The 52,582-nt window shown below is 45.3% G+C and overlaps 2 protein-coding genes across 2 annotated transcripts; both read left to right on the forward strand.

The window, feature by feature from the left end:
* The first annotated feature begins 8,949 nt into the window (after window positions 1-8,949).
* Window positions 8,950-20,231, forward strand: LOC103177382 (spondin-2-like). The gene is made up of 5 exons (XM_007891512.1): window positions 8,950-9,157; window positions 11,696-11,919; window positions 14,846-15,037; window positions 17,369-17,543; window positions 20,050-20,231. Exons 1-5 carry the CDS (start codon window positions 8,950-8,952, stop codon window positions 20,229-20,231), a joined length of 981 nt encoding a protein of 326 aa, XP_007889703.1.
* Window positions 20,232-23,427: 3,196 nt separating this feature from the next.
* LOC103177278 (transmembrane emp24 domain-containing protein 9) lies at window positions 23,428-33,802 on the forward strand. Its single transcript, XM_007891376.2, has 5 exons — window positions 23,428-23,655; window positions 27,437-27,537; window positions 27,930-28,055; window positions 29,336-29,482; window positions 31,287-33,802. Exons 1-5 carry the CDS (start codon window positions 23,517-23,519, stop codon window positions 31,434-31,436), a joined length of 663 nt encoding a protein of 220 aa, XP_007889567.2. The 5' UTR covers window positions 23,428-23,516; the 3' UTR covers window positions 31,437-33,802.
* The last annotated feature ends 18,780 nt before the right edge of the window (window positions 33,803-52,582 follow it).

A 52,582-nucleotide genomic window follows, 5' to 3' on the forward strand; every position in this document is an offset into this window, starting at 1 on the left:
GTGCTTTGTGTAGATTTTGTGTGATTTTTGGGGCTCAGTTAAAATCCAGAAATTATTGCAGGCTGTCAGGAGGCTGAGGGTGAAGTGGGCTTGATGGACTCAGTGACTTTTTCTGCTTTGGTGCTTTTTAGTTACTTGCATAACCATATTGTATTCCTGGGAGTGAGTCACAGGCTGGAATTTAATCGAGGACTTTGGATGGTTTATAAATAGAATAATGGATCCTTTGGAGCGAGTTAAAAGCTGGATTCTAATCAAGAAGTTTGGAAGGTTTATAGATTCCCAGGAAGTGAATTACACAGGCTGGGTTCTAATCCAAGGGTTCTGGAGATTTATATACAGAATAATGCTGGCCACATTAACCAGGTAAGCTTCTGGTTGAGGGGTTTGATTGTCTCTATATATAGAATAATAGATCCTTAGTAGTGCAATATAGCCTGAAATGTAATTGATGGCTATGGATGTTTATATGTGGAAGAATGGATCTCTTAGTGAGCTACTGGCTGCAATCAATCAAGGGCGATGTTTGGTTATAAATAGAATAATGAATCTCTGAGAGTGAGTTATAAGCTAGAAAATTAATTGAGGGGTTCAAGCGCCAGCAAAAACTCAAGAATATGGCTTGTGATTAACTGAATCCTAATGTGGTTCAGCCTTGGATTCAATCCACGGTGTGGAGTTCTACGTAGGCGTTTATTTGATGTGTTCGTTCCAATGTTCACACCAGGAGGATTGAAGCATTATTGCTCCATTTCTGCAGGTCCATCGAGGAAGAGCCTGCAGATGATTACAGGGAATGTCAGCGAGAATTAATAAAGAGAAAAAAAAGGTTTGAAATGAGAACAAAACGTCACCTTTTTCCTTGTCAGATGATGCCAGCTGAACATGTGGAGCAGGTGTGGCATTAAAAGCCCCAGAGCGGAGGAGAGATTTAGTTCAAACTGCGGGGGTTGGAGTTGCACAACAAACCAGAGTGTCAGCCCTGCTCCGCGCTGGAACAAAGAGTGGGCTGAGTTGTTTTCCACATAAAAATTAATGTGTTGCATTTTATTTTTATCTCCTAGTGAAATTAAATGACTTACAGCAACAGAGAGATGGCATACTGCAGCAAGGCTTTTCTTTCTGGGAGCAGCCAGCTGGCAGGCAACACAGAGGTTAAGTAATAAAATTCACTTTACTACAAAATAATCCCACGCGGCAACAAGGATCAAATAATTGAGCACAGCAACTTTTTCTTAAGATGACGTCTCCAGCCCAAAGCATTGGTCATTACAGTTTCAAGGACTGAAGGGCATGTTTAGGCCAAGTAACAGAAACTAAAGGGTGAGCAACAGCTGGAGTGGGTTATCAGGAAGGCCGATTGGGGTCACGGTGCTGGTTTTATTGAAACTGCGTGACGTTGGCGTTCTGGAAGGGTTGAGATCAAATGGATGAGAGGATTTCCTTCATCTGAACCTCGGAGAATTGTAGCCGAAATAGTGGGGTATTCCTGTATAAATCATTGGTGAGACCATACTTAAGAGTACTGTACAGTTTAGTCGCCGAAGTACAAAATGGATATTGGAGAAATTGGGAGGATACAGAGGAGGACAACCAGAATGATGAGGGCTATGAGGAGCGAATGTAAATCGGGCATGTTCACACTGGAAAAGAAGATTGAGAGGTGATTTGATTGCTGTCTTTAAGATTCTAAAGGGGCTAGACAATGTAAATCATGACTGTTTCAACTAGTCCAGAATAGTAAAACCAGAGGACCTGGCCTAGGATGGAAAACGGGGTTAATTCAGAACAAATGTTTCAGTGAGTGAATTCTGAACCTGTGGATCAGGCTCCCTAGGCACTTAGTTGAAGCAGGAAATGTCGATTTCTTCAAACACAGATTTGATAGTTTTAGGAAATAACATTATGGGATATAGTACATAGGGAGTTTAGGACATATGGGTATGCAACCACCAGGAAGGTGAACTAGATAGACCTTTGGTCTTTTTTTTTCGTCTAGCATTTCTTATGTTCTAATGTGGAAGTATTGGACTAGACCTTTCTAGGCAGGTTCAAGCTCCCCATAGTGGGAGAAGATGGTGGGTGGGAGAAAGACTGTGCTACCACACTTGCTGAGTCCAGTTAGTGGTGAGTTGTCTAAGTAATAATATTTAAAGGGTGGAGGAGATGATTGGTTTGGAGCAACTCATGAATGTCTGGATCGGCAGTGGGATTATCAGAGATCAAAGCGCTCACTCATGATAGATGCAAGTAACTACTTCTAGAAGGTGGAGTGATTTTGGAAGAATTTCCAGAGAGCAGGAACATCATGGCTGCATGTTCCGGGGACAGGGAGCAATAAGTCCCAACTGCAGCTATAATGCATGGATTGAGGAAAGGCCATTTGGCCCAACAAGTTCAGAGCTGAACTCCATCTAAAATCGAGCAAAAACTCAGGAATATTAATCCACTTCCATATTTCCTATATTTAGCCCTGTATTCCTCCTCTTAAAGTATAATCCTGTGAAGGTAGGTACTGAAACATGCAGATGTGTGTTCCAATCCCACAGCTGTTTGCAATGCTACAGAGCTATACTCTATACAGTTTGTTTTCAACAAGACTTCCCGACTATTGAAAGTACTTGCGTTCTTAAAATTCTTTATATGTTGAAACATCTCAAATTTACCCTGTCTTGAGGTCAGCAACAAACGTGAGCAAGAACAATTCTAAAATAGATAAACTCATCAGAGAAACACAGCCACTTATCCAACAAGCTTCTCCAGTAACTGCCAGCATCAGGAATTGTGGTGAGTTCAGGTTTGTTTATGTGTCCCTGGATTTGGTTTACACAATATGGTCACCCTACTTCACAATGAATTGTCTGCGAAACCTGCAAAGTCCCACTAATGGCTATGAGATGAGTGACAGATTAAGATTGTTGACCAGGAGACCAAGTGAGACTCACTTCTCTTTCCCTGTGGCAATAACTTTTTTTTAATATTTGGGAAAATGCATATGGGGATCCACAACCATGGGAAGGGAGCTGTCTCTTACAGGACCAGGGATTTGCTCGTCCATATCCTAATTCATGATAATAAAATATAGTGTCTTATCCTGTCGTTGAAATGTCTCAAACCCTTCACAAAATATATTGTAAAGTATATTGACTCCCTGCCTGCCAAGGCTTACATATGAACAATGGCCACTTTGGCAGGATTTTGGAAGGAAAACAGCACCTGTGGAACCACACTCCAGTGAGGAGACTGAGACCATTAGATGTTTTAATGCCTGGTTCCAATTTCTATAAAACCTTCCAGTTTGCAATGTTGTGGCTTCTTTCCCTCACCAGCTGACGTGAGTTCTAGTAGCTCAGAGCAGTGTTTTAATGAGGGAGAGAAGGCAAACAATTTTTCTGCCCCATCAATAACCACAACTTTTAATTCTTTCTTTGCTCACACAAATTACCTCTTCATGTCTCTTGCAGGATGTTTGCCTCTGGAAGGCATTGCAGCCAAGCCTGATCCTGTCTGATCCTGACAACAACAACTTGCATTTATATAGCACCCATTCATGTGGGTAATGTCTCGGAGTGCTTATCAGTGTTTGATGCCAAGCCGGGGAGAGGGTGGAGGTAACTATAGGCACAGTCAAAGAGGAAGATCTTCCCGTGAGATCTGAAGATGGGGAAGGTGGGGAGATTGAAGAAGAGAGTTACAACCATTGAACCATAGAATTATACAGCACATTCAGCCCATCGTGTCTGTACCGGCTCTTTGAAAGGGGCTATCCAAATCAATCCCACTTCCCCACTCTCTCCCCATAGTTCTATAGTTTCGGGGCTTAATGGCTGAAAGCATAGCCACCAATGATGGAGCAGAGAGGATGAGGGACAAGTAGGAAGCCGAAGCCAACTGAGCAGTGGTAGCATATAGTAGAGTGGAGGTGCAAGCAGGTCGGAAAGGTAGGAAAGTGCCAGGATATGGTGTGATTTGTGGACAAGTGACAATGTTGAAATCAATCCGTTCCATGATGTGGAGCTTGGCAAGGACTGGGATAATGGGGTTACGGAATTTGGTGCAGATGAGGATATGGACAGACGAGTTTTGAATGAGTTGGATTTTGTGAATGGCGGAGTTGAAGAGACCAGCAAGGAGGGCATTGAAATTATCAAGGTGGGAACTGACATCTATATATATGTGTGTATATATAATATATATATGTGTGTGTGTGTGTATATATATATATATACACACAATTTCCAGCAGGAGTGACTGGATCCTGGGCAGGAACGGGAACTCTGACTGATTTTCTTTGATTTCCTTAAGATGGGTTATAAGGCCAATTTTGGGGCTTTCTACGTCTGGCCCAGCTGAGTTCAGCTGGCTCAGCACAGACTGGGAATGGAACTTGGGAGTTCCTACTCTGCCGTTCATTGTCCACCAGGCAGCACCACCAACAGCATCCTGAGCAACAATCCCCCAAATAAAACCTGTCACTGCATGCCTGTTTGTGGGACATTCCTGTGAGAAACTGCCAATTTTACTCCCATGTACACAGTCACTACACTGCACAATAAATCACTGAATGGCTTTGAGTTGTTTTTATGGTGTGATAAGTGGTACATCAAATGCTATGTTTATTATCATTATCACTCAATGGCTCATAGAAGGTGAGCCCATGGCAATTCCACTCTTAGCTGTCTTAGGAAGCTAGGAACAAGAAAAAGTAATTCAGCCCATGAAGCCCGCTCCACCACAGACCATGACTTACAACAACAACAACAACAAATTATATTTACATAGCCCCTTTCATGTTGGAAGGACGTCCCAAGGCACTGGACAGTTAAGTGCTTGTATCCGAGCTGGGGGTTGAAATTAAGAGGAGTGGAGGGTAGGGGGATTGGGGGTGGGAATGTAGCCAAAGACATGGTCAAAGAGGAATGGTCAGGGTCACACTGTCTTGAGATGGGCCTTGCCCAGGGGGAGAGATTCAGGCATGGAGTTCCAGCGGAAAAGCTGGTGGCTTATCCACCAATGGTGGAGTGGGCAGGGCGGGGGACACTGAGCAGGCCAGTGTCCTCTGAAAGAAGGGAGTGGACAGATTGGTATGGTGCACAGCACAACCTTCCCAAAGCCCATTGCCGAACCTTCCTACCATATCCCTTAATATTTGCACTCCCGAGTCAATAACTGTCAAGCAAGGTCTCCTTGGAGCTGAACTGACTCCAAGGTGACATACCTGGTAATGGAATGTTGTAATCGAGCCAGCCCTCTCTGGTAGTCTCGATAGTCCAGTTCCTGAGCCAGGCGGGTTCGCAGTATTCCAGGGCACTGCTGATGACAGCACAGCCCATCCTGGCTTATTGCCAGGACCTGGAAGGGCAGACCAATCATTGGGGGTAGGAATTCATCCCACTCAGCTACTGTTAACCCTGCAAGCCAAAGCCCTGATGGGTAGTGTCGTCCTAGCTGGCCAAGCAACAGGAAAGCTTGCTTGACATCAATATCAAGAACAAGCTATGCGGTTTTAGCTGGTTAGACTCCAGCAGTAACTCAATGCAAACTCCCCAAGTCTTGGTCTAGTCAACCTCTGGGATTTCCATAAAAAGGTGGGATGCGTGGAAATCCTGTAGCTCAGTGGTTAGAGCACTTGCCTTGCAAGCGAGAAGCCTCAGTTTGATTCCCGTCAGGGCAAAACCTTCGGCAAGTTTCCTTACTCCACATGCCTGAATAACCCCTTAAGGAAAAAAAAATAATAATTTGGTCACTCAATCCACGACTGCTTGTGGGACACTGCTGTGTGCAACTAGCTGTCGTGTTTTGCCCACAAATATACACTCACTACACTTCACAGTATATTCTGTGAAGCGCTTTGAGACATCGAGAAGATGTGAAAAGCGCTATATCAAATGCAAGGATTATTATAAATTTCAGCTTGGTTTGGACACTCTTAAGCATGGTCATGGGTTTCTGCATGTGTCAAGACACCCGGCTGACCAAACAAAAACTATATCTTAAATCCCTTTACTCAGATCATAGCTGTGCCATCACAAGAACATTTATTTTTAAAAATCTATATTTCTCACTCTACCTTATTCCCTCCCAAAACAGCACGGCAAAGAAACAAAAACGTCAGCATTATTTATTCGAGATGTGGTGCCCAGATGTTGTAGTTTGGCCAGGACAGCTCCAGATTTTCACATGCCTCTACCACTGCAGGCAAACTGCTTAATAGACTCGCGGGAGGGAAATGTAAGTGATCAATACACTCACCAGGGCCCTGAGAGTACGTTAGTCTTGAACTGGCTCCCAGAATTGATGTATACCAATTTGCACTTACTGGTTTGTTTTCTGGAGTTTATACCTTTGTCTTGCAGCTATTCACTGCTGATGTGCTGTCCCCAATGGATCCAACAGTGAGCGGCTTGACCCAACACAAGCATCAAGCACCTCCAGGATTTTGTGAGGAATTTTAACAAGGCAAATTGGGAGAAACTATTTCCACTGGTTGGTGAGTCGGTGGCTACAAGGCACAAATTTAAGGCTTTACAAAGAAACCAACTACAACAACTTGCATTTATACAGCGCCCCTCACACACGGTAGTGTCCCAGAGTGTATTGGGAAAAAAAAGAGAAATGTTAGATTTTTTTTTAGGCAGAGAGTTATTAGTACATGGAATCCACTACTAAAAATGGTGGTTGAAGCAGAATCCAAAATAACTTTTAAAGAGGATAGGATAAATATTTGGAAAATAAACATTTGAAATGGTTTGAGAGAGCAAAAAACTGGAACAGGCAGAGGCATAATTTGTCAAATGTGAATCTGCAGCTGTAAAATTCTGATTTTGTTTCTCCTTTTTTTTGTGGTAAGCTGCCACCTTTTCATATATTTTCGACTTGAAATTTTTCTCCTGATTTCTCTCATCATCAATAAGGGCTGAAATTCGCTGCGCAGATTCACATTATCTGAAGTAGTTTGGACAAAAATAACGTGCATTAGTATATAGCTCCTTTCACATACGATGAACTTCACAAGTGCTTCACAGAAACAAAAGGGATTAATCACCAAGCAGGGAGCGGAGGAGCGAGCGAAGAACAAGCCAGAACTGGAAGAGGGCTAGAACAAGCGGAGGAGATGGAATAGGTAGGGAGCGACAAGACAGTGAAGGGATTTGAAAGTTGGATGAGGATCATAAAGTTGATCTGCTAGGGGACTGGGAGCCTGTGTACCCTGGCAAGATTTGGGTTAATGGTTGGAGCCTGGCAGGAGAGAGGATACAGGTTGCAGAGTTTTGGATGAGTTGGAACTTGTAGAGACTGGAGCTAGCAAGCCAATGGTGAACAGTTGCAAGGCTTTGGAGGTAGAAGTAGAATTATAATGGGGGACAATGCACACTACAAGTGATGATTTTGAGAAAGAAAATATTCACTTGTTGGTTTAGTGGGGTAAGGCACTGACCGCTCAGTGTTGCACCAAATCCTGCAGAATACACCCCAGGTTCAGCTGGGGTGGTTGATAGATTAATATTAGTTACAAGAGGTAAAAACAGCTTGGTTTCCACTCCCGAAGACAGAGAGTTCCTTTGTCTTTACATGTGCTAACTTTGACTCCTAATTTAATGGGGAAATCCCTTTAGAAGATGACATTGTCAATTACACATAATGCTGACCCTCATTTCAGCTCTCTGATCACTAAACAATGACTGCTGCTGGAGTATGCATCTGTCTGTGTACATTGGGTGAGGTCAGGTTGGACTGTAATGTTGCCCCATAGTTGAATATTCACTCTCTGGAATCATTCACAAATAATTGAAACTTGGGTGAGGCACCTCAAGCGTACCCAGCACGAGGCAGAGGCTAGGAGGGGAAAAGGAAAGAATATTATTATTAATTAAAATAATAATCCTTGCATTTGATATATTGGCAATAAAGGAGAAATGCCCTCTGGCTTAGCCTCAAAACTCTCTTGATAAATGTGGTTGCAGTAGCTTGAAATGATGAGAGTGCAGCTTATTGTTTGTGTCAAAATGAAATGCTGGTGTTTAAGCAAAAACGTGTGCACTTTCCCCTCCGAGCCAAGCTCAGCATGTGTGGGGCTGCAGTGCATATATACCATATAAATAGAGGCAGAGAGAAAGAGAAGGAGAGGCGCACACACCAAGACAGAAAGAACTATACAAATTTGTAGGAACTCCTGAGAGGAGAACCTGACACAACTCGACCCCCTCTCTCACCATACAGTAAGTGCAATCTCTGATTTATATTATTTAGTCATTGCACAGCAGATTGACTGTTCATCACTAACAGAGCAAATTTCTCTCCATTGCTTTTGTGGGTCCTTTTTATATATATATATAAAAAATAACTGTTTGATGACGACTGAACCATATGGGGTTAAATTTCCACTCTGAATGCAGCTTATAGGTTGAGGATTTGTTTATTGAAATGCTGATAGCATTTAGATTTGAATATCTCTATCCCTCAAAATGTGCTCTCCTAGTTTTGTTTGCTACTTATGTTATCTTCTTTGTGTGAACGTAGGAGGAGAGAAGGAGGTGGCCAGGGAAGAATGGGGCTTGGCTGCTTACTGACACTTCACAAATAAAGAAAGGTCACTTGGACAGGGTACCACAAGAAGAATAGTAGCCATGGAACCGTGCCCTAATGAGAGTCAGCAGCTTTAGGGGAGGAGTGAAAAAAATTAGAGGATGTCTTTTTAATAAATTGATGACACTAAAAACCAAAGATCCGTTAACTTAAAGCATCTCCATTCTATAATAGATCCAACCCCGTTGATGGTTCCTTAAAGCAGGTCTCATTAACAGCAGATTAGGAAGATCCTAATGAATAGACACAATACGAAGGCAAATAGTTGAATGGTTTGGATACTCTTAAGCATGGTGATGGGTCAGATGTTCAACTGACAAAAAAAAAGGATTTCAACCTCTCTCCTCCCTTCAGGTAAGACTGATGGAGTCGCTCTTCTGCCTGTGCCTTTGGAATGCTCTTGAGTTGTTGCTGTTTCTCACTGTTTCTGGTGAGGGGTTGCCAGTCCTGCCTTGCTCATCTCAGGGTCCTGCCCTGTATTCGCTGGTGTTTCAAGGCAAATGGAGTCCCAGAGCCTTTCCCAAACAGTATCCTCGGTACAGACCTCCTGCACAGTGGTCGCCTCTCATAGGTAAGAGAACCGATCGTAGAAATTGCAGGGTGAGAGGAGCATATTCAGTCCATCACACAAGGCATAGCAGAATTAGAACATCTGGACTGGGTGGGGGAGAGAGGGTTATAAATAACCACGACAGTGCACAAACTTTCTTAGTTACTGATTACAGCAAGGGGTTCACTTGTTGAAGTAAAGTTCATAAATTATTTTAAAAGGGAATCAAATAGGTACCTGACAAAGTGGAATATTAAGACGTGTGGCAAACAACCTGGAGGGTAGAATTATATTAATTGGTTCTATGGGAGAAAAATAGCAGTGCAGATTCGATGGGCTGACTGGCTAAGTTTCTGTGATGCGTATGGTTTCAGTTTGCTGAATATGGGTGTGTGAAGCCCATTTCAATATTCCTAATATAAAAAGAAATCTATTCACAAAGTATCCTAAAAAAGTTCTCTTCCTGTAGCAATTTTAATGGGGGTGAAGGAACAAAGAGACCTGGGGGTTCATATAAGTAAATCTTTGAAGATGGCAGGACAGGTGGATGAAGTAGTTAAAAAAGTCTACGGGACACTAGGCTTTATAAATAGGGGCATAGAATACAAAAGTCAGGAAGTTATGATGAACCTTTATAAAACACTGGTTAGGCCTTAGTTAGAGACTGTGTTCAGTTCTGGGCACCACACTTTAGGAAGGATGTCAAAGCATTGGAGAGGGTACCAAGGAGATTTACCAGAATGGTACCAGGAATGAGGGACTTCAGTTATCAGGAGAGATAGAGAAGCTGGGATTATTCTCCTTGGAGCAGAGAAGGTTAAGAGGAGACTTAATAGAAATTTTCAAAATTATGAGGGGATTCGATAGGGCGAACAAGGAGAAACTATTTCCACTGGCGGGTGGGTCTGTAACCCGAGGACACCGATTTAAAATAGCTGTTAAAATAAATAGAGGGGAGGTGAGATTTTTTTTCACATAGTGAGTTGTTGGGATCTGGAATGTACCATCATGGGTGGTGGAAGCCAATTCAATAACAACTTTTAAGAGAGAAGTAGATAATTATTTGGGGAGAACAATTCTGCAGGGCTATGGGGAGAGAGCGGGGGAGTGGGATTGATTTGAGAAGCTCTTTTAAAAGAGCCGGCAGAGACACAAAGGGCCGAATGGCCTCCTTCTGTGCTGCACTCTCCACCTCTCAAAGCCAGTCAGGAACCTCGGTGTTCTGTTCGGCCCTGAGCTGTCCTTTCTCCCTCATATCTGCGCCACAACTGGCACCACCTTCCACCACCTCCGGAACATCGCCAGACTACGGCACTACCTCACGCTGCTGAAACTCTGGTCCATGCCTTTATCACCTCAAGGCTGGACTACGGGAACTCTCTCCTCGTCGGCCTTCCCGGCCCTCCCTCCACACTGCAGGTCATTCAGAACTCTGCAGCTCGTGTACTGTCCCGCACCAGGTCTTCGGGACCACATCACTCCCACCCTCGCTCACCTCCACTGGCTCCGCATCCCCCAGAGGATCGAATTCAAGATCCTCATCCTCACCTACAAGGCCATTCCGGCCTCGCTCCCTCCTACCTCTCCGACCTACTATCCCCCCACGTACCTGCCCGTACCCTCCATTCCTCTGGCTCCAGTCTGCTCCACATCCCCTGCCCCAACCGCCCTACCATCGATGGCCGGGCCTTCAGCCCCGAGGCTCTGGAACTCCATCCCCGAGTGCCTTCGCCGCCTCCTCCCTTTCCTCCTTCAAGGCCGGTCTCAAGACCTTTCTCTTCAACCGTGCCTTCACCTCCCCTCTCGACTCTCTACCCCCTCCTCACTCCCTCCCTTCCCTTCCCTCACCCTGACCATTTCCCCCTACTCGGGTCCTGACCCAACTGTACAGCGCCTTGGGACGTCCTCCCGACGTGAAAGGCGCTCTATGAATGAAATCTTGTTGTTGTTGTTGTTGTATAATTCTATGATTCTATGAATAGTGAAAGCAAAGCAATCTAAAGAAATAAGGCATATGCATATTTGAATAACAGGCAGCCCGTAATCTTTAAACTTATGACCTTTTGATAGGGACTCAAGTACTCACCTGAAATAATGGGCTTACACAATTATCCTTGTATTTGATTAAGCACCCATATCAACAAAATGTCTCAAAGCCTTTACAGATATTTGCTGTCAAGGCTAATGACTGCTTTGTTGTTGTATGCATTAGCCAATTTGAACAGCAATGTCCCAAAACAGTTACAAAGTGAATGACCATTGATATCTGGGGGATTGTTGGGCACGACACCGAGAGAAACTCCCTTCATCTTTAATAATATCATGAAATGTTAAACACACACCTGAACAGACCACCTAGACATTGGTTTAATATCTCATCTAAAGAATGGCACCTCTGATGCAGCACTTCCCCAGCACAGGATTGGAGGGTCAACCCCTAGACTGGGAGCTCAAAATCCCGATGTGGGGCGTAGACCCACAACCTTCTGACCTAGAGTAGAGAATGCTACTGCTTGAGCCAAGCTGACGTTCTAAGATTTGCTTCATTTTCCAATACAGCTGTTACTCACAGCAACAAATACAGACTGTGGCGCTTGGGTTCCAAGGCTAGGCCAGGGGTACGGGAGTTTGCAGAGAAAGGTGCCAATGCCACACTGAAACAGGAGATAAAAAAGGCCAAGAACAAGATACACAGCATTGGAGGCTACTTCACTGCACCAGCCATCCGCAGTGGGGTAGGAGAGACGTCGATCATGTTACTGATCCATCCAACACACCCATTGGTAAGGAACGGTAACTAATACAGGGGTGACATTTACATCATAAAATAATTTACAGGATAATACATTCTATAATGTGTTCCTTGTGATAATTATGACAAGGAATAAATTATAAAATTTCACCCCACAATTTCTTTCATGTTGAAACACATAATCTTTCTTTTTCTCTCTGTTACCAATAAAATCATGGGCATTACTCATCCCATCCTTCCTATCTTGGTCCTCCCAACCTCTAAATACATTTCATGGTCTCCGCCTTCCCTATTCCTTCACTAATAATAATAATAATAATGATCCTTGCATTTGATATAGCACTTTTCACGTCTTCTAGATGTCTCAAAGCACTTCACAGAATATACTGTAAAGTGAATTGACTGTATATTTGTGGGCGAAATGCGGCAGCCAATTGCGCACAGCAGCGTCCCACACGCAGTCATGGATTGAAGTGACCAATTTATTATTGTTCCAATTAAATGTTTCAATTAAAATTCATTGTATTCATTCAAATGAACCTCAAGAGTGTAAAATGCCTTACTTTCCTCACTCTCCGCTTTCTATAAAGCATTTGACAACTCAAGTTTGGCCATGCTTCCTGTCTCTTTCTGTTTTCTATTTATTTTTTTCACTCCAAAAGTGCTTAACATGGGTCTTAGTATTACATGGCACTGCTGATGTCAGCACAGCCTGCCTGGCTCATCAGCCTGATCTGGAAGGGCAGACCAGTCACTGAGGGCAGAGTCATCCCTCTCAGCTCCTGTTAATTCTGCAAAGCAAGCCTTAACAGGTAGGTTGATCCTAGCTGGACAAGCAATGGGAAAGCTTGCCGAACAGCAATATCAATGGCAAGCTATGCGTTTTTAGCTGGTTAGACTCCAGCAGTACCCACAATACATTCCGGAATTAGGTAAGCAGGATGCCTTCCTCCAGGGAAACAGTGCACATTCCACTCCAATAATCTCTCTCTGGGATTTCCATGTGTAGGTGGGATGCATGGAAATCTCAGCTTGGTTTGGATATTCTTATGCATGGTGATGGGTTTCTGCATGTGGCTGACCCCCCCCCCAGAAAAAGTCTTAGCCTGGGTTTTTCTAATAGAAACTAACATTGCTAGTGCCTTGGTAATGAAGGTGTCAATGGACGGACAGTAGAGATGTCAATGGACAGGCAGACCGGAGACAGTGAATAATTGACAAGCAGTGAAAGTTACAAGAAAGCAAATGACAGCTGTGTTGAGAGGGGGATATTACGGTAAATAATATTAGGGCTCTGTCCTCGATCCCCTTCTCTTCACTCTCTACATGCTCCCCCTTGGTGACATCATCTGCAGACATGGGGTAAATTTCCACATGATTGCGGATGACACCCAACTCTATCTCTCTGCCTCCCCTCAACTCCAGGATTACTGGCATCCTGACCGACTGTCTGTCCGACATCAAGTCCTGGACGAGGGACAACTTTCTCCAACTGATGTCAGCAAGACTGAGGCCCATCTGATTGGCTCGCGCCAGCGCCTCATTACCTCAGGCGCTGGCAGCATCAGCCTCCACGTTTGCACACTCAACCTCACTAAGCCAGTCAGGAACCTGGGTGTCGTGTTTGACCCTGAACTGTCCTTTCTCTCCCACATCCGCGCCATGACCGGCGCTACCTACCACCACCTCCACAACATTGCCAGACTCTGCCACTGCTTCACCCCTCAGGTTGCCGAAACCCTCAACCACGCATTCGTCACATCAAGACTCAATTATGGAAACTCCCTCCTCATCGGCCTTCCCAACTCTTCCCTTCACAAGCTGCAGATCATCCAAAACTCTGCAGCTCATGTACTCTCATTCACCAGGCTCCTTCAAGGCCGATCTCAAGACCATCCTTTTCGATCGTGCCTTCAGTCGCCCTCCCACCTCTCTGCCTTCCCTTACCCCTACACCATGCTCGGGTTCTGACCCCAGACTGTCCAGCGCCTTGAGACGTCCTCCCAATGTGAAAGGCGCTCTATAATAATAATAATAATAATCCTTGCATTTGATATAGCGCTTTTCACGTCGGGAGGACGTCCCAAAGCGCTTCACAGAACACACTGTAAAGTGAATTGACTGTATATTTGTGGGCGAACGCGGCAGCCAATTGCGCACAGCAATGTCCCACAAACAGCCGTAGATTGAAAATGACCAATTTATTATTGTTTTGGGTTTTGGAGGGATTATTATTAAGGCGTGTGGAGTAAGGAAACTTGCCCAAGGTTTCGCCCTGCCTATAAATGTAATTTTGTTGTTGTTGTATGGTCGGCCCTAAATCTAATTCTGGGAAGTATTGTAGATTGAGGGCTCTGTGATGAGTGATCTTTATGATCTATCTTGAGATATGAAAGGCGCTACACAAATGTAATTTTGTATTGTATCTTATTCTTGATGGTCTTGTACTGGATGAAAGAATTGGATGAAAGGTTATAGGGAAAAGTACAGAAGAATACAGTAAATACTGCATGAAATATGATGCTTCCAGAACTGCTGGAATCATGAAGTGTTAAGTTAAAGAAGTTAGCAGGTGTTGGAGGAGTGACTGAGGATGTAAGGTGGGTGTGTATCTGAAGTTTTGCTTGATTTAACTTTGAGAACAATGAGAGATTTCCCTCAAGAGATGGAATGAGTCACAAGAAAGCTCTCATAGAGGAATAAGATTGTCATAGGAGGAGGTTGATATGTAGAATGACCTTTTCAACAATCCATTTATCTGTAAGATTCATATGAGAAGTTTTGAATGAATTTGAGGAGCAAATTCCCTCAGCAACTTATATTGCACCTTTCCCAGGGGATAAATCACATCAGATTCCATGCAGAAGAGACTGGACTGGAGAGGAGACATTTTTGTGAAGTGCTGTAATGAGAACATTTGTAATCTCATCATAGCTTATTTGTTGCTTATTCTTCAGCTGTCCTTTATGGTCCGGATAGTCCCAAGCCCAGATTGGTTTGTTGGATATGACAGCATTATTCTTTGTCAAGGGGAAGACTGGAAGGAGGATATTACACTTGATCTTTACCCTTATGATGCTGGGACTGACAGTGGATTCACTTTCTCCTCACCCAATTTCGCAACAGCTCCACAGGACACAATAACTCAGGTAAGAAGGGTGACATTTGACTCCAGGCTTTTTATTCAATTGTTTCAACAACAACAATTTGCATTTATAGCACCCTTAATGCCGTATGGCGGCTTGGAGCACTTTGCAGCGTGAAGGGAAATACACTTGGCTTGACATTTCCATGTTTCCAGTAGTTCTGGAAACCATCATATTTCATGCATTCATATTTCATTCCTTTATGGAAAATGACAGTACTGAAAAAAAACTAATTGTAACATCTGAAGACAAATTAGTAGCCAATACTATCAATTATCAGTACTCTGTTTTGTTATCCATACAGCCCATTATACAATAGGCATTTGGAGAAGGTACTTTTGAACCAAACTGAAGCAGATGTGAGCTGGCTAAGGAAGTTGCTCCTGGTTTTGTTCCAGTACATATCCTGGCTAGTCAACAAAAGCGTATCTCTGAAGACATCTCTGAAGATGGCAATAGGTTGGACTTATCTATGGTACAGATGTACAGGAACTGATTTTGGAATACAACACCACCAACAACAAAAGCACATTTGTATAGTGCGTTTCATGTCAGGAGGATGTCCCAAGATGCTGGACCGTCAGTGTTTTGGACACGAGCCCGGGGGTGGGGGTTCGGGATTGGGGAGTGTGGAGGGCAGAGGGGGAGGCAGGGCGATCGAAAGCATGGTCGAAGAGGAGGCTCTTGAGATGGGTCTTGAAGGAGGCAAGGGAGGGCGCAAGGTGGAGGGACTGCGGGATGGAGTTCCAGAGGGTGGGGGCAGAATGGCTGACGGCCCGCCTGCCAATGGTGGGGTGGGTGAGGCGGGGGACGTGAAGCAGGCCAGAACCCACTGAGCAGAGGGAGTGGGTAGCGTGGTAGGGGGTTAGGAGGTTGCAGAGGTAGGGGGAGCAAGACCATGGAGGGGTTTGAAGGTTAGGACCAGGATCTTGAATTGTATCTTCTGTGTGATGAGAAACCAGTGGAGTTGGGCGACGATGGGGGTGATAGGGTCACGGAGCCTGGTGCAGGAGAGAACATGGGCTGCAGAGTTATGGATAATCTGCAGCCTATGGAGGGAGGAGCTGGGGAAGCCAACAAGCAAGGTGTTTGCATAGTCAAGCCTCGATGTAATGAATCAATGTATGAGGAGCCGGGCAATGTTGCGAAGGTGGGGGAAGGCAGAATGGATTATGGAATGGATGTTGCATAGAAAGGACAGTTGAGGGTCAAACAAAAAGCCAAGCTTCATGTGGAGTGTGCATCCATGGATGGTGATGCTGTCAGTGCCTGCGGTATGGAGGTGCTGACAGGAGCCAATCAGGAGGGTCTTGGTCTTGTTGACATTCAACTGAACAACGTTAGCTCTCATCCAGGACTTGATGTCTGACAGACATTCTGTCAGGACAGCAGTTGTCCTGGAGTCAAGGGTGGAGACAGAGAGGTACAGTTGGGTATCATGCTCATACATGTGGAAGTTGATCCCATGTCTGCAGATGATGTCATCAAAAGGGAGCATATAGATATTGAAGAGGAAGGGACCAAGGACAGAGCCCTGAGGAATGCCGCACCAGGTGGTGCGGGGACTAAGGAGAAAACGTTTGTGGAGATGAAGTGGAGGTGGTGTGAGAGGTACAATCTGAACCAATCAAGGACAGGGCCATGAAGGGTGAGAGGAGAGGTGGTGGATGAGGATAGAGTGGTCAATGGTGTCGAAGGCAGCAGAGAGGTCAAGGAGGATGAGGAGGCAGACGGTGCCCTGGTCACAGATGGACAGAATGTAATTTGTTACTTGGGTCAGGTCTATGGAAAGCAAGAACAATTATCCTGTAAAAACCACATGTACACCCTCAAGATTTGATGAGATATTCTTCTACCATGAATCCAAATCAACTGATCAAAAACTCAGCATTATTAATCAAGACCCTGGTGGATTTAAATCCATCCAAATCAGTTGATAAAGAAAATCACGGATCAAACCCACCAACTTCTTATGATTTTAGCCTGAAGGCATTTTAGTTTAAGATTGTGTAGAATTTTGAGACCATCTTAAATTCAGTCCTATTTGGAATCCTGTTTAAAGAACTACAGAAACCAAGTTCCAAATTAAGATTGAATTTAAGATTTGAAGTTTTAAAACAGAAATTTCAGATGTCTGGAATCCACACTATCTGCATAGATCTGGACTAATACGATCCATCCTCATTTAACAGAAATGGATAGGAACAATGTGGATATGGAGATGCTTTGAAACATGCACAGTGACCCTCAATACATCCATTCTTTATCATTAGTGACTGAAAGCATGTTGATTTTTTATAAGTGGAGTAACATCATTATTAAATCTTCTTTCAGATCACATCAAGCTTTCCTAATCATCGTGCAAATTCATTCTACTATCCCAGACTTCACCACCTCCCACCAATGGCACGGGTCATGCTGCACAAGTCAAAGGGGCAACAATTAGTTGGAATGCCTGCTATGAAGTTCAACTTAATTTCTCCAGACAGAGAAAGTGAGATACTCTCAGGTAGGACAAATGCCAGGCTACAGCCATTCTTCCTGCAAGCATGTTTCAGCTGTTGATTATCTTTTGTGTAAAGGCACGCTTCCTGGTGTCAGACACTTCACCCCTGGATCTTTGTCTGATTGTTCTGCTGTCTTGGCATCTCTGAATCCATTATAAGGAGTTAAATCATGTCCTTTTGTGTACCTTTGCTCTGATGAGCCCACCTGAATCTACCGATTTCTCCTTTAAAGTCAGTAATGTGAATTCCAGAAAGTTTCTGAATCCTCTTCAATGCATTAACATATGTTTTAAAAATTAGATTGAAGGAAATATTCTAAATAATCTCACCAAAGAATTAGAAGTACCTTCTTTCAATTTATAATCTGGCCCAATAGAAAAGTGTGGAAATATTTGCCACATATTGCGGAGACCTTTGATGGTTTTGCGGAATTTTTTTTTGAGGGTTGGTTGGTGCTATTGAGAAACGCATTTTGTGAAAAACCCAGATTAAAACTATAAGAATATATTTCCTGAACATGTAATTATGTTTAAAATACTAAAAATGTTAATTTGAATAGTACAGCACATACCAAGAATTGGTCGCAGGAGTTCAGTTAAGGCTGCAGGGCGAAGCCAATTTCCCAATCATGCCGCTTTCACCATCCCAACACTGCCGGCCATCCCAACACTGCCCGCGCCATACATGTACGACTGGAGCTGCTCCGCTTGCAATAACAGCGTTAAATAAACAGCGCGAGAGGTCTGGAGCCTAGCACACTGTGTGTACAGTTGTGTGTTGAGGCCTAGCACACTGTGTGTACAGTTGTGTGTTGAGGCCTAGCACACTGTGTGTACAGTTGTGTAGGGAAATGTTTTTTGTAGTGCGTTTGTAGTGGAGGAGGGTTCTGTGGGAAAAGTGCAGCTACACTTTTCTATTAGTCCATAATCAAACAGCTCAGAATGCCTAACAGAAATTCATTCCAACTTCTTCTCTCACCTAATTTCATAGAATCTTAGACCATAAGACCATAAGATGCAGGACACATTCAGCCCCTCGAGCCTGCCCCGCTATTTAATAAGATCATGGCTGATTTTCCAACCTAATTCCATTTACCCGCTTTATCCCCATATTCCTTAATCCCTCTATCCTTTAGAAATCTATCAACCTCAGTCTTGAATATGTTCAAGGACTGAGCATCCACAGCCTTCTGGGGTAGATAATTCCACAAATTCTCTACCCTCTGAGTGAAGAAATGTTTCCTCAACTCAGTTCGAAAAGGCTGACCCTTAATCTTGAAACTATGACCCCTAGTTTTAGACTCTCCAACTAGGGGAAACAGTCTCACAGCATCTACCCAGTCAAGACCTTTAAGAATCTTATAGGTTTCTATAAGATCTTACAGAGCAGAATAATAATCCTTGCATTTGATATAGCACTTTTCACATCTTCTAGATGTCTTAAAGTGCTTCACAGAATAGACTGTAAAGTGAATTGACCATATATTTGAGGGTGAAAGAGACCATTTAGCCCGTCGTGCCTACGCCGACTCTTTGAAAGAGCTACCAACTAGTCTCACTCCTCCACTCTTACCCAATAGCCCTGCAAATTTTTCCTTTTCAAATTCGCTTTTTCAGTCATGCCTTATTTCTTCAAAATTATCTTGACTATACTAATGGCCTCTGTATTCTTCAGACAAGCACTGAAAGTAACCTGTGAAATGCTCTTGAATACCTTCCCCATCTTTGATTATTTCTCTCCTCTCTGTTGTGAACTGTATTTCCCAGCCTCCAGTCCTCAGGTGCAACCCCTCTATTTACTGAGGTCTTGAAATCTTAATCTCACATAATGCCTCCCTAATTTGCTGCGGGGTTCCAGGGTCTATCCCATCTGGTCTAGGTGCCTGTGGATGTTTAATGCTTCACTGTACATGCTTTCCTAACCTCAACACATGTTAACAATTGCTGAGCCAAAATAACTGGATCTGGAATTTGCCCAAAGTCTTCACTTGTGAATTAATTTAACACAGCTGTCAGTTCCTGATCTCCAGTTACATTTTACCAATTTACCCTTAAAGGAAACCTTGAACACATTGTCCACTTCATACCTAGCTAAAAAAAATCCCCCTTTTATTTACAATCAAACTTTCTTTTACCATTTGTAATCCATATATTAGTTACCCTAACCTGACCTTTGTATGACTCTACTTCCTCTTTACTCTATTTCCTTATTTGTTTAAAATAATTATTGCTGCTCTGTCTAAGCACTCCTTCAAAATCTTAGTTGGTAAAGCTGAATCTCAGTGTGTAACTGAAACATAGAGACTCAGACAATACCCAGTTAAACTCCTGGTCTGTTTTGGGGCTAGTTGATCTCTGCTAAGATCATTATTGGGTCTACAACCTCAATAAGCCTCAATATTCCCGGTGAGAGATGTAGATGCAGAGGTACAGATGCAACTTCAATGTGAAAATAATGGGCAATTAGCAATCTTTAATGCTGTGCATCAACTCTGTTTGGTTCTTACAGAAACCCCATTGGACTGCGAGGTTTCTATTTGGTCTTCCTGGGGTCTGTGTGATGGAGACTGTGGTCAGTTTGGCATCAGCCGCAGGACACGTTTTATCCATACGAAGCCTGCCAACAATGGAGCAGTTTGCCCAGAGCTGGAGCAGGAGATAAAATGCATTCCCACAAATTGCTTCTTGTGACAACTCTGGATGTGCGAATCGTGTTTTGTCACTGTTGGCTGTTGAAATCTACAGTGCCGTGGAGCAGAGCTGGAAGTTCCTACCAGTGGCTTGCGAATGTTTATGGATCTTGTCTGAGCAGAACTGTAAAGCAACCTTATCAGATAAATCAAGCTAGGAGGAATCCTTATTAACGTCATAAGTGAGTGTTATCAACAGAGCTCCCCCTTGCTTATTTTTAAAAATCAGTGTGAGGTGATTGTGTGTTCCAGGAAAGTATTGATTATCATTAAGCAATACATGAGGTTGTGTTTCTTCCCTCACACCTAGCCACTATGTGTTATGAAAGTTCCTCCTTTTATCTTGCTCCTTTACTCCTTGACTTCAAATACCCTCTTAAAATCATATCTCGCTGACCGTGCCTTTGGTCGACATCCTTCAATTCTTCCACATCTCCTCCCTTTTTGGTGCTATTGTGAAGTGCTTTGAGAACATTCATTCAAAATGAAAGGTGCTACATAAGTGCAAGTTGTTGTTATTATTGTAAAGAACATTAACAGATTGAAGAGCCATCAACCTATTCTGGTGTGTGTTTGAGTGATCTGTTAATAGAATGCATCTATTACAGTGTATTACGATGACATATTACAGTGAGAACAAAATCTTGGAGATAAGTACATGGAATCTGATGTTTTATGGGGAGAGGAGGAATTTTAATATACAATTGAAGTGTAGAAATTTGAGCTTCAATCTTTGGAAGCTCCCCTCTGTTAAAGACTACACTTCACCCAGAGGATATTTTGCTCCCTGTCTCACCGTGTACTGGAGAAGTGCATGTTTGATGTGTGTATTATGTAATTTGCTTTAAAAATACAATAAACATTTTAATTATAAAACATAAACCAGTGAAAGAGTTAAATTGATGATTTTTTCCTTGCTAATTGTCACAGAAAATAATAAACAAAATAATCTTACGTTGATGCTTTCACAACCTGGGTGGAGGAGGGGCTCACAGTGAAAGGGGAATAACAGCAAAGTAAGGTACAGGGGCACAAAATTCAGATTGCAATGGGATTGAAACTGTATGAAATGTCAGCAGTTAATCTCGAGCAATTATTTGGAATTTTAGTTGCAGTCATAGAATATTACAGAATAGTAACATACAAGAGAATACTAAAGTCTTCTATAAACACATAAAAGAGTAAAAGGATGGTCAAAGGAAGGTGGGGCTGATTAGGGACCAAAAAGGAAAAGTTCTTGTGGAGGCAAAGGTCACGGCTGAGGTACTGAATGAGAACTTTGCATCTGTCTTCACAAAAGAGGATGCTGCCAATTTCACAATAAAGGAGGAGGGGGTGGAGAAATTATATAGGATAAAAATAAATAGGAGATACTTAAAAGGTGGGTAGCGCTCAAAGTAGAAACGTCAGCCGGTCTGGATGGGATGCATCCGAGGTTGCTGAGGGAAGTTAGGATGGAAATAGCGGAGGCTCTGACCACAATCTTTCAATCCTCCCAGGATATGGGACTAGTACCTGAGGACTGGAGGTTTGCAAATGTTACAGCCCTGTTCAAAAAAGGAGAGGGATAAACCAGGTAACTATAGGCCAGTCAGCCTAATGTCTGTGCTGGAGAAACTTCTGGAGACCATAATCTGGGACAAATTAAATTTTCTCTTAGAAAAACATAAGTTAATTAATGACAGTCAACACGTATTTGTTAAAGGCAAATCATGTCTGACAAACTTAATTGAGTTCTTTGATGATATAACAGAGGATTGATGAAGGTAGTGCAGTTGATATAGTGTAGATGGACTTTCAGAAGGCGTTTGATAAGGTGCCACATAGTAGACTGGTTCACAAAATTGAAGCCCATGGGATAAAAGGGACAGTGGCAGCATGGATACAAAATTGGCTGAGAGACAGAAAGCAGAGGGTAGTGGTGAATGGTTGTTTTCAGACTGGAGGGAAATATACAGTGGTGTCCCCCAGGGGTCGGTATTAGGTCTACTGCTCTTTTTGAGATATGTGAATAACTTGGGTATAGAAAGCAACATTTTAATATTTGCAGATGACACAAAACTTGGGAATTTGTATGGTAGCAGGAGCACATAGACAGACTGGTGAAATGACAGATGAAGTTTAATGCAGAGAAGGGTGAGGTGACGCATTCTGGAGTCCTGTAGCTCAGTGGTTAGAGCACTCGCTTTGCAAGTGAGAGACCTGAGTTCAATTCCAGGCAGGGCGAAACCTTGGGTAAGTTTCCTTACTCCACACCCCTAATAATAATCCCTCCAAAAACCCAAAACAATAATAAATTGGTCATTTTCAATCTACGACTGTTTGTGGGACATTGCTGTGCGCAATTGGCTGCCGCGTTCGCCCACAAATATACAGTCAATTCACTTTACAGTATATTCTGTGAAGCGCTTTGGGACGTCCTCCCAACGTGAAAAGCGCTATATCAAATGCAAGGATTATTATTATTATTATTATTAAGAATGAGGAGAGGCAATATACACTAAATGGTACAGTTTTAAAGGGGGTTCAGGAGCAGAGAGACCTGTGGGTTCACATACACAGGTGTTTGAAGGTGGGGGGTGGGTTGATAGAGCTGTTAAAAAAAGCAAATAGGATCCTTGGCTTTACAAATAGAGACATAGAGTTCAAAAACAAGGACATTCTGCTATCCCTTTATAAGGCACTGGTTAGGCTACAAACACCCCCTACACACCTGCACATGCAGTGTGCGAGGCCCAGGGCCTCCCAGCTCCAGTCCAGTGCCCTGAGGGTCTCTCCTCAGGACTGTTCAGTGCCCTGAGGGTCTCTCCGACATGAAGAAGGCTATAAGTGTAATTTGTTGTTGTTGCTGTTAGATGTACAGAAAGAATCCAATCACCAGCAACTAACTCCCAAACCAGCCAATCACCAGCAACTAACTCCCAAACCAGCCAATCACCAGCAACTAACTCCCAAACCAGCCCATCACCAGCAACTAACTCCCAAACCAGCCAATCACCAGCAACTAACTCCCAAACCAGCCAATCACCAGCAACTAACTCCCAAACCAGCCAATCACCAGCAACTAACTCCCAAACCAGCCAATCACCAGCAACTAACTCCCAAACCAGCCAATCACCAGTCAAGTTCCAAAAACAGCCAATCAGCACAGTGAGAAACTCGGTTAAATGGTACGTGGCACAACTTTCAGCGCATGCGTCATACCGGCTCCGGCCCTAATGCCACGCATGCGCGGCAGCCAGAGACTAGCGGGTGCGCTGTCGCAGTAGGTGCGGTGTGCGATAAGATGGCGGCAACTCAGTGGCTTCGCTGGCTGGTGCTGCTGCGGTGCGGGGCTGCCCTGTGCGCTGGGCTGTACTTTCACATCGGCGAGACGGAGAAGAAGTGCTTCATCGAGGAGATTCCGGACGAAACCATGGTGATAGGTAAGCTGCTTCCGGGCCCCGCGAGCAGCCGGCATCCGGCCCCTGCGGTGCCGGCCTGTGGGGGAGTGTGGCTGTCAGGTCAGCGCTCAGTGACCCGGACCTCAGCTCTGCTGTGACCCAACCATCTCTCTCTGGGATTCCCATGTGGGGGGTGGGCTGTATGGAAGGAATTCTCAGGTTGGTTTGGGTGGTGATGGGGTTCCGCGTGTGTCAGACACCAAAGACAAAGTCAGACGGCAAAGTGTTGCTGATCTTCAAATCCAGACAAATGTTTGTGTTCAGATTAAATGGCTTGTCCTGGTCAGATATATGTCTGCTACACGTGGGGACCCAGAGCTTAAGAGTCCCCAAACCGAGGGCTACTTGTGTGTTTTATTATTAATAAAATAATAATTCTTGCATTTGCCTTATCACATCTGTGAGATGTTTCAAAGTGTTTCGCAGAATATACTGTAAAGTGATCTGTGAAGCGCTTTGAGACGTCTAGAAGATGTGAAAAGTGCTATATCAAATGCAAGATTATTATTATTCTAAAGTGAATTGCCTATATATTGTTTGGTGAAACGCAGCAGTCAATTGCCCACAGTTGTGGATTGGGTGACCAAATATTTTTTTTTGATAGTAATGATGATAATAATTATTGTGTTTGATGTAGTGCCTTATCACATTGTTGAGGTGTCCCAAATGCTTCACAGGAAATACTATAGTATAGTGACAGTATTTTATGGGTGAAATGCATGTGCAGTTTTCCGCATAGCAACGTCCCACAAACAGCGATTGAGTGAGTAACCAGTTTTATTTGGCGTATTGTTGCTCAGGACACTGGGTGAAACTCTTCTTTTTTTGAATAATGTTATGGGATCTTTAATGTTCACCTGAACAAGCAGATGGGACCTCGGTTTAATGTCTTATCCAAAGAACAGCACCTCTGATAATTCAACTCCCATCCCCCTCAAGCACTACATTGGAATGTCATCTTAGACTATGCGATTCCAAGTCCTGGTGTGGGGCTTGAACCCACAACCTTCTCACTCAGAGGTGCGAGTGCTACAACTGAGCCAGGCTGTATGGTTTCCATGTGTCTATTTGGAGTATGCATTCTCAATGAACCTTGCTTACCTAGTGCAGGTTCATTAGTCATGACATGGGGACCCCAGAGTCTATTTTAGGGTAGTGTTGGGAGTTTCGCCAGTGAAAACTGCAGCTCTGAGCACTAGTAAGCCTCATGCTCCTTGTCCAGTTAGAATTGCTCTTCTGCCTGTTGAGGGATAAATGTGGAAGTGGATGTTGGCTTGCATGGTTATCAGGAGCTGAGTGGGTGAATCTCTACCCCCAGTGATCAATGAGTACCTCCAAGTCCTGCTGATGAACCCGGCTGAGAGGTACATCTTCAGGTGTGCCTTGGAGTACTGCACTGAATGGAGGTAGATAAGCATTTGTCTACCTGGCACCGAATGGAGGTAGATAAATATTTGTTAGGTCAGGGTATTAGGGGATATGGGGCAAGGGTGGGTAAGTGGATTTGAGGTACAGACCAACCATGATTTAATAAACTGGTGGAACAGGCTTGAGGGGCTGAATAGCTCTTTCTATGTCTGTTATATCTATGTAACTGAATTACTGAGGCAGCCACAGAGATATTCCATTGTCAGCTGGGTGCCAATGTTGAATTGCACTGAATCCCGATGCGACCTCATGAGGAAGAATAGTCATTCGTTGGTCATTAGACATTTGACCAGCATGGGGCTGAATTACTTGGTTGATAGTAGGTGCTAGGAACTTCTTGCAAGCTACAACATAGTAGACCAACTTAGCTTGAATGTGTAAATGCATTGCCATCATCCTGCTCAAAGTCTACCCATGGAAGAAATGACTCCATCAGTTGGAGGTTCAGCAGCAGTTGCTTGCCTCTGCGTATCAATCAGGTTGGGTACCAAGGCCTGGATACGTAAGCATGTATTCATGAACTTGGACTCCCATCAGCAGCCATCCCATGCCTCAGAGTTTCCTCATCAGTAATTTGTATGGTGGAAAGACCTGTTCAGGACAATTTTTGGTGATATAGATCTTTTAAACATCCAGGTCAAATGCAGTGTAGCAGGTTTAATCTAGGTCCACGTGTAAGTGGTGTTAACAAAGGGTACAGTGTATGCTAAGGGAATCCTTCTCTGCTGCCCCTTACTCTTTTTATCACAAATCCACTTCATAGTTTGGTCCTGGACTTTTCAAATTGCCTGGTGCAAAGCCTTGAATACAATGCCCAGGAGCTCAGTTCCATGAGGGAGAAACGATTGGGCCCACGTCTTAATATACCACAAGCTTAACCTGCATCAGGTCAGGTTACTATTGATGTGAAAAAAGGATTGAGTATTTTAATGAAAACATTTTTTTAACAAGGACGGTTGTCAGCTTGACTCAGTTGGTAGGACTCATTGCCTCCATGATATGAATTTGAGCCTTAAAGCCATCATTATTGTGATGGAGTGCTGCATTGTTGAAAGTGTTGTCTTTTGGAAGATGCTTTAAATTGAGGACTAGTCACATTCAGGTGGATGTTCAAGGCAATGTTTTGAAGAGGAGTAATGACTTTATTGATCACTGTTGTTGGTCTTTGTGGGATTTTGCTGGCCATATTAACAGTAACATTTGTCTAAGGGATAACATTAACTCATTTTGGAGGCACTTTATAATGCTAATCCTTAATAATCTTTGCATTTGATGTCACGCCTTCTCACATCATCAAAATGTTTTAAAGCACTTCACAGAATTTTTACTGTGAATTGTAGTGACTGCGCGTTTTGTAGGTGATGCTTTGACGTGGGTATGAAATCGGATGTGAGTTTCATCTTTCTACTTCTGTATTTGATAACATGTTGCCTGTCGTTCTTTTGTCTTGTCTGTGTTTGTGCTATTCATGCACCTTCTGCTTCCACACCTCTGCTAATCACTGAAAATCAGCCTTTAGGAGTACATTACGGCCGTCTTGTGACTATTTCCGGTATTCTCCCCCTGTGTAAGGAAGTGAACTCAGTGTGTTGTAACGATTCAGATCATGGCAGGGACTGTGAGGCCACAAACGCATCGGTAGGTTTGTTGGTACAGTCTGATGTTACTGTTGTTCAATTGTGCTGCCAACCTTAGTGCATTCTGAACCACGTGTACTCTACATAATGAATGCATAGAATTACATAGATTGCTGTGGTGGTGTAACCCAGAGAAGGTGTTTTGTTTGTTTCAGTGACCTGCTATTAATGTTATCAGAACCCTTTCTGTTGCAAAGTTTAGTGGCTACAGCAGTGATATGCATTTTTCTGTCGTTAACAGACAGCTTTAATGATTATTTACTCTAGATTTATTCTCCCCCTCTCTTTCCTGGCATACAGTTGCTGACCAGCAGTGAAGTTAATGCAATGACATGGTTGACGATCATTTGTATAACTTTTTTATTTCAATTGAATTATTAATAATAATAATCCTTGCATTTGATATAGCGTCTTATCACAGAGTTGAGATGTCTGAAAGCCCCTCACAAAATATACTGTAAATTGAATTGACTGTATAGTATGTGGGTGAAATGCAGCAGTCAATTTTGCACAACAGTGTCCCACAAACAGTTGTGGATTGGGTGCGCAAATTTTTTTTTGTAGTTATTTTTTGGAAGGGCCTATTACCCCCAGAAAGCGATCCACCAATTGACTAACAACCGGGTTCTTACTTACTGCTAGATAAACAGAGGCTTGTGGAGTTAAAAAAATTGCCTATGGTTTTGCTTTTTTTTAAGGTAACTACAAAACTCTGATGTACGACAAACAGAGGGAGGAATACCTGCCATCTCCGCAGGGACTGGGGATGTTTGTGGAAGTGAAGGACCCAGAGGAAAAGGTATGGTATATTCTAGCAGAGCTAGGTTGTTGTAATTATCTTTATAAACTAGTCTTTTAATTATATCTGACAGTTTGGTCTTTAAGATCTGTTTTTAAGTGTGCTCATTGAGAGTGAGGTATGCAAACATTAAGAATTGGAGTAGTAACTTGTATTCCCAGGCAGGTGCTCTCAATCCTGTGAAATGATTGTAATGCTTTCACTGGCTGGCAGTCTGCATCCACAGTGGCCTTGAGCGATTTAACATTACTGACAAAACAGGGCTTGCTCCTGCAGGCACTTAGTATAGAGATTTATTAGATTTATTATCACAACATTATAGAGAAAGGGGAGCAGGTGCTAAAATCAAATGCTGAATGCAGATTACAATTTTCCTTCGTCCTCCTATGTAGGTTGTTCTCTCGAGACAGTACGCGTCTGAAGGAAGGTTCACTTTCACCTCCCACATTCCAGGAGAACATCAGATCTGCCTTCACTCCAATTCTACCAAACTCTCCCTTTTTGCATCGGGAATGCTGGTAAGGAAAGATCCAGTTACATTTTACAGTAAGACCAATATAGAAATGTGAGAGGGGAGGGCGCAGGACGTGAGAGAGGTGGAGGTGAGGGGGGGGTCGAGAAAGGGAGCGGAGGGAGGGGTCTGGGGGGCAGTGGAAGAGAGAAGGGGAGGGTTTTTCATCTTAAATATTGAAAGGACAACTAAGTTTCTATAATGTTCATGAAGCCCCTCCTCCTGTCTTGAAGGAGCTACAGTTTTGTAATTGTTAGCTGGATTTGCTGAAATGTGACTAATTGTATGAACGCTGAGCTGATAAGCCAGTTCTGCTAGTATGTGGGATATGTAGACGTTTGGGACATTTATTGAAATTAAGTTATAATTCTTAATTTAAATAATGCATATCTTTGAAAAGGGCATTGATCTAATCCTGGAATAATCTTTGCCTACACAGTGGGGTTTGGAGAGGGGAGAATTGTTGCAATCTTGCTTAAGTCCTGTTAACCTTGTTCTTGTTGCTTATCTTGCCCTGTTTACCTGGCAGTAAGTAGGAGCTCGATTGTTAGTCGTTCGGCGGATCACTTTCCGGTGGTAATAATCCCTTAGTTGTGGTCACTCAATCCACAACTGTTTGTGGGACACGGCTGTGCGCAATTTGCTGAACCACAAAATATACAGTCAGTGCATGATGTCACAAGGCGCTGTATCAAGTGCAAGGATTATTATTATTAACCAATTTACTGTCTCCTTTTGGTACCTTCACAAATGCGGCCAGATCGAGTTCTAAAAAATGGCTCACTCTGGCTGTAATATTTGGTAGCAGATGAACTGCCAAAATTAAATCCAAATACATCTAGATAATCTCATTTCGGATAATCCTTGCATTCGCATTTGATATTGGTCTGTGCATGGCCAAAAGTAACTTTATTGGAATTTCTTAGAATAATTGAGTTCTCTGCCTTGGGAGTGGTGAGTCACAGAATGAATTGGACTAACGTTCCTAACCAGGTCTTGGATTAATATGGGAGGATCCTGTTTGAAGACATGTGTGCTTTATGCCAGGCAGGAATGCAGCTGTGGTTTAATTTTTAGTAAGCTTTTTTTTCCCCTTGCTGCAGAAGGTTTAGCTATCCCTGTGTTTATTTCTCTGACTATTGATTGAGGTAGTTTTGGAGATACTGCCAGGTGGGTGGCCCATGTCCTACAGCTGAACCATCACTGGCCAGTCACTATTGTGTGGTGGTTGTTGCTCTAGAAACTGAATGGTCTTTGACAGGAAGTTTTTCCCCTCTCTTTGTGCAGCGGGTTCACCTGGATATCCAGGTTGGTGAACATGCCAATGATTATGAGCAGATTGCAGCCAAGGACAAGCTGTCAGAGCTTCAGCTCCGTGTGAGACAACTGATTGAACAAGCGGAGCAGATCCAGAAGGAACAGAACTACCAACGGGTGAGTGAAAATGGGTGGATCTGAGGCAGTAATCAAACTCAAGAAAAATGAGGGCAGTCATACCTGTGGGAGTGACGGCACAGTGATGTTTAAGGAGCCGTGGTCCAGTAATGTTGGGTTGCTAAGTTGATCTGTAATGTTGTAACCTCTATGGTTACATGGTAAGGGGTGGTAGACATATTGCTAAAGCTAAATGGTTTGCTTGAGGTAGAGTTAAAATAGGGCGTCATTATTGTATTCTCCTGGACTGTAAAATGAAGCAGAATTTTACATTTTTGCCAGCATCCATTTAACAATTCTCACACTTTTTTTGGCAGTTCATCTGCTTTCTTACTCTCTTAAAAGTTGTTATCGAATCGGCTTCCACCACCCTTTCAGGCAATGCATTCCAGATCCAAACAAGTCGCTGTGTGAAAACATTTCTCCTCACCTCCCCTCTGTTTCTTTTAACAACTATTTTAAATCGGTGTCCTCAGGTTATCGACCCACCCGCCAGTGGAAACAGTTTCTCCTTGTTCGCCCTATCGAAACCCCTCATAATTTAGAAAACTTCTATTAGGTCTCCTCTTAACCTTCTCTGCTGCAAGGAGAATACAAGAACAACAAGATTTCATTTATAGAGCGCCTTTCACGTCAGGAGGACGTACCAAGGCGCTGGACAGTTGGGTCGGGACCTGAGCAGGGGGGAAATGGTCAGGGTGAGGGGAGCGAGGAGGGGGTAGAGAGTCGAGAGGGGAGGTGAAGGCACGGTTGAAGAGAAAGTTCTTGAGACCGGCCTTGAAGGAGGAAAGGGAGGAAGCGGCGAAGGCACTGGGGGATGGAGTTCCGAGACTAGGGGCTGAGAGGCTGAAAGCCGGCCGCCGATGTTAGGGTGGGCGGTGTGGAGCAGACCGGAGCCAGAGGAACAGAAGGTACGGGCAAGTAAGTAGGGGGATAATAGGTCGGAGAGGTAGGAGGGAGCAAGGCCGTGAATGGCCTTGTAGATGAGGAGAGGATCTTAGAATAATCCCAGCTTCTCTCGCCTCTCCTGATAACTGAAGTCCCTCATTCCTGGTACCATCCTGGTAAATCTCCTTTGCACCCTCTCCAATGCCTTGACATCCTCCCTAATGTGTGGTGCCCAGAACTGAACACAGTACTCTAGCTGAGACCTAACCAGTTTTTTACAAAGCTTCATCATAACTTCCTGACTTTTGTATTCTATGCCCCTATTTGTAAAGCCCTCTATCCGTATGCTTTTTTGACAGTTTTATCGACCTGTCCTGCCACCTTCAAAGATTTACTTCTATGAACCCCCAGGTCTCTCTGTTCCTTCACCCCCTTTAAGATTCTACCATCATCTTATAGTGCCTCTCCTCATAAAATGCCTCACTTTGTAATTATCCACTTAATTTGCCATCTGCCCATTTTACCAGTCTGTCCATGTCTGCTATTATCCTTCTCACTGTTTACTACTTTCCTAGCTTAGTATCAAATGCAAACTTGGAAACTGTACTCTCTATACACAAGTCCAGCAGTGGTCCCAATACTGACCCCTGGGGGGGACACTGCACACTTCCCTTCAGTCAGAAAAACAACCGTTCACCACCACGCTCTGCTTTCTGTCTCCCAGCCAGTTCTGTACCACTGTCCTTTTAATAGTGTGGGCTTCTATTTTGCTTGTAAGTCTCTTATATGGCACTTTATCAAACAAATTAAAGAGCCTCATTGTTAGGTTGTTTAGCTGTGTATAGTGTGGCAGCTTTAACCAGATTGATCCTTAATAATGAGGACTACAAGATAATTTGATCTCTTTCTGTTGCAGTACCGTGAGGAACGTTTTCGGGGAACAAGCGAGAGCACCAACCAGCGAGTCCTGTGGTGGTCAATTGTGCAAACACTGATCCTCATTCTGACTGGAATCTGGCAGATGAGGCATTTGAAAAGCTTCTTTGAAGCCAAGAAACTAGTGTAGGACACAGTTGCAATAACCTATTATCTAACTGGTTAATTTTAACTACTTGGCTTGTCGGCCAAACGCACGTTTCCAAGTACGCAACTTAAATCATGGAATGGAATTCACCCGCCCACACCCCTCCTTCCCAAAACCAAATGAAGATCCGATCGTCACGTGGATCCTGGCAAGCTCCGCGGCTCATTGTCTCTGGCAGTCGTCTTGGATATTGTCTAGAATCCACCGGCTACCTAAAAGTGTCAATTGGCTACCAATGGTGAGGTGCGTAAGTGCTGAAATCCCTATCCAACCTGCACCTGTCTGCGTATGATCAGAAAGTGTCCTCTTTGTGTTGGTTTGGGTCACTAAATATTTGTCAATGTAAGTTTTCTCACCAAATTCCATTCAATAATCCCCGAGCATTTGAGTATTGCTCTGCAGTATGTAAATGTAATGTTCTCTTTGCGCCCCCCTACCCCACCACCACACACAACACATTACAATGCAGCAGCTCCATTTAATTTTTTTTTCTTCATTTCAGTGCATCTCTCTTTTCTCTGCACTGGTAAATAAGAGTGGGAACGAGTGTGTGGACACCAGTTACCGTCATTTAAGATACACTTTAAAATGAGAATCTACATTCTTGCTTATTTTTAAGAAAGATTCTGTTTTTTTGGCTCACTAATAGCCCTGGTGTGCCAAGCTTTTAACTGTACTGGTCGGACCTGTGCAAAGGGCAACAGGTTGATCAGTTCTCATGTTCGCTGTAGTTAAAGGAGAGCGAGAGGAGAAATGCTGATGAAGGATTTGATTCCTTGGTCTGACTGTACAAATGAATGGAAAGTAATTTATTGTGGTCTTTTTAAAGCCTTCTGATTTTGGTCGTATGTTAAAACATTGGTGGTGGGGTGGGGGTACGAAGAGGACGTCTGAAACGCTGTAGGCTTGTTAAATTTCGCTACTGGAACGGGTGCGAGTGGGAAGGGATTATGTTTCTGGAGCTGCACTTGATTCAGGTTGTTCAAAGCAGCTATATATAATTCCAGCAAGACTCTACTTCTGATCAGGGATCCAATAGCACACTAGTGGGCATTAAAATTGCACAAGCATTTTGCTTTGACTGCATTCAAATGATTGACCTTTCACACAGTCCCAAATTGGCGTTTACGACAGACTTGTAAAGTTTATGCAGCGTTTTATCAATTTATGTCGCAGTTGAGTCAAAGGATTGTTACCTTAGCAGGTACTTTGCCTCTTTTTCCTCTTATGGATGCTTTCCCTTGCCCCTTTTTTCTGGGAAGGACAGATGATGGCTAGTGCTGCCTCTCAGTTTCTACTAATTGGAGGAACTGTCACTACAGCAAGAACAGCCCGCATTGGATTATTAGGCACAAATCTAACCACCTCTCCAAACTTAATCCAGTTCAACTTTGAGCTCTATATTTACATTTAAACTTCCATCAATAGTCTGTGAGCCCTGTACCCAAGAAACTGGATTTTAAAAAATAATCCAAACTTGATGCCTCTCGCTGCTATCCTTTGTTTCCCACGGCTGCCATTTTGATGACTCACCTGAGGTGCAGATTTGGTTTCCGCAGAAGCCTTTGATGATGCAGAGCAGTCTGCTTACGGGAGAATGCAGCTCGGGTGATGAATGGGTTTAGTGGCCTGAATGAATCACAACCTACAGTGAGCATACGTGATTGATGTGAGCCTACAGTTGGGTTGGAAGGCTGATGGGCTTGGGTTGCAGGCCTTTGACCTCTTGCCTAATTTGCCAGTAGAGGGCAAACAGGCTTATGAGATTTTATACAATATTTGCTTTGCTTGGCTTTCGAAGACCTCTTCAAGGAGCCACCTGATTGGTAGAACAGTATTGCTCTTCCTGCCAAGCAGGAATAAATTAGGGTGTTTATGTACATATACACAGTTTTAGTCTATTTAGTTAAGGGGTGGGTCAGGTTTGCTCATTGGTATGTATTTAACATACTGTTCTGGGTACAGTGCCCTGATTGCATCGTTGCAACTTCTGAAAGCGCTATTGAATCAGAGGAATGGGTTGGGGCAAAGATGGGGAGTGAATGATTAAAATAGGCAACGTACCTGTCTGGGTCATCACGGTGAAGACACCCATGTGTATTTCTAGCAACGCACTCGGGTTCTAAATGTAATTCTCTGTTCAAATGGGTTTTCTAACATTGACTTTGCTTTGGTTTCCTTTTTCTGGAACTTGATGTATTTTGTGAAGAGATTAATTTGGCTAATGAGATTTTCCGTGTGTGTGTATTGAAATAAGCCCCATGATGAGTCTGTTTTACTTTATTACTGCTTTTGTGAACATTATTTTCAGTTCTCATCTTTTTTTGAAATAAACTACTTCCATTCTTTCTGATGTTTTTAAAGCATTTCTCCTGCTTGCTCCAGATACAGCACTTTATACACTTACATGGTGCTCTTACATCATGATAACAATGCACCATTCTTTGTATCTTGAATAAGCTTGAACTGTTTTCTCACAGAAGTCTGTACAGCAAACCTCCAGATAGATTAGTCATTTGTCTCATGGCTGTTTTTAGAGTCTTGCTGCTCCAAATACAGAACATAAAAAAATGTTAGATGAGAAAAGACCAAGATCCATCTAGTTCGCCTTCCAAGGTCGTGTGCACATATGTCCTGAACTGCTTTCTAAAAGAAAACTCATCTGTTTGAAAGAATCAACACTTCCTGTTCCAACCATCTCCCCAGGGAGCCTGTTCCACACATTCACTATTCGCTCACTGAAATAATGTTTGCGTAGATTGTTCTGAATTTACCCCCTTCAATCGCAAGCCGTGTCCTCTGGTTTTCCTATTCTGGACAAGTTGAAGCAGGCTGTCATGATTTATATTATTTAGTCTCTTTAGAATCTTAAAGACAGCAATCATGTTGCCTCTCAATCTTCTCTTTTCCAGCGTGAACATGCCCAAACTTAGTCACTCCTCATAGTCCAGTCCCTCCATTCCCTCAATCATTTTGTTTGCCCTCCTTATAGTATCTTCTCGATTTCTTCAATATCCTTTTTGCACTGCAGCGACCAGAACTGTACACAGTACTCTAACTATGGTTTCACCAATGATTTATACAGTGGCAGGATTACCTCATTATTTTGGATTGCTATTGATCTTTTGATACATCCCAACATCTGGTTTGCTTTACTCACTGCCACAGAGCATTGTTGGGAGAGCTTCAATTTATTGTCAATCAGGACCCCCAGGTCCTTCTCATTTTCCATATTATTTTCCTTCCATTCCCCAAAACGGTCACTACACTTGACTAGTTACTAGTAAACACTTTGGCTGGAAGGAGTGAGCCTCTGTCTATGGCTTAGTGCTGTCATAAATCGCGGTTCAGTTGGGCAGCGTGGTTATTGCCAGGGCCAATAGAAAAGTGGAAATATTTGCCAAAAATTGCGGTGGGTTGATTGAGATACAGTTTACTGCCAACCTACATTTTTTCACTTTATTGCTAAAAAAACTAAACGTGAGCAAGTAACATAGATTGTTACAAAGAAATATTAAATGCTTCAACAAAAACTGGGTGGCCATTTTTATTCTTCACCACCTGAGGGCCCAGCACCATACACTGAGACAGAGACCCAGAGAGAAAGAGAGCAACATACTTGCAGAAACAAAGACAGGAGGACACTCATAAACACACATATAGACAAGATATACAGACACTCACATACAGAGAGAGACACCCAGACTTACACAGAGACCCTCACAAACAGTCACACATACAACAACAAGATTTCATTTATAGAGCGCCTTTCAGGTCGGGAGGACGTCTCAAGGTGCTGGACAGTTGGGTCAGGACCCGAGCAGGGGGGAAATGGTCAGGGTGAGGGGAGGGAAGGGAGGGGCGAGGAGGGGGTAGAGAGTCGAGAGGGGAGCTGAAGGCACGGTCGAAGAGAAAGGTCTTGAGACCGGCCTTGAAGGAGGAAAGGGAGGAGGCGGCGAAGGCACTGGGGGATGGAGTTCCAGAGCCGAGGGGCCGAGAGGTTGAAGGCCCGGCCACCGATGGTCGGGCGGTTGGGGCGGGGGATGTGGAGCAGACCAGAGCCAGAGGAACGGAGGGTACGGGCAGGTAAGTAGGGGGATAGTAGGTAGGAGGGTGCAAGGCCGTGAATGGCCTTGTAGGTGAGGATGAGGATCTTGAATTCGATGCTCTGGGGGATGGGGAGCCAATGGAGGCGAGCGAGGGTGGGAGTGATGTGGTCGCGGTGTCTGGTGCGGGACAGTACACGAGCTGCAGAGTTCTGAATGACCTGCAGCTTGTGGAGGGAGGTGCCGGGAAGGCCGGCGAGGAGAGAGTTCCCATAGTCCAGCCTTGAGGTGATAAAGCGTGGACCAGAGTTTCAGCCGCGTGAGGGGTGAGGTAGTCCCGTAGTCTGGCGATGTTTCAGAGGTGATGGAAGGCGGTGCCAGTTGTGGCGCGGATATGAGGGAGGAAGGACAGCTCAGGGTCGAACAGAACACCGAAGTTCCTGATGGCTTTGAGAGGTGGAGAGTGCAGCCTTGGATGCTGATGCTGTCAGCGCCTGAGGTGCGGAGGCGCTGACGTGAGCCAATCAGGAGGGCCTCAGTTTTGCGCACGTTGAGCTGAAGGAAGTTGTCTCTCGTCCAGGACTCGATGTCGGACAGGCAGCTGTCAGGACATCGGTGGTCGTGCAGTTGGGGGTAGTGGAGGAAAAGTAGAGTTGGGTGTCATCCGCATACATGTGGAAGTTAACCCCATGTCTGCGGATGATGTCACCAAAGGGGGAGCATATAGAGGGTGAAGAGGAGGGGACCGAGGACAGAGCCCTGAGGGACACCGCACCACACAGAAGAAAGAGACATTCACAGACACTCAAGCACATAGAGGGAGAGAGGCACACAGACACAAGCACATAGAGAAAGGCACACAGACACACTCACATAGAGACTCACATAGAGACACACGCAGACAATCACAACAGTGAATCCCATTTCCCACGAATGCGTGTTCGATTCGAGCCTAACCCTCACTGCAGCACCCTGCTGGACCCCAGACTAGTGTTGAGTAAACAGCGCGAGACCTGGGGCCAGAAACTACATCTTACAGCCCGGTTTGTAGCTGAGGAGGGTGTTTGTCGCGGATTCTGCAGAAAAAGTGCAACTGCACTTTTCTATTGGCCCAGGTTACTGATAAATAGTCTAGAGCATGCAAACTCGCCACAGTTCAGCCTCAGTTTGTGCCACATGATAAAGGACAGCCATACAGATGGTGAAGTGCCCTGGTCTGGAAATTAATTAGCTCAGTCCAGTAATTGATGTGAATACTATAACTGGCCTCAGTGTCAACAATAGCAATTATACAATGCTCTTCACACAGGATCACATCTCAGACTATGCAGCAAAGTGTTGGTAAGGTTTAGGATAGGTAAGGAGTTTAGGGTCCAGCAAAGTCCTGCAGTGATAGGTTTAGGGATACTGGTGGACTGGTGTGAAGCCTTCATCCTCACCCTCATATTAATTCCTTAACTCACATCCGTGGCCATTTTCTCCCTACAACCTGCAACTCCTCCACGCCCCTCTGCCCCCAGCCCCTCTCCCATCAGCCCCCCTCTTCGCATTGGCTTCCGAAACATCCGCTCCCTCTCAAACAAAGCCTTCGCCATCCACAACTTCATCCTGGATGAACATATTGATATCCTAGAGCTCACAGAAACCTGGCTAACCCCCGGCGACCCCGTCCCCCTCACCACACCCTATCCACTGGCTATACTTTCCACCACACCCCCTGACCCCACCGTCGCGGTGGTGGGTAGCCCTCATCTCACAAACCTCCCTCGGTCTGTTCCCCTACTCCTCTGGATGTTTCTCCTTATTTGAGCACATCACCATGCCCAATCATTCCTCTCTCTATCTCAAAATTCTCCTAGTCTACCGCCGCACCACCCACCCACCCCCCCCCCCACCCTCCTCGAAACTCCTGGCTCCTTCCTCAAGGATATCTCCTGTTCCTCTGCACTGAACGCCTGTTCATCATGGGCGACTTCAACCTTCACCTCAACTCCTGCCCCAACTCCTCTGACTGCTCTCCCCTCCACCCTAAACCACACCCTCCATATTAATTCCCTAACCCACATTCGTGGCCGCCCACTTGACCTCGTCATCACCCATGGCCTAGACATCTCTGGTCTGTCAATCATGGACAAGACCATCTCTGACCACTTCTTCATCTCCCTCTCCTCCAGTATCCCCCTCCTCCAAACCTTCCATCATCTTTTTCTGCCCATGGAAAAGACTTCCGCTCGAGTCCCTCACAAACGTCCTCTCAGCCTTGGACTGTCTCTCTCTGGTTTCTACTTGCAGCGATCCTGATACAGCCGTCAACCTGCTTAACGATTGCCTCTCCTCCACCTTTAATTCTCTTGTGAGAATTAAAATTCTGAAATCCAGAACCATCTCCAAACCTACCTGTTCCCCCCGGTACAGTAGTCACCTCCCCTCCCTTAAATCCCAAACCCGGTTGCTCAAGCGCAAATGGCACAAAACTGGCCTCACGGTTCGCTGGCCACTGTGAGTTGAGCATCTTCACACCAACAGCCACCTTTTCTCTCAAGCCCAAACCACCTTCTATTCACAGGACATCCTCTAGGCCAAAAACAGCCCCCAAATCCTGTTCTCCACAACATACCACCTCCACCACGCTCCTTTTCAAGTGTCCTCAATCCTCACTTCAGATGCCAAGTATGAAGAGGTTCTGGATTTCTTTATCTCCAAGATAGACAACATCTGCCTAGCTGGGACCTCCTGCTTCACCACCCTCTCCTCCTACCATGACCCCCACCCTTCACTGCTTTGCCCGCATCCCTCCCTTCTCCCTTTCCCCGACCACCACCTAATGATTTGACTCCCTCCCCACCCAGCTTCTGGTCAGTCAACTCTCCCTCCTCTGCCTACTACAGGCTGACACAATCAAACAATCCCCCTCCTCAGGCTCTGTCCCACTCCCCCTCAAAACTGCCATCATCACTCCTCTCCTTAAAAAACATATCCTCAATCCCTCCAACCTCACACACTTCAGACCCATCTCAAACCTGCCCTTTGTGATCAGTTTTGGAACGCGTCGTTGCAAATCAACTTTGCTCACGCCTCTCCCTCCACTCTCTACTCAAACCCCTCCAGTCCATTTTTCACCCTGCTCACAGTACAGAGATAACACTCGTCAAAGTAACAAATGACGTCCTCTCTCTCTGTGACCAGGGCTCCCTCTGCCTCCTCAACTTTCTGCACCTCTCCACAGCCGATCACACCATCATCCTCCACCGCCTCTCCTCCCTCCTTGCATAGTTCAAGTCCTACTTTACTAATCGGCAACAATGCATCTCGGCAAATGGTTTCTCCTCCCGCCCCCATCCGGTCACCTGAGGTTTACCTCAAGGCTCCATCTTTGGCCCCCTTCTTTTCCTTATCTACACGCTCCTTCTCGGCGATGTCATCCACAGATGGTCAACTTCCACATATATGCGGATGACACCCAAATCTACTTCCCCTCCTCCAGCTGCGACTCACAGTCGGCTGATGTCCCGTCAGCTTGTTTGATCGACATTAAGTCCTGGATGAGCGCAAATTTCCTGTAGCTGAATGTTGGCAAAACAGATGCCATACTCATTGGTTCCCATCAATGTTTTCTTTCCTGTGGGTCTGAACTCCTCAACCTCCCTGGGCTCTCCCTCAGACTCACTGAACCATGTGCAACTTAGTCATCAGGTCCAATCTCCAGTTTTCTCTTCTATCACATATCCGTCCCCTGACCAGGACCGCTATTTTCCACCTCTGTCACATTGTCCGCCTCCACCCGAACCTCACAGCAAAAGGCAGCCGAAACCCTCGTCCACACCTTTGTCACTTCCCAGCTGGATTATTCCAATGCCCTCCTCACTGGTCTCCCCAGCTCCACCCTACACAAAATGCAACTAATTCAAAACTCTGCCACCTGGATTCTCACCCGCACAAATCTCTGCACCCCCATTACACCACTCCTTGTCAAGCTCCACTGGCTCCCAATTACTGAACGGATCAATTTCAAAATCCTCACTTGTTTTCAAATCAGCACTTGCACTTCCCTACCTATCCGATTTGCTTACTCCCTACTCCACCACCCGCTGCCTCCGCTCGGCTGGCTCCGGCCTCCTATTCATCCCTCGCACACTGACCCCCCCACACTGACCCCCCACACACTGACCCCCCACACACTGACCCCCCCACACTGACCCCCCCCCACACTGACACACCCCCCCACACTGACCCCCCACACTGACCCCCCCCCCCCCCCACACTGACCCCCCCCACACTGACCCCCCCACACTGACCCCCCACACACTACCCCCCACACACTGACCCCCCCACACACTGCCCCCCCACCCACACACTGCCCCCCCACACACACTGACCCCCACACACTGACCCCCACACACTGACCCCCCCACACACTGACCCCCCCACACACACTGACCCCCCCACACACTGACCCCCCCCACACTGACCCCCCACACACTGACCCCCCCACACACTGACCCCCCCCCCACACTGACCCCCCCCACACACTGACCCCCCCACACACTGACCCCCACACACTGACCCCCACACACTGACCCCCCCCACACACTGACCCCCACACACTGACCCCCCCCCACACTGACCCCCCACACACACTGACCCCCCCCACACTGCCCCCCACACTGACCCCCACACACTGACCCCCCACACACTGACCCCCCCACACACTGACCCCCCCACACACTGACCCCCCACACACTGACCCCCCCACACACACTGACCCCCCACACACTGACCCCCACACACTGACCCCCACACACTGACCCCCCACACACTGACCCCCCCACACACTGACCCCTCACACACTGACCCCCACCCACACTGACCCCCCCTCACACTGACCCCCCACACACTGACCCCCCACACACTGACCCCCCCCCACACACTGACCCCCCCCACACACTGACCCCCCACACTGACCCCACACACTGACCCCACACACTGACCCCACACACTGACCCCACACACTGACCCCACACACTGACCCCCCACACTGACCCCCCCCACACTGCCCCCACACTGACCCCCACACACTGACCCCCCCACACACTGACCCCCCCACACACTGACCCCCCCCACACACTGACCCCCCCCACACGCTGACCCCCCCACACGCTGACCCCCCCACACACTGACCCCCACACACACTGACCCCCCACACACTGACCCCCCACACACTGACCCCCCCACACTGACCCCCACACACTGACCCCCCACACACTGACCCCCACACACTGACCCCCCACACACTGACCCCCCACACACTGACCCCCACACACACTGACCCCCACACACACTGACCCCCCACACGCTGACCCCCCCACACACTGACCCCACACACACTGACCCCACACACACTGACCCCCCCCACACTGACCCCCCCCCCACACTGACCCCCCCCACACTGACCCCCCCCCACACTGACCCCCCCCCACACTGACCCCCCCCCACACTGACCCCCCCCCACACTGACCCCCCCCCACACACTGACCCCCACACACTGACCCCCACACACACTGACCCCCCCCACACTGACCCCCCCCACACTGACCCCCCCACACTGACCCCCCCCACACACTGACCCCCACACACTGACCCCCCCCACACACTGACCCCCACACACTGACGTCCCGGGTCAGTGTTGGTGTTGGAGTGAGTGCTGAGGGCAGTGGAGGAGTTCCGTTCCTGACGGAGATCCTTCGGAAAACCGACTCCAAAAGAGGATAAAAGCCCTTAAAGTGGGAGGGGGGGAGTGGGGGAGAGGGGGGGGGAGGGGAGAGGGGGGAGGGGGGGAGGGGGAGGGGGGGAGGGGGGGGGGAGGGGGGGAGGGGGAGGATGGGGGGGGGTGAGAGGGAGAGGGGTGGGGGGAGAGGGGGAGTGGGGGGGAGGGAGTGGGGGAGAGGGGGAGGAGTTGGGGTGAGAGGAGGAGTGGGGGGAGGGGGTGGGAGGGGAGAGGGGAGAGGGGGGGGGGGAGGGGAGAGGGGGGGATCCGGTACTCCCGTTCATTAGAGAGCAAAACTGAAAGGCAACAGAGGTTTCGAGAGAGGAAACATAGTTTACTTAAGAATAATAAAGACGTGGTTTACGTTCCACTACAGTTGGGGTTTGGCCGCCGGTGTCGGGGGGACAGTGCTTCTTTGTACCCCTTCAGGTTTTTCCATTGCTGTAAATTTAGCACCAATTTGTGTTTATTTAACCCCCGGAAAGGAAACCACTGAACCGCAACTAAACCCGAACTCTGCTTCAAACTCACATCGGAACTTAACGTTTGAAACGGTCTGTGTCCTCCTTCAGCTCCAACCCCACAGAGCCCCCCCTCCCCCCTCCCACTCCCCTCCCCCCTCTCCCCCCCCCCTCCCACTCCCCTCCCCCTCTCCCCCCTCCCCCTCCCAATGCACTGCACACTTACTCTTGCTAGGCTGGCACTGGAACTGGGAGCAGGAGACTCCTCTGCCCATTCTATTTTGAGGAGAAAGTGTTCAACAATGAAAAGCAATGACAGAGTACACTAAGGGTTACTGGGAAGTTCCTTTGCAATCTCCTGCGCGCAGGGATGGCATCCTTACAATGCACAGTTTGACATCTGCCGGTTGCTAATTAGAGATCTTTCATTATTTCATTCCCAAGTATTGTCCTCTCACCCCATCCCCTTGATATTTGCAGCGCTCATGTCATGCAGCATCTGTTGACTATAAATACAGAAGCCCTTTAATCTTATGAAGTCTGAATGCCAGTCCAGCTAACCCCAACCTGGGTGTCTATCAGCTCGCTCCTGAGCCCACCTGCTCTGCCAGTCAAAGCCCCTCACTCTGTTCTCCAGGAGCTGTATTTTTGTCCACTAACAGCTCACATTGTTCGGCTCACTGCTGCTGTCTTTTGCTTAATTTCCCCTCAATGGTGAAAAGTGATGACTTGTATGTGTTTGTATGTGCATGCTTATATGTGTGAAAGCATGTATTTATGTGTGTGAAGGCTTTTGTGTGTGTGTGTGTGTGGTGTGTGTGTGCATTTCTGTCTCTGTGAAGGCATGTGGGTATGAAAGGAACGTATGTGCTTGTGTGGGCATCTATACATGGGTGTTGTAACAGAAAGTGTATGCAGGTATACAGGTGAGTGTAACAGAGAGACAGTGACACTAGGGTTAAGGGCCTTGAGTCCTCATTACATTTCAAAACAAATTGATTATTTTTAACCCTTTCCCACCTGGACAATCGGCACATGTAAAGTTGCAGCTGTGTGGAATGGTGTTGGGGGTGGAATGGCAGGAGACTCGGTAATGATGGAGGATGGGAGTCAGCACAAGGCCTTGGGGTCAGTCAGGTGGACAGATGGTTCTTCCTTGTTCAAGATCATTTCAAAAATAATATTTGTTTAGGATGATCGGGGCTCATGCGCAGGGCCTCGCTTTGTTGTTGTACCGTTCAGGCATGTAGCATAATGTTAATTCGGGATTTGTTGGGATGCAGCCTGGAAAGGTCCTTTTCCGACATCAGGAAGCCTGCAAACCCCTCCCTCATCTCGATCATGAGTTATGTCTTCCCAATGTCACTGGGATTTATTCCCCACATCCAACCACTTTATGATTCAGCAGTGGGAAGGAGGCTATGTTTTGCATGATGAATATGATGTACATTTAGGTGTGTAGGATGCTCAGGATTGAGGGCCATTTTTGAACCTTTGAATTATAAAATCAAGAATCGTACAGCACAAAAAGAGGCCATTTGGCCCATCAAGTCTGTGCCAGCTCTTTGAAAAGAGCAATGTAATGTCAATCCCCATAACCCTTTCCCCATAACCATCCTCCTCAAATACCCGTCCACCGTTTTTAAAAGTTGTTATTGAATCGGCCTCGACCACCCTTTCAGGCAATGTGTTCCAGATTCGAACAACTCGCTGCGTGAAGAAATTTCTTCTCACCTCCCCTCTACTTCTTTTAGAGACTATTTTAAATCTGTGACCTCGAATCACCGACATACCCACCAGTGGAAACAGTTTTTCCCTTTCTAACCTATCAAATCCCTCATGATTTTGAAGACCTCTATTAGGTCTCCTCGTAACCTTCTCTGCTCCAATGAGAATAATCCTCGCCTCCTAGCCTTTCCTCATAATCAAGGTCCCTCATTCCTGGTACCATTCCTGAAATCTCCTCTGCACCCTTTCCAATGCCTTAACATCCTTCCTATAGTGTGGTGCCCAGAACTGGGCGCAGTATTCTAACTGAGGCCTAACCAGTGTTTTATATAGGTTAATCATAACCTCCTGACTCTTGTACTCTATGCCCCTATTTATAAAGCCTAGTATCCCATGTGCCCTTTTTACAGCTTTAGCTACCTGTCCTGCCACCTTCAAGGATTCGTTTACCTGCACCCCAGGTCTCTCTGTTCTTTCACCCCGCTTAAGATTGTATTACCAGCCTATATTGCCTCCCCTCATTCTTTCTACCAAAATGCATTACCTCGCATTTCTCCACATTGAAATTCATCTGCCATGTGTCTGCCCATTTTACCATTCTGTCTATGTCTTCCTGCAGTTGGCTACTATCCTTCTCACTGTTTACTACCCTACCTAACTTTGTGTCGTCCGCAAACTTGGAAATGGTACTTGCTATACCCAAGTCCAGATCATTTATGTATATTAAGAAGAGCAGTGGTCCTAATACCGATCCCTGGGGGACACCACTGTACACTTCCCTCCAGTCAGAAAAGCAGCCGTTCACCACAACTCTCTGCTTTCTGTCTCCCAGTCAGTTCTGGATCCATGCTGCCACTGTCCCTTTTATACCATGGGCTTCTATCTTTCTTACAAGTCTTTCATGTGGCACTTTGTCAAATGCCTTTTGAAAGTCCATATAAACTACATCAACTGCACTACCTTTATCCACCCTCTCCGTTACCTCATCGAAAAATTCTATTAGATTTGTTAGACAAGATTTGCCTTTAACAAATCCGTGTTGGCTGTCCCTAATTAACCCATATTCTTCTAAGTGAAGATTATTCTGTCCCGGATTATAGTCTCCAGGAGTTTCCCCACTACTGATGTTAGGCTGACTGGCCTGTAGTTCCCAGGTTTGTCCTTCTGTCCCTTTTTGCTTTGTGACCGCCTTGAGAAGGGCAACTGCAGTATAGGTCAGGAAGTCTGTTAAAGAGTGGATCCAGGATTTAACTCTCCAGCACAAATATTCCTGCTAAGCAGCACACCAGGTGCTAATCTGCACTTCACGCCTGGAACTCACCCCAGGGTGATCCATCAAGATTTCTCAGCTTGGAAGTGATTAATAATAATAATCCTTGCACTTGATATAACAACAAAATTACATATGTATAGCTCCTTTCACATCGGGAGGACGTCCCAAGGCGCTGGACAAAATATTTATATAGCGCCTTATCATGTCTTCGAGACTTCTCAAAGCGCTTCACAGAATATACTGTAAAGCGAATTGACTATATTTTGTCGGCGTGGCTGCTAATTGCACACAACAGTGTCCCACAAACAATCATGGATTGAGTGACCAATTTATTATTATTACTTTATTGAAGGGATTATTGTCCCTGGAAAAGCATCATTGTTCATTATCTTTGTGAATTGAGAATCATTCAGCACTTTACCGTCAAACACTTTGGATTGACTTAAATCTCAAATTTGTCAATGCATCTCTTTTGTGTCTCAACACTATTGTGTTCCATTGTGGTGTGCATTTACTGCACTCTCCACTCTCTACCCCCTCCTCGCTCCCTCCCTTCCCTCCCCTCACCCTGACCATTCCCCCCTGCTCGGTCCTGACCCAACTGTACAGCGCCTTGGGACGTCCTCCCGACGTGAAAGGCGCTCAATAAATGGAATCTTGTTGTTGTTGTTGTTGTTGTTGTTGTTGTTGTTGTTGTTGTTGTAGAGGGGAGCTCACTTGCACATTCCAGAGCACAGCACGCTGTCTGTGTCCATGGGGGATTGACGTTTATTTGCAGTGCTTGTTTAAACTCCTTAGACTTGTCACTTGACTGGGCCAACTCCGATGGAAAGGGGTGGTGTGTAAAGTGAACAGTGAATGGAACGATTCATGTACAGCCCCAGGCAAAGCGAGTTGTATAGTGTGTAATTGCTGTCAGCTGTCACACTGGGCAAATAAAATTTTAAAATAAATAACGTAATAAAAGAGATTGCTTCTTGTTTTTCAGTTTTCTATTGGTTTAACTCATAGGGAGCTCATCCGATTTCAGGTACGTACCCAAGGAAATCTTATTTCCTGTACACCTGAGTGGAAACCTGGGTGAACTTAAAGCACAACACTGAACACCAAGACACATAGGTTCATCTTGGTGTCAACTAGCTCAGATGGTAATAGGCCTCTGAGTCAGAAGCGTATGGGTTCAAACTCCACGTTGGGATTTTAAGATCACAGTCGAGATTGATGCTCTTGTACAATAGTGGAGTCCTGTAGCTCAGTGGTTAGAGCACTCGCTTTGCAAGTGAGAGACCTGAGTTCAATTCCAGACAGGGTGAAACCTTGGGCAAGTTTATAATAATAATAATAATAATCCTTGCATTTGATATAGCGCTTTTCACGTCGGGAGGACGTCCCAAAGCGCTTCACAGAACACACTGTAAAGTGAATTGACTGTATATTTGTGGGCGAACGCGGCAGCCAATTGCGCACAGCAATGTCCCACAAACAGTCTAGATTGAAAATGACCAATTTTATTATTGTTTTTGTTTTTGGAGGGATTATTATTAGGCGTGTGGAGTAAGGAAACTTGCCCAAGGTTTCGCCCTGCCTTTCCTTAAGTTTCCTTACTCCACACGTCTAATAAAATCCCTCCAAACAAAACAATAATAAATTGGTCATTTTCAATCCATGACTGTTTGTGGGACATTGCTGTGCGCAATTGGCTGCCGCGTTCGCCCACAAATATACAGTCAATTCACTTTACAGTATATTCTATGAAGCGCTTTGGGACGTCTAGAAGACGTGAAAAGCGCTATATCAAATGCAAGGATTATTATTATTATTATTATTATGTTAGGAGGAGCACTACATTGTCAGAGGTACCGTCCTTACTGGATGAGATGTTAAATCAAGATCTCATGTGGTCTGTTCAGGCAGATGGTAAGATCCCATGCTGCTATTCGAAAAGAAAAGGGAGTTTCTCCTGGCCCAAAATCCCCCCATATAAAATTGGTCATTACTTTCACGGGTGTTTGCAATACATTATTGAATGCAATTGACTGCCGTGTTCAACTACAAATACACAGTCATTACACTTCACAGTAAAATCCTGTGAAGGACTTTGAGACATTTTGACAATAAGGAGCTATATCAAATGCAAGGATTATTATATAACAGTAAAATGTAAAAGACGCCAAATGTTGCAGCTGAAGAATCATTTGTTTAAAAGGACAATGGATATATATTTGTGGAACAATAATAATAATAATAATCCTTACATTTGAGATAGCGCTTTTCACATCTTCTAGATGTTTCAAAGCACTTCACGGAATATATTGTAAAGTGAATTGACTGTATATTTGTGGGCGAAACACGGCAGCCAATTGCACACAGCAGTGTCCCACAAACAGTCGTGGATTGAAGTGACCAATTTTATTATTGTTTTTCTTTTCTTGAAGATTATTATTAGGCGTGGGGAGAAAGGAAACTTGCCCAAGGTATCGCCCTGCCGGGAATCAAACCCAGGTCTCTCACTTGCAAGGCAAGTGCTCAAACCACTGAGCTACAGGACTCCTGAGTCTTAAGGAAGGGTGTGGAGAAACAGGTTTAGAGATCTAACATAATGTGGGCGTTCGCCCAGAAAAGCGTACTGTTACTCCACTTTATCTCTGGCCTGGACCTCTCTGCTGCATTCAACATAGTCGACCATGCCTTCCTCCTCCACCTCCTCCCTCATCCACCTTAGTGGAACTGCACTCGCATGCTTCAAGTCCTACTTTACCAACTTGCCAGCACTTAATCTCGGCCAATGGTTTTTCCTCTCGCCCCTGCCCAGTCACCTGTGGGGTATCTCAAGGCTCTATCCTTGGCCCCCTCATACAACAACAACAACTTGCACTTATATAGTGCCCAACATGCAGAGTAGTGTCTCAGAGCACTTAACAGGGGCTCATTTTCCTTATCTACATGCTCCCTCTCAGCGATGTCATCCACAGACATGGGGTAAACTTCCACATCTATGTGAATGACACACAAATCTATTTTTCTTCCTCCAGCTCTGACTCCCAGTCCATTGATGTTCCTGCAGTTCAGGCCTCCTCACCCTCACTGACCTGCTCACCCTCCCCAATCTCCTCACCTTCCCTGATCTCCTCACCCTCCCCGATCTCTCCCTGAGACTCACCAAACCCATCCCCACACTCAGTCCCTGGCCAGGATCTCAATCTCTGCCACATTACACTGGCCAGGACCACTTTCCTCCACCTCTGCCACATTGCCCACCTCTGTCCATACCTCACTCCAAAAGCTGCCAAAATTCTCAACCACCCCTTCTTCACCTCCGGCCTCGACTACTCAAACACCCTCCTCGTTGGTCTTCCCTGCTCCACTATTCTCAAAATTCAGCTAATTCAAAACTTCACCACCTGCATTCTCACCTGTAATAAACTCCATACCTGCATTATCCCAGTCCTTGTCAAATTCAATTGGCTCCTTCACAGAGTGGATCGATTTCAAGATCCTCACTCTTGTATTTAAATCCCTTCACACCCTGACACCCACTACTACCCACTGCCTCATCTCAACTTGCTCTGGCCTCCTCCTTGTCCCTCGGACTCACTGCCTCACCATGGGTGGCCATGCTTTCAGCCACTATACCCTGAAGCTGTGGAACTCTCTCCATCAATGCCTTCGCCTTGCCTCCTCTCTCCCCATTTTCAGGTCATGCCTGAAGACCTTCCTCTTTGACCACGCTTACGGTCACTTTCCCTCTCCCCCTGGCTTGGCATCAAGCTCCGCCACTGTTAAGCGCTCCGACACGCCGTCCGGCAAGAAGGGGCTATATTGATGTATCAAGTATATGTTTTATTATTATTGTTGCAATAATCTAATAAACTGGCAGAATAGGCTTGAAGGGTTGAATGGCCCTCTGTTCCTCTACTCCTTTTTACATGAGTGTTCATTCAAACGCATTGCTCACTAAACACAGATTAGAATTTGCATACACATTGTCAAATCGCGTGCCATATGGTGATGGAAGACGTAAAACACATTTTTCAGTGTAGTTTTTTACTCTCAGATGCAGCATTGTGGCCAAGCCTGTTAGAAGCTTGAATTACTTCAGCAGTTATGAGTAGTAAAGGTATGGAACAGGCTCCCTAGGGAGACAGTGGAAGAAGAACATGTTGATTCTTTCAAGAACAAATAAGATAGATTTCTGTTAGGAAATACTATCTTGTGACACAATATATAGTTTGGGACGTGACATTTCAAGGACCTTCCAGGAAGGTTGAAGGTGAATTGGACGGACCTTGGTCTTTTTTTGCCCAGCAAATTTTTACTGCCTGAGATCGGATGATGGAAGCAGCATCAAGCCTTGAGGGGCTGCTTTCAGTCCACTGTTTATATTATCAATGGAGAGAATACATATAAATACAGGACACAGAGTGCCCGGTAGGTACTATAAGTTCCATATGTTATGGTAAAATCTAAGAAAGAATCTAGACTTTTTTCCAAAATTCTGCACAATCTTACATTTAAGGCAATGATCTTAGGCAAAGACCATGGGAGTATTTCTAGCTTATCACCTCTGAGACCAGGAACACTGAAAGAAACAAGAGATGACTTGTGGATGGGGGAAATTACACACATTTACATCAACAAGGTTATGGGGAACAGTAACTGGCCCTTTAAGAGCAAAATAGGGTTCTGTGCCATGCCAAGGATCCCATTTCCTCCCAGTTCTTTGTTGTAGGAACATAGTGTCTTAAAATTGAAGATCACACAAAATAGTGAAAAATTCTTAACTTTAGTCTCAGTTTGGAAGCCAGTTCTTTTTAAGTCCTGTGGGAAAAAACGTCTTCTAAACGGGGGGCGGGCTGACTTTTCCACAACTCTGCACAATCATACATTTTAACACAAATTGAAATGGTCACAATGACCTGGGTGGGATCTCGAGCCTCCGCTGGGGCAAATTAAGGAAATGTTGGGAAATTCAGGCTGACTTCGGGTTTTTTTCTAGGTAAGGTTAGCAAGCTTGGCAACCTGCACTTCCCCATTATAAACACAGGCCGCCAGGAAACATAAAATTAGCAACAATCGTCTATTTTGTTTTGTGTTGGGTAAAGAGGTGGGGGGGTGGGGGAGGTGGGCGGAATCTTCCCTCCCTCCTAAAGAACATTCCCGATCTTCTTTTGCTTCCTTTGGATCTCATCCCTGATATCCATGGCTCTCACATTCCCTGTGAGAGAACAACAGGCCTCTCTTAACGTGCCCTATATTTAGCCTCGCGGTTAACTTGATCCTGAGCTCAGTCACTTGGTTGCAAACCTGGGTGCGCTGCCTAGGAGCAACTCCCTTTCATCTTGCCTAGAGCTCAGCTCCCCTCAGAGCAGGAGCCCAATGGCTCTGAAGTTGCTGAGTTTGTTCACGATTCAGTAGAAATGTGGGACATGTAATTGTAGATGAAGCTGCTTTTCTGAGCTGCCTTCAAAGGCACCGACTGGGTCTCTGAGTCTCCACGAGGTGTAGAATTACTGAGTTATTGAGTGAGTAGCAGGAAAGTTGAGCTCCTGTCAGACCCTTTATTTTTACATAGTTTTGTCACAAGTTGTCAGTAGCACTTTCTTTTTAATAAATCAAAGACATCTTAAACAATTCCATTGCACAATCCCCGACTTTATAAGGTAATGACAACTGGTGCTGGGTGTAAGAAATAAGTCTGATATTGTGCGTAGATGAAAGTGCTGATAGATGAATAATGTTGAATTTTAAAGTAACTGAGAACAAGAGGCTCTTGCAAGAGACTTTTGCTGTGGCTATAACCATAACATCACAGTAACATGACTGAAATCACAACATATTAATGGCAAGATTGCTTCAGTGAATCACAGCTCCTATACAAACACTGACCCCTAGTTTATCACCTCTTTCCCTTCCTCTAATAATAATAATCCTTGCATTTGATATAGCACTTTTCACGTCTTCTAGACATAATAATAATCCTTGCATTTGATATAGCGCTTTTCACGTCTTCCAGACGTCCCAAAGCGCTTCACAGAATATACTGCAAAGTGAATTGACTTTATATTTGTGGGCGAAATGCGACAGCCAATTGCGCACAGCAGTGTCGCACAAACAGTCGTAGATTGAAATGACCAATTTATTATTTTTTTGAGGGATTATTATCAGGCGTATATCCTATAGGATATCCTAAAATTCTTCACAGGATGTAATGTTTTGTGGGACAAAGAGGAAGTCAATTTGTACAGAGGAATGTCCCATAAACAGCCATGAAGTGAATGACCAATATGTATTTTGATGGGAGTCACTGAATCCAATTCCCAGTAGCAAGTGACAAAACCTAAACTGCACCTAACTTATTAATAATAATTGCATTTGATATAGCACCTTATCATTAAGACGTCTCAAAGCACTTCACAGAATATACGATAAAGTGAATTGACTGTATATTTTGTGGGCGAAACGTGGCAGCCAATTGCACACAAACAGTCATGGACCATTTTGTGGTAGGGGGCACAACTAGGCACAAAGTGAGCCAATTACTCACTCACCAAGGCTATGGGGCTGCATGTGTTTGGTTGCTCACTTGAAATATAAAAAATTTAATTTAGAGCCTTATCATGATGTTAAGACATCTCAAAGTGCTTCACTGTGAAGTGTAGTGATTATCTGTTTGTAGGTGAACACAGTCGCCAATTTGCATTCAGCAATGCCCCACAAACAGCAATGAAGCGAATGATTGATTTTATTTGGGTGATTGTTTGCCACGAGAATCACACTTCTCTTTTCAAACAGTCCCATGGGATCTTTTAAGGTCCTTCTGAGCAGCAGAAGGATCTCAATTTAAAGTCTCATCCGAAGTTCGGCACCTCCAGCAATGTAGCACACTCCCGCACTGCAATGGAGTGTCAGTTTAGACGATGTGAGTTCGAAGTCCCGACGTAAGCATTGAATCCACAACGTTATGACTCAGAGGCAAGACTGTTACAAACTAAGCCAGACTAAGAATAGCGATCTTTTGTTTGTAATGGTCCCATTATAAAAAAACAGTAAACAGCTCACTATTTTTAACGATCAGCGTAAGGTTGACCCTCCTCAACCCCTCCCCCACCCCACTGTGGGGCATTCTTCTGGGATTGAGGTACATTGTTGGGTAGAGGAGAAGGAGCTTTGCTCTTAATCCATTCTGTAGCTGACCTTGGGAGTGTTTGATGTTGACACTGGGAAAAATGTTCCTTATCCCAAACCTAATTTGTTCACCTTGATAAAGGGCAGCATTTATAACAGTACACAGTGAATAAAAGAAGGCGCTGCCCCACACTGGCTCCCAATCCTGGGAAAGCGAAATTGTGTCCACAGCAAAGTTAGGGGAAGTGAGAAGATATTTTCATCACTCAACTCAGAGAGAGAGAGTTGCTGAAATGTTGAATTCCCTGTAACCAGTGACTACTGAGGTTGGATCAATAGAATCATTCAAAAGGGAAATGGTTAACTACCTGAGTGGCAGAAACATTGCCAATATCAGGAGACCGCTGGAACATGGGATTTTTTTTAAAAAAAGAGGCAATTTTGTGAAACAATTATCAGTGGCACAAACATGTGGACCGAATAGCCAACTCCACGCCGAGAACTTCTACGTAGTGGGAAGTTTTGGACCTGAATCAAAAAACAAACAGCACTGCGTTCAAAGGGGGGAGAGGGGAGGGGGGAGAGGGGGAGGGGAGTGGGGGGGGATAGAGGGGGGAGGGGGGAGGGGGGAGGGGAGTGGGGGGGATAGAGGGGGAGAGGGGGGGAGGGGAGTGGGGGGGATAGAGGGGGAGGGGGGAGGGGAGTGGGGAAAGGGGGGGGAGAGGGGGGAG

The sequence above is a fragment of the Callorhinchus milii genome, unplaced genomic scaffold, assembly GCF_018977255.1.
Source record: "Callorhinchus milii isolate IMCB2004 unplaced genomic scaffold, IMCB_Cmil_1.0 Scaffold13, whole genome shotgun sequence".
In the NCBI taxonomy this organism is placed as follows: Eukaryota; Metazoa; Chordata; class Chondrichthyes; order Chimaeriformes; family Callorhinchidae; genus Callorhinchus; species Callorhinchus milii.

Excerpts from the sequence above, each read along its gene's own strand:
- LOC103177278 (XM_007891376.2), top strand. The coding sequence starts at position 23,517 with ATGGCGGCAACTCAGTGGCTTCGCTGGCTGGTGCTGCTGCGGTGCGGG. Across the intron at positions 27,538-27,929 it reads TGAAGGACCCAGAGGAAAAG|GTTGTTCTCTCGAGACAGTA; the intron begins GTATGGTATATT and ends CCTCCTATGTAG. Across the intron at positions 29,483-31,286 it reads AGGAACAGAACTACCAACGG|TACCGTGAGGAACGTTTTCG; the intron begins GTGAGTGAAAAT and ends TTTCTGTTGCAG.
- LOC103177382 (XM_007891512.1), top strand. The coding sequence starts at position 8,950 with ATGGAGTCGCTCTTCTGCCTGTGCCTTTGGAATGCTCTTGAGTTGTTG. Across the intron at positions 9,158-11,695 it reads ACAGTGGTCGCCTCTCATAG|CTGTTACTCACAGCAACAAA; the intron begins GTAAGAGAACCG and ends TTTCCAATACAG. Across the intron at positions 11,920-14,845 it reads TCCATCCAACACACCCATTG|CTGTCCTTTATGGTCCGGAT; the intron begins GTAAGGAACGGT and ends CTTATTCTTCAG.